We start from the raw sequence: 71,054 nt of genomic DNA on the forward strand, positions 1-71,054 counted from the left end.
CGTATCCTGGTGTAATGCTAAGCGGCAGCATCATTTTAAAAGTCAGTGCCACCGCCCACTGCATCTGTAACAATATCGAATTTCTCGGGGTTAAGACATTGAATCGAAACACCCCTGCATCAGCCCATAAAGCGTGCTCAGGTCTCCGGAAATGAAGATGCTACAAGCACTACTCTTGTCTGGCCTCGTACTCGTTCCTGTGTTGGCCGAATGGAGACACATTGGGCATTACTGTGGTATTCCTGACTCGAGCGAACAGCCACGAGGTCTGTATCAAAGACGAAGCTCACTTCCCGACGACGAGAGAGAAATCAGTCTTGGCCTAGTTATGCACCTTTGCTGTGGTCGAGGCTCTGCATGCCCCAGTGTGAGCATCTCCTATGAGCACATGAAGCGCCTTCCAAATTGTTAACCGGCTTGGACCAGGATGAGACGGCGAAAAGAGCCGCCGATCAAGTGAACATGTTTCTCCGACAAGGGAGAATTAGATTTCACCTTCACAATGTCACACGCATTGAAGATGAGCGTTGCTACGCAAATCTACAGAATACGAAAGCCATCGACGCGTTGAAGGCACAAGTACATCAAGGCAATACGAGCACTTGCAACGTTGTTTACGTGCCCACCAACCGAGGCGCTGGCGTCAAGGGGCTGTGCAACCTTCCAAAACCTGGCGTCAACATCGCCTCAGTATACGGCAAACTCGACGGTTGCGCGGTAGCTACGGATACACTAGGTAGCAGAACAGATGGTGCTTCTTCGGGTAGGGAATCGAGTATCGCAGGCTCAGGCGCGAGAATGGACAGGCAACAATCGTCAAGCAGAAGTCAGCGGCGTGATGGCGAGTCCGGAAACGCTGTCGGAGTCGAGGTAACCACGATGCATGAGCTAGGTCATTGGCTTGGGCTTGAACACTCGCCACCCAGTCCAAAAGGCAATATCATGGAGTCTGTCTCGACGTAGGCAACCCTGAGCCTAGGAACCGCTGATCGATGATAGTTGCTAATAACCAGCTACAGACCTGGCAAGCAGTATTCATTTGATGAAACTCAGTTTAGAACGATGCGCCAGGTAGCACTCAGCCGCCTTAAGAACCAAAATGTTCCTTTGAGCAGTAAAGCTACGGGAGGTGGCACAGAGACCCCGGACTTTCCTGCCTCTCCAAACGACAGCCCGACCGGTAACACAGGATTAGATAGATCCCCCGGCGGCTTTCCTGGCAGCTCTCCCAGCGGCTCTCCGGGCGGACTTCCGCCTTCAGGCAACTCCACTGACTCAGATGGCCCACCTCACAACAGTCCCGGCGGTGGATTTCCTGTCGGTGGTCCCAGTGGTGGATTTCCTGACGGCGGTCCCGGTGCTGGATTTCCCGACGTCGGCCCCGGTGCTGGATTTCCTGACGGCAACTCGGGCGGTGGATTTCCCGACGTCGGCCCCGGCGGTGGATTCCCTGACGGCAACTCGGGCGGTGGATTTCCCGACGTTGGCCCCGGTGGTGGATTTCCTGACGGCGGTCCCGGTGCTGGATTTCCCGACGTCGGCCCCGGCGGTGGATTTCCTGACGGCAACTCGGGCGGTAGATTTCCTGACGGCAACTCGGGCGGTGGATTTCCTGACGGCAACTCGGGCGGTGGATTTCCTGACGTCGGCACCGGTGGTGGATTTCCTGACGGCAACTCGGGCGGTGGATTTCCTGACGGCAACTCGGGCGGTGGATTTCCCGACGTTGGCCCCGGTGGTGGATTTCCTGACGGCGGTCCCGGTGCTGGATTTCCCGACGTCGGCCCCGGCGGTGGATTTCCTGACGGCAACTCGGGCGGTGGATTTCCTGACGTCGGCCCCGGTGGTGGATTTCCTGAGGGCGACAACGGTGGTGCCTCTCTGGGTTCTTCAGCTGCTTGGTTGACCTAACCTTTGGGATGTGGGGCTTTTGGGTGCGCTTAGATCACTTGTCTCACATCTTAGCTCCCATGAGGGCATTGATTTGTGTGTCAAGATGGATAAAAAGATCAATTAGGACTACTTCATCCATCGTGTGCTGTCAATATCAAGCCGCTCATTCACGTAGACCGTTAACAGCACTGCTGCCTACCACCGGCGGCGATAGCTTCAGGCAACCCGGCATCTGCCTGCCGTGTGTCAGATGCCTGCCTCAATGAGGACGGGTATAAATCACCTAAAGTCAATCATTACATAGAGAATCAAGAGTCTTTTGTTGCCCAAATTCACTGGGGACCTTCTGCCCGGTCGTCAGTCAGTTATGCACACGTGCAGTGCGACATGTGCCCTTAAACCCATTCAGACAATTGGCTCCACGGGGATCACAGTTGGCATCGTTGTAATTGATAAGAATTAGCCTGAAGAGCATCTGTAAGCGTACGACAGTGCGCTGCTCTTTATACGCAAAGGAAAGATTCGCGTTATGGTGCAGAGTCCCTGTAATTGAAGCTGGTGTTGCGATATATGCAGCCAGTGTTTGAGCTTTGACTTCAACGAAGTCAAAGCACAACTCATGCGGGCGCTCGACCTTCATACACGGACTATAGCATCGGCCTCCGCGGGCAAATATTCTGAGTGCAGATGTTATGCACCATAAGGCTGGCTCTCTGTGCGACAATCCACCACTCTCGTGCCGCCGCAAGCAGATATCATACCAGGCACACCGAGGTGAAATCACCTAATTTTGAAGGCGTGTGTGTGTGTGTGTGTGTGTGTGTGTTTATTTAACGTCTTGCGGGTATTCCCTATCGGGACAAAAGACGCAGCGCTGCCGTCAGATCAATCAAATCAGATTTGCGTCTAAATCTGATCTGATCTGTTAGTCCTCAGCACATATCTGATCTGATTGATTGATTGGTTGATATCTGATATCCGAGTGCGACTCAACCTAGTATAACGTTCTCCCCAGCTTTGCTGTTCCAGCAGAGGCCGCCTAACGTCACACAGCCTCCTCTAACCCAGTTCTTCAAGAGCTGCAGTTCCTCGACAGTCGACCCAAGCAAAGAATGCCTTTGTGATGTGACAGTAAGCTTCGCCAGGCTGAAAGCTCTCTCGCAGTCGGTCGCCATGGCCGGAATGGCAAGCACATCCAGTGCAAACCTGCTGAGCTGCGGGAACGCACTTCGATGATCTACCCACCACTGAATCGGATCTGTCACTTCTTCCGGTTCGAGCCGGTAATATCTCTCAAGCTCACAACCTGATGCGGAGAGCTTCGGCTGTCGGCTATGCACCCACTGCTCAAACTTGCTTGGTTCCGGTCGACGCGCTATGGGTGGCTTTCGGGAGACGGGCTCCCCGGATGCCGTCTCGTCGCTCGAGTACCAGCGCTCAAAGTATCGCTTGACCCCATCCTTGGCGTCCCGAAGCCAGCGCAGCTGCTCTGGAGAAGTCCAGTTAGCCTCCAGCCATCGAAGGCCAAGATCCGGGTTCAAGATGACGGCGGCCGCGAAGAGTGGCGATTGGCCGAGGGCCGTGTAGTACTCGTTAAGCTTCACCCAAGCATTGTTGATACTTGCCCTAATGCTCGCCCGCTCTCGCTCTTCCATGCTCGCAATACTGGTTATGGACTGAGCGTCATTCTGCACGTACTCCTTTCGAGAGTGCTCAGGCAAAGCGGCTTCACTAAATCGTGTGACAGTTGGTGAGTACGGCGAAGCGTCTAGCTGGCCATGACGACGCGAAGGCGTGAGCACCTCGCATCCTTGCAGTCTCGATGGCAATCGTGTTTGGCGTGATGGTCGCTCCCGGTTCCGACTCGGTGTTGCGGGCTGTGGATTCTGGCTGTGATTGACGGAATCGAGAAGCCTATCTTCATAGAGCGCCTTCCAGTCTTCCAGGTGGTCTAGGATGAACTCCATCCCTGCCATGACCTCCCACAGTCGGCCGTGACCACTGCCAGTACCCCATCCCTGTGTCCTCATTGTCATATGGTAGATAGGCTCCAAGATGTGGCGAACTTCTCGCAGCACTTTCCAGTCGTCAGAGGTCAGAACATCTGCTGACGGCACCCGCTTCGATGCATCTGCTTCGAGACCCAGGTCTTGAACAAAGCTATTGAGTTCAGACTGCTTCAGTAAGGCTCGTTCGATCATCATATACGTCGAATTCCACCTAGTACTGTTGTTCTGGAGGACTTCAAGCTCCGCGGTCGACTCCTCCGCAAGCTTGTATTCTTGAGACTCCTCTTGCTCCCTAGCGTGCGCTTTGAAGGCCTCGGTACGCTGTGGCGAGGCCCGTATAAATTTGACGATGTTATGCAGCTTGCCGACTGGACCCTTCGTTCGCCAGTGTTCGAGGTCTTCTTCTACCTGTTCTAGCATGCCGTAGGCTTCGGAGCGGAGTTCAAAGGAAGCAGCATCTTCGCCGTAGAGGAAGGACTGCGCCACCAAGTTCAGAATATGTCCGAAGCATCGCATTCTTCGCGCCTCAGTGTCGGCACGGGTCATCGAAGCATCGAGAGTCGCGTAGAGGCTCCGCAAACACGTGTCGTTACTGCTTGCATTGTCGCAAATCGCCACCCCAAGCCTGGACTCAATCCCCCAATCGCGGATGACACTCTTCATTGTGCATGCAATGTTCTCACCCGCGTGCGGCCCAACCTGCCGCCGGAAAGCTAGTAGCCGATTGCGATAATGGTGCTTCTCGTCAAGGAAGTGGCCGAAAATTGAAATAAAGGAGAGCCTGTTGGGAGAGGTCCATAGATCAAAACTGATATGCACTTGCGTGATGGCGTGGTCCAGCTCCTCCTTCACGGACGCTTTCTTCTGGGTGAATACGTCTCCGACATCCTTCCTTACTGTTGTCCTGCCCCACGATATTTGCCGACCAAAGTCAGGATCAAATTGTCGAAATAGCTCCTGCAGGTAGGCGCTTTCAAAAGTAGCAAAGGGCAAATTTGAATCGACGATGTAACCAACCGACAACTCTCGTATTCGCGTAATCTTCGCTCGGGGAACAATAGCACCGTTCGGACTCGGTCGTTTCAGCGAAGCCCTCTGCTGGAGATCAACCACGGAGCAGTCGTCGGACGAAGCCAGCTGGGGGTTCTCGGTGACCCTGTGAGCCCTGAAAGCGTCAGCAGAGCCCTGTAGTTATGTGATGGGATGCCAACTTGTGGAGATGCGCCTGTGCTGAGGAGGTGGATTGCGCATTGAAGAATTGCGGTGTACCCTTATCATCACAGAGCCTGCAGCACCAAATATCGCCGCCCGGTGTGCTGTCTGCATTTAACTCCGCCAGGAACCATCCGTAGTTACCAATCCAACTGCGCCTACCCCTGCTCTTTCGCCTGTCTAACAAAGTTCCAATCACAAAACGTCGCTGGCCCCAAGTGATCTTGTATAGGTCCTCGACCGACGAATCGTTTGTTGAGGCTCGTGCAGAAGCTGCTTCGTACTGTTTGGCAATGTTCTTTGATCGGGAGCCCAGCGATGAAAATGGTGAGAGCAACGGCTTCGACGGTGGGCTGCTGGCCCAGCTGGCCGCTGGAGGACTATTCGACATGACCAATTCAGGGTTGGTCGCCGAAGGGGATTCAGGAGCTGACAGTGCTGCAAGACAGTGGAGTGTTGGGTGTTCAGCCTTTGTAAACAAGTCCGCGTCGCGCTAGACGCGTACCCTGGTCGGGGCTTTGCAGACGTGTTAACTGTACTTCTAAATTTAGATCCATCGAGTGGCTTAGGGTAAGTGGCCGGCCAAAATCGTAAGGGATATCAGATATATCAGATCGTAGGCCCTCTGAATCTGATCTGATTGATCTGATAAAAATCCGTATCTGAATTGAATTGATTGATCTGACTGATATATCTGATTGTTAATCTGATCTGATGGCAGCGCTGAAAAGACGTGCTGAGCTAGGGGCAATTTACAGTACTGCATCCTCTCCTAACATAGCCACCGGCTGTAGACTTATTCGGTCCCTTGGGATTCTCCTTCAATCCGCTTTGCGACGGGCCTTGCTACCAGGACGCGGCTCCTCACACAGGCCCGAGGACCACCATATATAGCGTCCCATCCAGCGTAGCTTCGGCTCTTTGGCGCTAAAATGCGAGGCCCTTACCCGTCAGCGGGATCCAGGCGCTGCCTGCCCTCGCAGCCTCTGTGAGCGACGACCGTCTTTACATCGCTCGGGACCACGAGGGCAAGGCGAGGTCAACCCTCGGTTTTGCTAGCCAGAATTCTCTTGCGCCTCGGCCGACACCGCTGCCGCGGTCTGCACCCCAGGAACCAGGTGGCAGAAACGGCCCAGGCGTAGCGGGAGGGAAAAGCCTTTCGAAGGGAACAGAGGCCGCGAGCCGCTTGCCTTCAAGGGGAAAAACCGACCGCAGCTAGCTGCTGGGAACCGCACGCGCCTTGGTTCTGAAGGTACGTGCGTCAAGCAGGGCCACGCCTTCGTGCGATTGAAGATGAACTCTCCTAAGTTCTTCAATCGTGCCTCCCTCCAAGGAGTTAGGGTCCCGGTAGGACTCCAGAGGCGAAAGCGTGGCGTGTGGCCTGCAAAAATTACCCCGCACAATCAAGTTGCTAACAGCTCAAAAAGGCTATTTTTGCAGGGGAGAGTTGGCAAGACTCTGCTGTGACCCCTGTGCTGTGCATCGTTTCTGTTACCCTGCAATGTCCACATGGATCGGGAAATTTTCTCGATGATTTCCGTTCGCCCTGCCGCTCATCAGACGGGGTGACTTTGGACATGGACTCTTTGTCTTCTATATTTAATTATCTTAACCGCGTTCCAAACTGCCGTCCGAGCCATTACTGGCGAACTGGTTCCACCACTGTTCTAATTTAGTAGTTGGTAATGGGGACACTCAGATATGGGGACATCGTTGAGCTGCGCCTTGTAGACGCAAGACAACATTCCCACGCGGGGCCGAAGACAATCCCATACAAGGCAGGAATGCCCCGGTGACCGAACAAAGCTTCGATGGAGATCCCGACCCAGGACCCTGTGTAAGCCATGCATCCAACGACAGTGTGGCTAACAATCAATCGAGTTCAATTTCGACCATCGAACTCGATTGATTGAAGGTGTGTCCAACTCGATTGAAGCTTGACTTGACGGTCAATGAGCTTGATTGACAACTTGTCAAGTACTTCATGTACTATACCTAATCCGGCAATTTGCATAGACCTCGAGGTGTCGCAATCACATGCAAAATCTTGGAAGTAATCCAATTCTTCTATATCATCTCAGCTTCAACTGTGTCATCGCCGAGACTATTGCGCTTGTCGGTGATAAGCTCGCCGCCGTCGGAGAATACGCGCTGTCAATATCAAGCCGCTCATTCACGTAGACCGTTACCAGCACTGCTGCCTACTATCGGTGCCGATAGCTTCAGGCAACCTGGCTTCTGCCTGTCGTGTCTCAGATGCCTGCCTCAATCGGCACAGGTATAAAATACCGACTACAGTCAATCGTTAGATAGAAGAATCAAGAGTCTTTTGTTGCCCAATTCGCTGGGGACCTTCTACTCGGTCGTCAGTTAGTCATGCACACGTGCAGCGCGACAGTTATGAGCCCGGTTTGCACGACCTAATTGAGCGCCACAGAACCGTTGCACAACAGCATGCCACAGTGATCAGAAGCGCTGATCAGACGGACGTGACACCAATTAGGCAGAACCCTTCCACTACGCAATCGCCCACGAAAATGCCCGCTACTGACCTCGAAGCCTCTTCCCGGGTTGTCCTCAAAGGATCCGGTAATTGGGACGTGTGGATTAGCATAGTCCGCAAGTTCGCAAAGACCCAGGATGTCTGGGAGCATGTCGATCCTGGCCTGACCGACAAGGCGGAACTGACTCCACCAGCTGAGCCAACCGCAAGCGAAGCCAAGGCAGGCGCTGCTAGCATGAACGAGCTGATCGGAGACGATCTACGCAAGTACGAGATCCTCCAAGCCCGTTATCGCAGCCAACTTCAAGTCTACAAAGACAAAAAGAAGGCACTCGTCACGCTGCAAGAGCACATCGTCAAGACAGTTGGCAGCTACTATAACATCATCGCCAAGGAGGACGATGTCGCTAAAGAACTCATGATCCTGAAGAACCGGATCAAGCCAACCGACTGGGCTCGTGAGACCGAAGTCACGGACCGGTATTATGCCACACTAAAGGCAGCAAATCGAACCAGGATTGAGGAATGGGTGTCGAAATGGCAGGTCGTACTGAACGAGGCCAAGAACCTCGATCTGCCTGACGTCAAAGGGCTACGACCCACTCGACACTTCCTCAAAGCCGTCGGCTCAATCGACCCGACCTTTTCCAGATATTGGATCAATCGTATGGAGGGAGAAGCAATGATCAGTTCGGACGACGAATGGCAAAGGACATTCCCGGACGGCATCAAGATCAGCGAAATCTTCGAACGGTCATACCGGACCACCTCCGACATCTCAAGCCCCAAGGGTGCATTCGCCACAAGGTGGCGATCAACTCAACGTCAATCACGAGGTTGTCAACCAGATTGACGTCAATCAACTCAACCCAACTCAACGGAGCTTGTTCTTACTAATCAACCAACTCAATATCATCATGATATTGAGTTGAGTTGCGTTGATGAGTTGATTGGAATTGACTGAACCCGATTTCCCAGTGCCTGGTGCCGGGTAGCTGCGGGCCTGGATCGCGGAGTGTCGCACATAGAGCAAGCTTCATATTGCATAACATCTGCACTGAGAATATTTGCCCGCGGAAGCCGATGCTATAATCCGTGTGTTAAGGTCGAGCGCCTGCACGCGTTGTGCTTTGACTTCGGTTGAGGTCAAAGCTCAAACACTGGTTGCATATATTTGCACACCAGCTTCAATTACAGGGACTTTGCACCACAAAGCAAATATTTCCTTTGTGTATAAAGAGCAGCGCACTGTCGTGCGCTTGCAGATAGCTCTTCAAGATAATTCTCATCAATTACACGATGCCAACTGTGATCCCTGTGGAGCCAATTGTCTGACACGGAGTCGGTGCATGGTAGTGGGTAATGCGGACGACGCAAAGCACCAGAGCACCCATTCTACTGCAGGAAGGTACCGCCACGGCTCCGGATGAGGCTGTCACCCTCACCGGCCGAAGCGGTACACCACGCAGTAGGCAAGGGCTTCAAAGCCTTCGTCGAGATGACGTCGGAGAGCTCCTTCTTCCAAAGGATCTGTCCGCGACATTAGGCGACCAGCACTCTCTCTCTCTTTCCTTCCGTTTTTGTGTTTTGTGTTTTTCAAAATTTTTGGTCACGGTCGAGTGAAGGGCGTTGCACCGCCCTTCACCCGGCCGAGGCCCTCCGCTCTGGTTGCGCACGCAGCCGGTGAGGAAAAGCCTTCCCAGGCTCATCAGAAAGATGGGTGACGACAGCGACGCAACGTCGCATGCAACTCTACATCCCGCGGACGGGTGCGAGGCTCCGACGAAAGAGCGCCTTGAGCCGATGAGATGCTAGATTGTCACACACTTAGGTAGGAAAACCGTGGGCAAAGGAATGCTTAATTTCTATCTGATACTGGCATGAAGCTGCTGTTCTTATACCTGTGCCATTGAGGCCGTAGACATGACTCACTGTAGGCAACGGCGTCGTGCCTGCAGGCTGCACCTGTGCAGCCTGAAGCCATACCCGGTTGTTGGCCTTGACACCTGAGGCTCGTTCTTGCAACATACCCCCCCAGATTGAATCGTATTTGGTCTGTAGATCGGTCTCGGCACTCCAGCTCGTCAAGGCCCTTCGATGCCTCGTCTTTCTTGTTTAGCCAGTATTGTACACCTCGTCTCGCGGTGCCTCGACTAGGTGCCTGACGTCGACAAGACCTAGCTGCTTGACAAACTGGTCGAATCTCTGCCCTGGTAGTGCCTTCGTGAGGCCATCGGCAAGCATCTCGGCCGTTGGTGTGTATGTCACCTTGAAGTGGCCTTCTTGGTATGCTTGTCTTGCCCAGCAGTTGTGTACATCCACATGCTTCAGTGCGGTTTTGATGCGAGGGGCGTCGAGGTTCACAAGCCTAATGGTCTGCTTGTTGTCGCACTCAATCACAGGATCCTCATCCAGCTGAAGGTCTAGCTGTTGGAAGAGGCGCTGAGTGGCGATGGTTTCCTTTGCGGTATGGGTGAAGGCCAGCAGTTCTGCCTCGGTGGAGGACATTGTGACTGTTGACTGTTTCGTTGCCTTCCAACTGATTGGTCCGCCAAATAGACATATGATAGATCCTTGAGACGACTTTCGTGTGCTTGTGTCGTCGGCGAAGGCGGCGTCAGACGCAATCTTTAGGTCCCTTTGCTTGGCCTCGTTAGGAAGATCACTGCACTGATGTGCTTGCAGCTGCCGTTCGTGTTTGTTGGATGATCCGCCAAATTGGATTGCAAGATGTCGCGTGGCATAGAGGTAGTCGATGACCTCCTCTGCAATGCGGTGATGGTAGTTGGAAGGGTTCAAGAGGAATTCAGCCAGCTTCGATCCAGCCTTTGCAATGTCTGGACGTGTCTGAACTGCGGCGTAATTGATGTGTCCAATCTTCTGTTGATAAAATTTGACTTCTTCTGAAGATGCCTTGCCTTCGTGAGGCTGAAGGTCGTTGTGCGGAAGAGGGTTGCCCTTGTAGACCTCTTTCTTCGGGCGATGGAAGGTGGCCGCCATTTTTTCGATGAATGCGTCTTGGCAGAGCCAGAGCCTTCGAGTATCTCTGTCTCTCAAGATCCTCATTCCAAGGAACCACTGTAGGTCTCCGAGATCCTTCATCTCGTACGTCGCCTTGAGTCTTGTGATCGATTGCTCGGCGGTTTGTTTGTCTTTCTCCCGGAATAGGAAGACTATGTCATCCACGAAGAAGAAGACAGTGACCGTGCCGTTTTTGAACACACATGGATCTTCTGTGCAGGCTTGGAATCCCAATTCCTTGAAGGTAGTTGTCAGGTCTCGTTGCCACAAGAGTGGTGACCTTCGGAGACCGTATAATGCTCTGATGAGCTTGATGACCCATCCGGCTTCCTTGAACCCGTCTGGGAATTGTACGTAGATTGACTCATCGAGCGTGCTGTTCGTAAAGGCGTTGACGGCGTCGAGTTGTCGTGCCTCTAGATCGAACTTAGCTGCGATAGCCATGAGCACTCGGAATGTTCTTCCTGCGAGGGTGGCGGCGTAGGTCTCCTTGTCGTTGTACGGCTGAAGGTCGCCTCGTACACACAACCTAGCCTTGAATTTCGTGAGGAAGCCGTGCTTGTCAGTCTTGTATGTGAATACCCATGTCAGCGGGAGAGGCCTGCTTGTTGCCTCGTCCTTGGGTACCCTCTGGAATGCGCCTCGGGCCCAGTGGCTGCCTACTTCGTCGCGTGCCGCAGCCTTGAATTGTTCGCCAAATTGGTGGTGCTCAAGATCAGCCCAGCATTTAGGTAGTGGCGGTAGCTGCCGGCGGTGTAGCTTTTCAAGTCCTGTGAAGAAGCTGCTGAAGTAGGTTGCCGATGCGTTGGCGACTTTGAATCCTGCCCTCTCTAGAGTCTCGTTCTCTAGCGTTTTTGATGACTTCTTGCGGTCTCTCTTTGGCCGTGAGGGCGGCTGCGTTGCTTGAGCCGTGCCTTGCCGTGTCGGACTTGCCATTGATTCGGGCGTTGGTAATGATGATGATGGATGCTCTTCTTGAGAGCTAGAGTCTTGAGCCAATGGTGTGGCTATGTACTCTTGTTCGTTGACAACGATCGTGGATCTGACTTCATCATCGTCTTGAGCAGCCTCCACAGAGCCTGTCTGTATGTCTGCCGCTTGGGATGCTGCCTCTTCCTCTGAGTCGCTGTCAATGTGCTGAGGAAGTTCCAGTTGTTGCATTGCCTTTTCGGTAGGCTTAGTATGAGACGTGGGGTCATATGTGATACGTTCATCGAATACCACATCTCTAACCCTGCGGACTTCGTCTCTCTCTGGAATCCAGATCTTGAAGATGTTGCTGGAGGCATAGCCAACTAGATAACCTGCTTCTGCGTGAGCTGTGGTCTTCAAGTTGCGCTTGTGGGTGTTCTCTAATGCTTCCGTGGTTAGTGGATAAGCCCTGCACCCGTATGCCTTGAGGTGTGTAATGTCAGGCAGGGTCTCCTTGTATCCCGTGTGCCTGTTGTTGTCCCTGAGCCATTTGTGTAGCCGTTGGAAGGGTATGTCCCAGTTCAGGGACTGCTGTGGCGATCTGTTGTGCAGATAGGCGGCGGCTTGGACAGCTTCCGGCCACAGTTCTTGAGGAAGATTGGCTCCAATGATCATTGATCGAGCCTTGGTTGCAAGTACCCCCCCAGATCGCTCAGCAGGACCGTTTTGGGCCGACGTGTAAGGCGCCGTGGGCTCGTCTGTGATGCCTTTGCGTGTGATCCAGGTGGTGTAGTCGTTGCCGAACGCAGGATCGTTGTCGCGATGAATCCGGCAGATATAGAGGTTGAACTCATGCTTGACCTTATTCCTGAGGGACTGTAGATGCCCTAGAATCTCGTCTTGGGTCGCATTGTTGAGGACCCTAACCTCTAGCATTCTTGTGTAGTCATCTTTGATGACAAGGGCGGCTGTTTTGCCGTTGTAACTTGTAGTGAAGGGGAACACGTCAACATACACTCGCCAGTATGGTCGCTCGGCCTGTTCCTGGGGTTCTCGTCGTGACGGTATTCTCTTTGCCTTCGCCTTGATGCAGGACTCGCAGTCAATAAGGGTTGGTCCCTTGACCACGGCTCCTGCTGTGTGTTCTGACAGATGTTCCAACGCGGCTGTGCTCAAGTGCCCCATGCGACGGTGCCATGTCATTCCGTCAGTCACTTGTTCCGGGCGCGGATCTGTCGATGTGCGTGGTTTGCGTGCTGCAGTGGCGAACAAAGATGCTTCGGTTATTTGGTGACCTTGAAGTTCATTGAACTCCACAACCGGAAGACCGTGCATTCGCTGCGTGTAGAAAAGTGTGGCGTCATCCTTGATGACTGCTCCTGTCTTGGCGTGCCAGTCGAAGCCTTTGTTCACAAGCCTTTCGGAGGATACTGCGCTGACGTGGAAGCCAGGGAGATACAGCACCTCCTTGAGGATAAAGATCCCGTCTTCGATCCGTAGATGCACCTCGCCAATACCTCGAATGGTGATCTTGGTGTCGCCAGCGAAGACGCCAGTCTCCACCTCCATTGGATTGAAGGACACGAACCGATTACGATTGTTGCAGAAATGCCAATTCGCTCCCGAATCGAGAATGAAGGAGTCTCTGAGAGGATAGGGATCGTCTCCCTGTGCTGCTGTGAGGGCAGTCTTGAAGGTGAAGCCTGCAAACGCAACGCCTATGGCATTGGCTTCTTTGGTCTTTGTGGCGGGTTGCCTGCTTGAGGAATCTCGCCCTTTGGCCATCTTCCACCTGCTGATAGACCGCTCAATCTTTCCCTGGGTTGTCGGGTTTTGCCTCTTGTCTTCGACCTTCTTTTGTGTCGCCTCATCAGCCTTCCATTCCTCCTCTCTGCAAAGTGGATTCAGGTATGGGCAGTCTCCGAAGTAATGTCGTTGATTGCACAGACACTTTGGTGGTTTGTTTGTTGACTTTGACTCGCCTGATCCTGTGGCCGAGTCTGCCGTAGCATCGCCTTTTTCGTCTTTCCCTTGGAATGATGTTGCGAAAATGGACTTGCCGTGCGACGCCCTGTCGGCGTGGTGCGAGCGCAAAAAGATGTTGCTGATCTTAATGCCATTCGGAATTTTGGTCTTCCAACCTTCCTCGCTTTGGTCAGCGGCCTCTTCTATCCGCTGGTTCCAATACTTCGAGAACGCTGAGTCGATCGCGCTCACGGCTTTGAGGAAGTCATATGTTGGACGGAGTCCTTGCGTCTCCGCGAGGTCGAGCTCCTGCGCTTCTGTAAGCACAGTCTGCCAAGCTGTTACCCATGTCTCGGTCTTCGTTCGGCCAGGCCCCTTGAGCGCTCCTTTATAGCGGTCCAAGATGTCTTGCTCCTGTGCCCATCCTGAGGGCTTGACCCTATCTTTAAGCAGCATCAACTCCTTGGCCACATCGTGCTCTTTGGCGATGACACTATAGTAGTTGCCGACCGTCTTCACGATGTGTTGTTGAATCGAGAGAAGGGCTTTCTGTTGCTTTTGGTGCAGTTTAAGCTCCTCGTTGTATCTCGCATAGAGGAAGTTCAATTGCGAGATCTGGTTTTGATCCAAATCAGTGACCCTTGTCGCTCCTTGTCTAACGGAGGAAGGATCAGGCTTTGCGGGCTCGGCCAGGATTGCCTTGTTGGCTTTGTCTGGGTCGATGAAGTCCCAGACATTGACTTCCTGGGTCACGGCAAACTTCTGGATAAGGCTGATCCAGGTCTTCCAGTCGCCAGGGCCCCTGAGGCTGATTTGGGAAGCATTCGACGAGTTCTCCATGGTGGTGATTGGCAGTGGAAGCTGATGTTGAAATGACGTACAATGTGACGATGTCGACAAAGGTCCTTATTCAACTTGTGCAGCCGGGCTCATAACTGTCACACACTTAGGTAGGAAAACCGTGGGCAAAGGAATGCTTAATTTCTATCTGATACTGGCATGAAGCTGCTGTTCTTATACCTGTGCCATTGAGGCCGTAGACATGACTCACTGTAGGCAACGGCGTCGTGCCTGCAGGCTGCACCTGTGCAGCCTGAAGCCATACCCGGTTGTTGGCCTTGACACCTGAGGCTCGTTCTTGCAACATAGATGGTGTTTGTTTTGAAATGACGATGCGTCGGTGCGAACTGCGGGGCGGCCGAAATGAGAGTCATTGGTCCTGGGGCCTGAGGCAGCCACAACTCAGTGACTGCTAACCTGGACCAACGGGCAGGAACTTGGCGAAGCACAGCGGTTTGGAGCTGATGTCAATTGTAGATAGACTCTCATCAGCCTAGCACGTCCTTTGCCCCGATAGGGGCTTTAGCTTAATAGCTTCCCGGACGTTAAATAATATCACATCACATCACATCACGCCACCGCGAAAGGCGGCGCAGGCCGTGGCGCACCATCTCCGCGGGCTTGCAAACACCAAACATGGCCCACTCCCGAGCGCTATGCAAAGAGCCGTCCGAGCCTGTGTCGAGCCAGTGTTGCTCCACGGCGCTGAGGCCTGGTACCCTGGATTGCGAAGCCCTCGCTGGAGCCAGCCCACGAAAGAGGGCTCCTCTAGAATCCAGCAGCTGCTGCGGAAGATGAACAAGTCGCTTCACAACTCTATGCGTGCCGTCCTGCCAGTCTGGAGGACGACGCCTATCGCCGCGCTGCATCGTGAGAGTGGCATCCCCCCGATCGCCCAGTTGCTCGAAACTCGCCGGATACGCTTCGCAGCCCGCCTTAAGCGTGTGGATGAGGCACACCCGCTGGCAAAACGCACACTGCAGCCGAAGCCGCCGACCATCTATAGGTCAATCAAGCTGAAGTACCAGATGCCTCGCGAGGCTTTCCGGACTAGACTCAGACGCAGCGATCAGCTGTTACCTCGCAGCACACGACCACTGCTCCTCCCGCGCCGGTTCGACGAGCACGCGACGCCCCTGCAGACCGCGTCGAAAGACGAGTCTGCAGAAGATTTTCGGGAATGGCTCCGGTCTGTCCCTCGTGAGACGCTCATTGTTTACTCAGACGGATCTCTATCGACAGAGAAGGCCGCTGGGTATGGTTATGTGATTCATCGCAATGGACTCACCTTGACGAGTGGCAACGGTCGCCTTGGCCCAGCTGAGGTCTTCGACGCCGAAGCCAAGGGCGCCCTTGAAGGGTTGCGTGCCGCACTGCATCTCCCTAGCCCACGACGCATCTTCGTGTGTCTCGATAATCTCGGGGCCGCAGCCTGCCTGAGAGGCATGCCCGCGGACTCTTCTCAGGAAGCCTTCCTCGAGTTTCAGGCTCTGGCCACGACCCATGGCGCCGTTGAGGTCCGCTGGATCCCTGGCCACACCAACATTGCGGGCAACGAGCAGGCGGACGCCTTAGCGAAGGCGGCCACCTCCTTGCCCGAAGCTGCAGACGCTCTCCCGACACTCGCTCATTTGCGCAGGACTGCCCGGCAGCAGCCCAGAGACGCTTTTGAAGCCTGGTGGGACGCCTCTGCACCCGACCAGTACAAGCCACTGCATCTCAAGCCTGCCATCGGCTGCCCACCAGAGCTAAAGCTCCCACGACCACTGCTCCACCACCTGCTCGCGGCACGGTCTCGTCACGGAGACTTTGCCGACTACCACGAGAGATTCAACCACGACGACGCGCGGCTGACATGCTCATGTGGCCGACGAAAAGAACCCAGTCATCTCTTCTATTGCCGAAAGATCCTGCCGCGACATCGGATGAGGCTGACCCCCTCACCGACTGCGGCAGTCAATCGTGCAATAGGCAGAGACTTCGACAAGTTCGTCAAGCTGGCGAAGGCAAGCTCGTTCTTCGAATGGGCGTGTCCTCGCTACTAGGCAAGCCGCTCCACCCTCCCTTCTCTCTTTCCTTTGTACTTTTGCATGTTCGATACATATTCTTTGCCCGTGTAGGCGGAGGGTGTCGCACCACCCTTTGCCCGCCCGGGTCAATTGAGGCCGCTCTTGCAGCCTCCGACGATGGCTTCTTTCGAGGCCTACAGAACACGGCACTTGGATGCCGCGCTTGGACGACCCGCTGACGGGCACCGAGCACGAATCGGAGCGCCTCTGAGCCGATGAAATGCTGGATGGTGGTTTGTTTACTTTTCGCGATAGGGAAGAGGGGGGATCCGAGGAGGTAATCTCTGAGTGACCCACCAGAACCTGTATCGATAACGTAGGATAGACCCATTAGCTCAGCACGTCCTGTGCCCCATAGGGACCTGAGCGGCCTCACGGCCGCTGGACGGAAAACACACTAACTAACTAACTAACCACCGCGAAAGGCTCGACCGAGATGGGGCGCAATCGGCGCAATCTCGTGACAGACGAAGAAAATAACATAAATAAATCTTCCCCGGCAGGAAGATTCAGCCGCGGCATGAAATGAAGCTGTAATTTTAACCGAGCGCGGCGGTCAACAGTGCAAGAGGCAAACATTCGACTCACATGTCGAAAAGGCGGACGTATTTTCGTTCTTTGGAACAATCTGTCTGCCCCAATAGGTGATTGAACTTTAGGCAAAGGCTTCGACAAGTTCGTCAAGCTGGTGAAGGCAAGCTCGTTCTTCGAATGAGCGTACCCTCGCCAATAGGCGGATGGTGCTCGCTCCCTTTCTTCCATTGTGTCTTCTCAGTTTCACCACCCGTCCAGGCGGAGGGTGTTGGTGTTGCAAGAACGAGCCTCAGGTGTCAAGGCCAACAGCTGCGAATGGCTTCAGGCTGCACAAGTGCCGCCTGTAGGCACGACCTTGTTGCCTACAATGAGTCATGCCATGGCCTCAATGGCACAGGTATAAGAGCAACAGATTCGTGCCAGTATCGGATAGAAAATCAAGCATTCCTTTGCCCACGGTTTCCCTACCTAAGTGTGACAGACACGCCGAAGGGAGACGATGTCGGCAAAGCCTTGCCATGTTACACACGAGTCGCCATGGAGTCACCAAATTGGCTTTATTTTAGGGGTAAGAAAGAACCACTGGAAGGAGAAAGGGGCAATTTCCATGCCAAAGACAACAGTCAGATCTGATCCACGTTAACAGCAAACTTCGTTACACCCCCCTCTCCCGAGTCCGACGGCATGTTGGAACCGTATACGTCGTATTTCCATCTCAATTCACTTACAAGTCACTCGGAGACTAGCTGACAGCCAACTTGTCCTTAACGATTCAAAAACCAGGGGACGCCTTCATTTGAGCGACATGACTTCGTCTTCTCGAAGCTCAAGAAGCTGGAGATGATGCATTCCCGGCCACCTTGACTAATGATTCTTCCATGATCACCGATAGCGTCCAATGCAATATATGCCTATTCCAGCACTAGTCTTCACACTGATCGTAGACCTCATCGCTTTCCATGATGCACCTTTCGGCCGATTCGCCGCGGTTGATGCATTTTGTGTAGGAATTATTCACCATAACACAGCAAGGCTTAATGCCTTTCCCATCTTTATCTTAGGTTTGCTTCTGCGGCACGGTGCTTGGCGCGGGATTTCCCGCAGAATTTTCCGGGGCGTTAAGCATGCCGTCTTCTTGAGCCGCTGAGTTGTGTAGGTCTGGCGTGTTATATTGGTGTTTTTGCTTCTTCTCGCAGTCAAAAAGCTCATGGCTATTCTTGAGGCAAGCAGAGTCCTCTCCACCACCTGCCATGCACGTCTTGTAGTGGTTTATGAGTCCATCGTAGCAGGCCTCATAGGATCCCACGGTGCTTGGCGCGGGATTTCCCGCAGAATTTTCCGGGACGTTAAGCATGCCGTCTTCTTGAGCCGCTGAGTTGTGTAGGTCTGGCGTGTTATATTGGTGTTTTTGCTTCTTCTCGCAGTCAAAAAGCTCATGGCTATTCTTGAGGCAAGCAGAGTCCTCTCCACCACCTGCCATGCACGTCTTGTAGTGGTTTATGAGTCCATCGTAGCAAGCCTCATAGGATCCCTCTAAGGCTTTGGATTGCACCTCCTGCGTCCCGTTAAGTTTTGATGCTGTGGTATCCAAAACCTTGTCTGGTATCGTGAAAGACCCGGCGTTAGTCGTTTCCTGACCAATAATAGCCTTCGATCAGACGTCCGCATTACTCGGTATTGCACTCACCTGCCGCCGTGGGAGCCATGCCCGATGATCGGCTCCGATCGTGGTTCACAGGTGCAGGGCACGACGGTACAGTTGGCGATGATACTCTGTCACTCGTCGTAACGTCCCACTCGCCGCTGCCCTTGGCCCCGACTTCCCACTTAGGCAAGTCTGGGGTTGCCCTCAGCAGAGACGCAGGCGTACCGAGAGCACAGCCTGAAAAGAACGCGAAAACCAAAGTATATTTCATGTTAGACGGTGTTCTTTTTGAAGTCGATTCAGGGCTGAGTGCGGATATTTGTTTGCAAACAATCCGTTGGGGAGAAAAGACGACTTTTATATATGGGCACCGACGGCTCTGGCTCCGTAATTGTGGTGCCAAGATAGCCCAACCTCGACGAATGCATGAATTTATGCGCACACATCATTCATGAAGGGTGTGTTCGAACCTGGCACAGGACAACTTTGAGTTACTTTATCCGGTGCTGAGTACTGCACAGTCTAATTTCTCATACTGAGGCGCTGGTCTGTAACGTATCATGGTCTATGCTCGATTAGGGGCTGGCATTCATTAGTACTGTCTGTACTCAACAATGACTAGTTGATTGCGCCCGATGGCAGCTTGGCCAATGGGCTACCATCTGCTCATTCGACATTCTTGTTATGCAGAGTACTGTACGGCACTGTGTCGTACCAAAGTGGCCTGATTCTGGCGGAGCTTGGTCATGCATTAAAGCTCCACTCATGCAGCTTTAAAAATATGTGTGACTCGTTCACATATACAGTAGGGTCCGTTTTGAGTGTCCCTTTTCCTATCAATTAAATTGGAGAACAAAGTCCGTCTTGGGGCTGTTGTGGGGCTGTTTTTTTTCCTCCGCCGAAGCTGGATGTATCTTTACCCATGGACTCCCTCAACTTTTGGTCGGCAGTTCGCCGGATTTGAGTTAAGCTATCTTGCGGAGCTCTTATGCAGGCATGTAATTAATCAATTAATCTGAATCGGGCCAAGGATTCAGATTAATTACTGAATCGGGAGTAGGATTCAATGATTAATTAACGATTCAGTGATTAATTAACTTTGGCTGTCGTACGCTTCCTTAGCCGCTGACAGTGGTGCTTCAGCTTCCTGCGATGAGTCGTTGGAGGCCCTTCTACCATCTCTGTCTCCGTAAACGTCAGTTGTGACAGGGGACTTGAAGGCGCGGTCCAGCAAGCCACTCTTCATCCAGTGCTTTAAGCACTCTGTTTGCTCTATCGTTTTCACGGACAACCGACTTCTATCCCAGGTTATTGTCCGGCGCGCTCCACTAAACACTCGTTCCGCCTCGGCAGACATTGCTGGTATTGAGAAGGCAATTGCTAGGCACGCCGAACCACTTTACTACGGACGCCGCGTTACGGACGCCGTGTGGCTGACCCGCCAAATCGGGCAAGCGCACATCTCACTGTGCGCGTCTTGCTTTCCCCGCACATGGCTGCCTTCCTTCCTACCCATCTGAACAAATTGCTAAATGTCGCACAGAGAGCCAGCTCCATGCTGCATATCATCTGTGCTTATTGTTGGCCGCGGAAGCCGATGCTATATTCCGCGTATTAAGGTCGAGCGCCTGCACGCGTTGTGCTTTGACTTCGTCAAAGTCAAAGCTCAAGCGCTGGTTGCATAAACCGGACCAGCAGCCGCGATTACAAGGATTTGGCACGACAAAGCAAGACTTTCCTTTGTGTATAAAGAGCGGCGCACTGTCGTGCACCTACAACTAGCTCTTTAAGATAATTCACATCAATCAATGCGATGCCAACCGTCATCCTGTGAAGCCAATTGTCTGACACTGAAGCAGTCGACAGCTCGGCGCCCGCATGGCATCGCCGTCGGCATCTACTGCAGCATCTTTCTGTCGCCGACACCAACATATCTACCTTAGTCGGTAAAATACAGAGTCGATTTCCCGGCACGAAGTCAACTTTAGCGGTCCTTGTGGCAATGACATGACCGCTACTGCAGTTCCTCCCCCTGCTACGTTTGATCCCGAGGCTCACTACGGTGATGGAGACGACAACGCCTTGTACAACCTGTTTGCAACATGGCCAGAGAACTATTTCAGCAGCCTTCCTAAACCACATGGTAATCGCGGAATTGATGAGCCCTACTGGGAATTGCGGCAGTCACAAATCTTCCTAGATGACTGGTTTCGCGGCCGTGGCGCACGGCGGTTGTCCACATCTTTCGTTCCCGGTCCCGACAAGCTTGAGAGAGTCCGCAAACGCGAGCAGACAAATGCGAATAATACCGAGCAGCATGCGACAAGCACGATCCGATTTCGATCCGCCTTGCATTTTGACCAAGATCAAGCCAAGTTGGACAATGCACTAGCTCTAGAACTGGCTCAACACTGCCTGGCACCTACTACGCAGCGGGTTGTTCGAGGCGCCCGAGAGCCACCACCACTGTCGGTCTCAGCACCGTCACCGTCGCCGAGCCGGGAGCAAGAGGAATTCGAGGAATGGGCCGGTCTGTCCGACACAGGGTCCAGCAGTCATGGCGCTTCGATACCCATCCCCAACCCGCCAATCCCTGGCCTTGCCATGGTATCGGTCGATGCCCTTCAATCGTCCGTCAACGACTTCGCGAAAGAAAATGGATTTGGTGTTGTCAGGCACAACGGTTCCGGCAGCAGAGTGCGGAAGACAAGATATGTATTCCAGTGTGATCGATACGGCGAGCCTTGCACACCAAGAGGCGCAGGTCTCCGCCAAAGGCGCTCGCGCAATGCGGTTGTAAGTGGAAGATTATTGCGGAGGCGCTGGAACAGAACGACTACAAGTGGACGCTGCGGGCGTTTGCCGATCCTCAGCACAGCCAACACAACCATGACCGTACTATGAGTCTGTCAGCGCATCCAGTCCATCGGAGACTTAGTGACTCTGTCAAGGCAACAATTGAAGCTACAAGCCGGCGAGTTGGAATAAGGGCGCGCGATGTTCGTGGCATTGTCCAAGAGCAACATCTCAGATCGAATTTCACGAGGAGAGACATATACAACGCCAGGGCACTCTTGCGCCGCGAAAAGCTTGGTGGATTGGTTCCGACAGCCGCCTTGATCAAGCTGTTTGACGAGAGAGGCGTTCCATATATCGTCAAGTGGTCGGAGACAGAGCCTGATCGCCTCGTTGGCCTCCTATTCACCTTTCCGTATTGTCTCCGAATGTGGAAGCGCTTTCCAGAAATAATACGCACTGACTCGCCAGGAGGCCGACCAGACCGTGCGCGTCGTCTCCCAGCTCGCTTTGACGATGGCGAGGTTTACGTAGCCAGACAACGGACCCAAACGTCGCGATTCACCGAGTCGGTTTTGCCAGAGCACTCTCGGTCCGAATATCTCACAGTGGGGAAGTCTCCAGCCTCTGAGATCTCGCAGAAAAACAACCTCCCAGCAGACCATCGAGCATTTATCCGGACATCAATCAATAACGGGTGGAAGAAGCTGGACGAGTATTACAGCAAACTAGAGTTGTCCCTGGCCTTCCTTTCCGCCTTCAAACGGACTTGCTTGGCGTCTTCAACGTGAAGGCGTTCGTATAGATAGTCCAGGTCGGGAGATTCATCGGGCTTGGTCGAGCGGATCCAATCATACCTTTCTTTGAAGTCGCGAAAGTTTGATGGAAGACCATGTAGAAGAGCGGTAGCAAGCATGTCGTCGGTCATGTCGTATTTGACAGTCTTGAGATCAGCTTTGATCTGGCGAACCCTGTTGGTGTATTCAGTCATAGATGGACAGTCGTCAAGTTTTAGCCCGTTCAGTTGGTTCAGTAGGTTGTCACGAGCTCGCTCATTGGTGACCGTGTATCGCGTCTTGATGAAGTCGTAGGCTTCCTTGGCGTCTGCACAGTCTTCGACCTCGATTTTGATGCCGTCAGAGACCCAAGCTTCAAGAAGCTTGCCTGCGAGCTTCATCTTTTCCTTGGCATTCTTGTGTTCGGTGTAATCAATTTGCCAGCGAAAGGCATTGTTGGTGGACAACGGTGTTTGCACGTCTTCCGTTTCGTCGTCATCGTTCGATGAGGGAGTGAAGGCTTGCGACGCCTTCCTACCACGGGTATGACGAGGGATGTCCACTTCGATGAGTTTCACGAAGTAGTCTTCTTTTCGGGGCTTAGAAGGGACGGTTTCCTCGCCGATGAGATATTCGAAAATATCAGCCGCTCTTGCCGCGCGCTCAAACTCGCGTTTCCAACTAACGAAGTTGATCTTGCCCTTGAGCTTGCGGTCGTCCTTGACCTCGTCCATCTTGGACTTGGTCGTATCTGACATGTGAGGCCTGGGGTCTGGGTCTGGGGTCTGGGTCTGGGGTCTGTGATCACTGACCACTTGTCCCAAGTCAAAGCATAAAGAGGAGGCTCATAACCAGTTGAAGCTCTGAACTAAGAGAACAAGTGATGATGGTTCAATCTATCTACTGTAGCAGGCGCAAGCTATTTGTAGCTGCGACTGATGTCTTCCTGCTGCCTAACGCCGGAGACTGCCTGCTAGGCAGTCTTCTCAGTGGCGTTCCTGCCTACCAGGCAGTAGCAGGGCACGTGATCCTGGGATCCAACTAACGCTGGTGGAGTGGAGATTTGACACGACTGCGCCGGGCGCATACGTTCTGGCGGAATCAAGCCAGGGCGCAACGGCGGGCGAGCCTGCCGTGCTCGGATTTGGAACGACGAGCGAAGGAAGCAGCAAAGGAATATCACGACGTGTCAGACAATCGTGCCCACGTCATCCATATTTGGCATGCAGTCAATTGATGAGAATTATCTTGAAGAGCTATCTGTAAGCGCACGACAGTGCGCTGCTCTTTATACACAAAGGAAAGCTTTGCTTTTGTGGTGCAAATTCCGTGTAGCCGAGGCTGCTGATGTGCTTTGACCCCGTTGGGGTCAAAGCACCATGCAATCATGCAGGTGCTCGACCTTAATACCTGCGTTATAGGATCGCGCCTCCGCGAACAACTGTCGGACGCGGGCCGTATGTGACATAAGGCTGGCTCTCTGTGCGACACGACGCCATACGGAAACAGAGGAGGGCACACTGGGACGACTTCCTTGCCGAGGATGCCAACATCTGGAAGGCCGCTAGGTATCTGGAGCCTGGAAAGGACGCCCTGAGCGACAGGGTGCCGCCACTGAAGAAGGCGGATGGAACAAGGACCAGAAATAGGCCGGAACAAGCAGAACAGCTACTCGACACGTTCTTTCCCCCATTGCCAGCGAGAATTGAGGAGGAAAGATTGCGCCCACAACGGAGAGCAGTAGCCATGCCGGCTTTGACTCTGGAAGAGGTCGAGGTCAAAGTTATGGCAGCGAAGCCGTGGAAAGCAGCCGGAACTGATGGCCTCCCGGCGATGGTGTGGAGGCAGCTCTGGCCCGTAGTGAAGCACCGTGTTCTGGCGCTCTTCCGGGCGTCGCTCCGAGAGGGCGTGGTGCCTCATCAGTGGCGGACAGCAAAGATTATCCCGCTAAAGAAGCCGGAAAAAGGAGACTACACAGAGGCGAAGGCGTGGCGACCGATATCACTTCTGTCGACACTGGGTAAAATCCTGGAAGCGGTCATCGCAGAGCGCATATCATACATGGTGGAGGCCTACGGGCTCTTGCCTGCGAACCACTTCGGTGCGCGGAAGCGACGGTCGGCCGAGCAAGCTCTCCTCCTCTTGCAGGAACAAATCTACAAGGCATGGAGAGCCCGAAAGGTACTAAGCTTAGTCAGTTTCGATGTCAAAGGCGCGTATAACGGAGTGTGCAAGGAACGACTGCTCCAGAGGATGAGGGCTAGAGGGCTGCCAGACAAGCTGGTGAGATGGGTCGACGCATTCTGCTCCTCGCGAACGGCGTCGATCGTCGTGAATGGGTACACGTCGGCAGTGCGAGAGTTGCCCCAGGCGGGCCTGCCGCAGGGGTCGCCACTGTCGCCGGTCCTGTTTCTCTTCTTCAACGCGGACCTCGTCCAGCGAAGAGTCAAGGCGGCAGGAGGATCAATCGCATTTATTGACGACTACTCGGCCTGGGTGACCGGCCCGACCGCGGAAGCAAACGGGGTGGGCATCCAGGCAATTATTGACGAAGCCATCGACTGGGAGAAGCGCAGCGGCGCAACGTTCGAGGCAGACAAGACTACGGTGATCCACTTTACACGCGCTCCTGCGCGGAAAAGTGACATACCGTTCTGGATCAACGGCACTGAAGTCAAGCCCAAGGCCAGCGCAAAGATCTTGGGGTTGATCATGGACGACGGTCTGCGGTACCAACAGCACATGGCCAGAGCTGCCGAGAAGGGGCTCACCGCCGCCATGAGCCTGAAGAGGCTAAAGATGCTCTCACCAAAGGTAGCAAGGCAGCTGTTCATGGCGACGGTCGCTCCGGCTATGGACTATGCTTCTAATGTCTGGATGCACGCTCGTAGGGCGAAGGAAACGGGCTGGCTGAACAAAGCGCAGCGGATCGGTGCGCAGGCGGTCATCGGAGCGTTCCGAACCGTGGCCACCGCTGTGGCCGAGGCGGAGGCCAGCATTCCGACTATAGAGGAACGACACAGGCAGGCCGCGACGAGGCTCTGCGTGGACCTGCGGACCCTTCCGCAGACGCATCCGCTGGCAGCGCTGAGGAACAAGGCGAGCAGGCGATACCTCTCGCCAATGCAAGGCATCGCCTCAGTGGTGGCCAAGGCTTCCACGGAGCGAATGGAAGTCATTGGCGCGTTCGCTTTGCGACCATGGGCCAAACGTATCCCTGTATCGGCGGAGATGGACCTCGCAGGAACGGTCCAACCACCAAATCCACAAGGAATCATCATAACAACAGCAAGCTCCCAGAAGGACGGCAGAGTGGGGATGGGAGGCGTGGTCTGCGATACAACGCATGGTGACACGGGCCGCATCCTCGCCACCTACTCTGTCGCTCTCGGACCTGACAGTGAGCAAAACCCATACACGGCGGAACTCGCAGCGATAGACGCAGCACTGAGAAACGTACCGCCTGGCCTTGTCTCTCGAGACGTGACGGTCGTCACGAGCAATCGCTCAGCGGCGATTGCGATCAGGCGGCCACGGCAACAATCCGGACAATGCACTATTCGTCAGATATACGATCGTGCAAAACGCCTTCAGAAGAATGGCTGTTGTGTCAGGCTTATGTGGCTGCCGGCAAAGGACGAACGATGTACGTTCAGACCACTGGCCAAAGCGGCAGCGCAGCGAGCGCTTGAGCAGGATTGTGTCGTGGAAACGCCACCGTACCAAGCGAGCTCCACAACGCTCCGGCTTGCACTTGCCCGGGAACGACCGCGCGAACAGCTGCCAGATAGCGTTGGAAAGTATTCGAAGCGCATCGACAAGGCGCTACCGGGCAGACATACCCGTGCGTTATACGAGGCGCTGAAAAGGAGAGAATCAGACGTCCTCGCTCAGCTTCGGACGGGGATGATGCGGCTGAACAGTTATCTTCGCAAGATAGGTGCAGCGGAATCGGACATGTGCGACTGTGGACAAGCACCAGAGACGACAGAGCATTTTCTGTTCCGGTGCAAGAAGTGGTCAGGACAACGGGAAATTCTCTTTACATGCTCACGAACAAAGATTGGCAACCTTTCTTTCTTTCTGGGAGGCAAAGCTACGTCGGATGACGACAAGTGGGAACCGGACATGCGGGCTGTGCGTGCGACGATCAGATTCGCGATTGCGACGAAAAGGCTGGCAACAAGTCGTGCCACTCAGGACGTTCATCTTTAACATGCGACTATACTAACAAAACAGCCTCGACATTGGCAGACCACGCTTCAGTTGCTGAGAGTAGGATGCTGAACACTTGAAGAACTTGGCCTTCAAGCAGGCCTGTTGTCAATATCAAGCCGCTCATTCACGTAGACCGTTACCAGCACTGCTGCCTACTATCGGTGCCGATAGCTTCAGGCAACCTGGCTTCTGCCTGTCGTGTCTCAGATGCCTGCCTCAATCGGCACAGGTATAAAATACCGACTACAGTCAATCGTTAGATAGAAGAATCAAGAGTCTTTTGTTGCCCAATTCGCTGGGGACCTTCTACTCGGTCGTCAGTTAGTCATGCACACGTGCAGTGCGACAGTTATGAGCCCGGTTTGCACGACCTAATTGAGCACCACACAACCGTTGCACAACAGCATGCCACAGTGATCAGAAGCGCTGATCAGACGGACGTGACACCAATTAGGCACAACCTTCCACTACGCAATCGCCCACGAAAATGCCCGCTACTGACCTCGAAGTCTCTTCCCGGGTTGTCCTCAAAGGACCCGGTAATTGGGACGTGTGGATTAGCATAGTCCGCAAGTTCGCAAAGACCCAGGATGTCTGGGAGCATGTCGATCCTGGCCTGGCCGACAAGGCGGAACTGACTCCACCAGCTGAGCCAGCCGCAAGCGAAGCCAAGGCAGGCGCTGCTAGCATGAACGAGCTGATCGGAGACGATCTACGCAAGTACGAGATCCTCCAAGCCCGTTATCGCAGCCAACTTCAAGTCTACAAAGACAAAAAGAAGGCACTCGTCACGCTGCAAGAGCACATCGTCAAGACAGTTGGCAGCTACTATAACATCATCGCCAAGGAGGATGATGTCGCCAAAGAACTCATGATCCTGAAGAACCGGATCAAACCAACCGACTGGGCTCGTGAGACCGAAGTCACGGACCGGTATTATGCCACACTAAAGGCAGCAAATCGAACCAAGATTGAGGAATGGGTGTCTAAATGGCAGGTCGTACTGAACGAGGCCAAGAACCTCGATCTGCCTGACGTGAAAGGGCTACGACCCACACGACACTTCCTCAAAGCCGTCGGCTCAATCGACCCGACCTTTTCCAGATATTGGATCAATCGTATGGAGGGAGAAGCAATGATCAGTTCGGACGACGAATGGCAAAGGACATTCCCGGACGGCATCAAGATCAGCGAAATCTTCGAACGGTCATACCGGACCACCTCCGACATCTCAGGCCCCAAGAGTGCATTCGCCACCTTCCAAGACGAGGGCGAGGGGAAGACACCAAAGCCAAATAGCGGAAGCCCAGGCAGAAAACCACCATGCCTCTGTGGCCGCAGGCACCTGTACTCAGAATGCTACTACCTCTCTGACTCGATACGACCGGCAGGATGGTCTCCGGACGGCAAAGTCCAGGAAGAAATCGATCAGAAACTCAAGGACCCTATCATCAAGGGCAAAGTCGAACGATCCATCAGCAATCGAAGGGCGGCGGATCAGCAGTCTCAACAAGAAAACAAGCAAGAGAACAAGACAGATTGCAAAGGCACTGCCTTTGCCGGAGCAATGACCAGCACGCCAGCGGTCGGCCCGCGGATCCAATCGAGCTTCTCGACAGCAGCTGTTTATCCACTGCGCGACTCCTTTATTCTGGACTCTGGATCCGACTTTCACATCTGCAACAACTCCGAACGCTTCGTCGAGGGAACATACAAGCCTTGCGACGAGCTCGAAGGAGCGTTCGCCGGAGACACGCACCTCGAGATCCTCGGACACGGTGACGTTCTCATCCGAATCGGAACAAAGGATACGTTCAAGCTTCAGAACGTAGCATACATCCCAACATTCCACACAAACGTTGCGTCCCTGGACCGCTTCGTCCAACGAGGATACAACTGGAACCCAGCAACGGGCGTCGTCTCGAAAGACGGAAAGACGATATTTCGCACAGAAAGGCGATATCGCCAGCCTGTCATCGAATTCAATCAAGTCGATTACGAATCGCAGACACCGCAGGCAACTGCCTTCACGTCATCTGCGCAGCCGAGACCCAAGTCCGCCGCAGAAGCCATGCTATGGCACAAACGCCTAGGTCATCTCGGAGCTGAAGCGCTTGAGCACCTAGTACAGCAGACAACCGGAGCGAAGATCAAAGGTCCGCTCAAAATCGAGTGCAAAGACTGCGCCGTCTCAAAGGCAAAACGTATTGTCTCAAGACGAAGCCCGCAAACGAAAGCACCCCGCCCATTCTGGCGCATTTACATTGACATCTTTGCCATGAGCAATGGATACAACGGAATGAGAAACGCCATGCTCATCAGAGATGAATACACATCTATGATCTACATCTACTTCTTGAAGGATGCAACCACGGAGAGCGTCCTTGGAATCTGCAAGGCTTTTGAAGCCTACGTCCAACGGCAATTCAGCACATCCATATGCATTATCCATCGAGATAACGATCGAGCACTTCAGGCGGAATACTTGGCCTGGATCAAGGTAAAGGGTATCGACGACGAGCCCACCGCACCAGACACACCGGCACAAAATGGCCCTGCCGAGCGATCTGGGGGGGTAGTAGGCAGCCAATCTCGCACCATGCAGGTTGGTGCCAACCTTCCAGACGAACTATGGCCCGAGACCTGGAAGACTGGGGTATACTTGCATAACAGATCGCCGCAGCAGGCCCATAACTGGAAGACGCCGTTCGAGCGGCTGCACCAGTGGTTACGCGAGAACAACCGCGACACGGGGTACCTTCAGACGCAGCCGGATATCACCCACCTGAAGGCGTACGGATGCCGCGCCTATCCGCTGACGAGAGAAGCCCTGAAGGAAAAGCAGAAGAAACAATTGAAGACCCACCCCCATGCTGAGGTCGGGTATCTGGTCGGATACGATTCCACCAACATCTTCAGAATCTGGATTCCAGAAAGACAGGAAGTGCGACGAGTTCGTGATGTAACTTTCGACGAAACCTGTTGCTATGATCCAAAGGATCATCAGCCCCAATCTCCACCTGCTGTTGAGCCGCTTCAGGTTCAGCTTCCCGCGCACATCGAAAGCGACTCGGAGCTCGACGAAAACGAAGTTCTCGGGTTACAGGCACATGGCGAGTCCGGCGCGGAAGACGACGACTGGTCGACACGATCAGCTTCAGTTGAGTCGACAGTATGGGTTGGAGGCAGGCCCATTAACGAAGAGGACACAGCCGCAGAGCTTCGCGAATGCGAAGAGCAAGTCGCAAGCCAGACGGGGTATCCCACACCGGACGAGAGTCAGAGAGGCTCTCAGCACCTGCATGATAACCACGATCGATCCGAAACATGTGAGAACGACCAGCCCAGACGCAAGTCAGCGCGTCAAAGAAAGCAAACCGAGCGAGCTCGCGAAGCCGCCGCTGGTTCATTCACAGTATACAGAAGCAGCTTCTTCACAGGCCGTGAGCAGAAACTGCACCGCAAAAGCCTTCCTCCAGAACCAAGAAACTACCAGGAGCTTACCAACCACCGGTTCGAGCAAGACTTCAGGGAAGCCATGGAGATTGAGTGGACAAGCGTCAACAAGCGTGGAACGGTTCAACCGATCCCAAGGGACCAGGCAACTGGCCAAGTCCTGCCACTCACTTGGGTGTTCAAATACAAGTTTGACAAACACGGATACCTCCAGAAGTTCAAAGCACGGATCTGCGTTCGAGGCGATCTGCAGCAGCCAGGATCCAAGGATACCTACGCAGCCACCCTCGCAGGACGTTCATTCCGAATCCTAATGGCAATCACTGCCAAATTTGACCTAGAAACGAGACAGCTCGATGCGATCAACGCATTCACCAACAGTGTACTTGACGAAGACGTCTACGTACAATTTCCGGACGGCTACCGTCGCCGTGGATGGGTTCTCAAATTGCTACGAGCATTGTACGGACTCAGACGCTCACCTCTGCTATGGCAGAAAGATTTAACCGCAGCCTTGGAGAAGCTGGGTCTCAGACAAAGCCAGGAAGAACCATGTCTCTTCACCAACAATTGGCTCACCGCCTTTTTCTTTGTTGACGACATCGTTCTCCTGCATCGCGCGAAGCATCAACGTGCCGCCGATGAATTCATCATCAAGCTCAAAGCCCAATACGAAATGAAGGACCTTGGAGAACTCAAGTGGTTCCTGGGCATCCGCGTCCTGAGAAACAGAGCAGCTCGCAAGCTGTGGCTCTGCCAGGACTCGTACATCGAGAAAATTGTTAACCAATACGGTATCGCTAAGCGCGATCACCTCAAGGGTAATTTGTTCCCCTCAAATGAACTCCAGCCTCGGGAGGACCAGGCAACGCCAAATCAGGTCCACCGCTATCAGCAGAAGGTCGGCTCCGTCAATTATGTCGCGGTCATCACAAGGCCAGACATCGCCAAGCCGGTCTCCAAATTGGCAGAACATCTGCTTAACCCATCCGAAAAGCACGATCACCTAGCAGATCGACTGATGGAGTACCTTTGGTCGACTCGTTACCTCGCTATTCAATTCAGCGGGAACGGATCCACGGATCTGATCAAGGTCAACCACAGTAGCGTTCCACGAGAACTTCGCATCGCGTCAGATGCAGCATTCGCAGACGATCCCGAGACTCGAAAGTCATCACAGGGACATGTCATCACATTGTTCGGCGGACCAGTCAGCTGGAAGGCCAGCAAACAAAACACGGTCACAACCTCGTCCACCGAAGCAGAGCTCCTGGCCTTCACAAGCACGGCTAAGGAAGCCATAGCCATGCAACATCTGTTCCAACAGATCAACCTCACGTTGGATCATCCACTCCAAATTGAATGCGACAACCAGCAAACGATCAGACTAGTCACAGCCGATCTCCCACGGCTGAAAACACAGCTCAAACATGTTGATGTCCACAATTGCTGGGCAAGACAGGCATATCAGCAGAACCAATTTCACGTCTCCTATACACCGTCCACGGAGATGGTTGCGGACGGACTCACGAAGGTCTTGCCAGATCAAAAGTTCAAACGATTCGTTGAACAACTCGCACTCGTTGACATTCAGAGTGTCCTCGAAACACAGACCGAATCAGACAGCGACTAAGGTCGCAGAACACACTCTCTCGCGCCTTGATTCTCTCTTAGATTTACAGTTTGAACAAGTTCAACCTGGGGGGGTATGTCAATATCAAGCCGCTCATTCACGTAGACCGTTACCAGCACTGCTGCCTACTATCGGTGCCGATAGCTTCAGGCAACCCGGCTTCTGCCTGCCGTGTCTCAGATGCCTGCCTCAATCGGCACAGGTATAAAATACCGACTACAGTCAATCGTTAGATAGAAGAATCAAGAGTCTTTTGTTGCCCAATTCGCTGGGGACCTTCTGCCCGGTCGTCAGTTAGTCATGCACACGTGCAGTGCGACAAGGTACATGGAACATGACGTCGCGTTATTATATGGTACCAGCTCGCTCAGCTGCGACAGCCGTACGTTCCACAGGCCCACTGGCACAGACTGCTGCCCCGCAACGCTAGCATGATTCAAGTCCTGAAAATTTTGAACCAGTGACGACACGTACGTATGAGACACCCAGCAATTATGAATCATACACCTTATTGAGATGCGGAGGACTGTCCAATAACTTCCTCCACCGCGCCGGTCCAGCGATGTAACGGCGTCATATGCGTGATCTCCAATACAGCGAAGGCTTCCGCAAGCTTATTCTCCACGTGTCGGATCGCCCGCTACGACTTCGGGCCAGGTATTATTTGGAACTGGGTGTGTGTATCCTTCGCGATCTTTGGTCAGGAATTTTGTACGCTCGAGTGCGTATTGTACCGGATTTCTGGTGGGTGTGAAGCTACAACTGATTTCCGAAGACCATACTTTGGTTCGTGTGCCAGCCGTACGGCGTTGATATGGACCCCCAGTGCCTTGTTAGCAGTACGAGGTGTGTGAACAGTTGTTCAAGTATGCTGTACTGGTCGTGCCTTTCTCTCTTCCCTTTGGCCATCTATCGTCCACATTTTCCCCTTGTGGAGACGTGAGGGACCGGGGTCGCTTCCACATGAACGCAATCCCCATGGTATATACTGTAAATCATCTCTTTGCCCTTTCCTCCGCCGGTATTGTACGTACAGTACTGTATACTTCATGCACTGTCCAGACAATAAATTTCTTCTGCCATGCTTCTACCCACGTAATGTCTCTGGCTGTTGCCAGCGTCGGTCGTGCAGAGTAAGAGGACAGTGACATCATAGCTCGTTACACACACACACACACACACACACACACACACACACACAAGTTGATTAAGCACGGTGGCCAGCTGGCCAATAGAGCACAAGCCTTTCCCTTTATTTGTTCCCTTCTTTTGCGTCGGGCATTCACCTACCTTTCTTGTACCTAGGTGTCGTTGACAGAAAAATGAGAGACTACGACCTAAGAGCGATGCTGTGCATGGCGTAGTCCGATATTGGGATCCAGCATGAGGGCACCGTAACTGCAGTAGTCAAGACGGTGAAGGCTGCTACCATAGCAGGGTTTGGGCACCTGAGCACCTATGTATGCGTCGCCTTGCATGTCTCACTTGGGATGGGCGTGCGGCGTCGCAAAGCTATGCCGGCCGAGGTCGCCCCAAAAGCACCTGTGCAATACAATAAGTGTCGTACTATGTCGGCGGAAATCGAAGTCGGCCGACTCATGCGAGACTCATCTTGTCGACCAAACGCGAGTGGCACTTCAGCCGCGACGCATGAATCGCTTTCATGCAACAGGGTGCGCTGACGTCCTGCTCTGGCGTGGACGCAGGCATGGCCCATTAACGACTAGTATGTGGACATGCATCAAAGCACTGTGCAGTATTGTCTGATCGCGCCTTCAAGCAGTATCGTCTTCCAGCCACGTACTGTACTAGGTTTTTATGAGTTTCGCACCTATAAATTAGTCTCTCTCGTCGTCTTTTAGGGATGCATTTTCCGTTGGACTACTCCAGTTTCCTTTGGATACGACCTGTTTCACATTATTCACAACAAACATAACAAGATGAACCTGAAAAGCTTCCTTACACTCGTGGCCTTAGCGGCCGCTGGCTCTCGCGCAGTCGAGGATAGCTGCAACAAAGGCCCTTCCTGTCTGCAAGAGCAGGAGATTGCAGCGAGGTGCATGTCTGAGTACATCAGCACCAAGAAAGGCGCTCCTGACCGTGTGCGATATGCCAGTTGCCTTTGGAAAGAGGCAGCCTTTCGCGAGGCGCAAAATAAATGCATAGAGTGTAAAAAGGAAATAACGGTCTTCAACGCCGGGGAGGCGCTCTTCCATCAAACTTCACAGAAGAAGGTTCGCGACGATTTTCTCGACAAATTTGAAAGCACTGCCGACAAAACAGATATCTGGACTCGTTATCTTGCTCTGGAAAGCACCAAAGAATGGCAAGGCCACTGGCAGAACTGGACGTCCAAGTACGACACGGATGCAAAGATCAAGGCCAGATTGGAGGAGTTGCAAAAGACATATCCTTCCACCGATGGGGAGCCTGCCGCCACTCCGAAAACGGCTATCGAAATCTTACATCCCGGAAGCACTGTTAAGCAGAGTATGGAAGCCAACGGCACAGTATTCGTGGTCCAGTGCCTTGAGTTCAAGCACATCATTATCTCTGAGACCATCATCGTTAAGACGAGCGTCGTCAAGATTGACAATGGGCTCCGCAAAGCAACCGACGAAGAGAGGGTAAAGATGCCCGAAATCCCGCAGGACACCCCTACCATGGCCTCTCTCGAGCTTAGTAAGGCACTCAGACAGGCCGAATCCTTGACCAAGGTCGCTGTTGCCAACGATTCTGGCGAGAAGTTGCTGCAGGAGGTTCGTGACGGCGAAATTTCCAAAACAGACGCCAACCAGAAGATCGAGTCGACGGACGCATTGAAACTCGAAGTTAGCCAGGTAGTGAAGATTTCGACCGTTGCTGGCTCCAAGTCGCAGCTACAGGGTGGATCTAGGGCCTGCCACGCTCATCGCAGTTCTTCGAAACGCCACGTGGTCCGTCGCCGCTAGGGCGGTCTTAGGACTTGCAAAGCCGGTTCGGCGGCCAATCTTTACTGGGACTCGCATTGATATTTTTAAAGCCCTGCCCAATTCGCCCATGGCCAGGGTCCTTCTCTTTGCTTCTTTTCCCGACCTCTTTGAATCACTCAGGTAGCCCTGTGGTTGCCTAGCTAGCTTAATGGATACCGCTACAAACAATACTGTGTCAGACAATTGGCTCCACAGGGATCACAGTCGGCATCGTGTTAATTGATGAGAATTATCTTGAAGAGCTATCTGCAAGCGCACGACAGTGCGCTGCTCTTTATACATAAAAAAAAATATTTGCTTTGTGTTGCAAAGTCCCTGTAATTGAAGCCGGTGTGCAAATATATGTAACCAGTGTTTGAGCTTTGACCTCAACCGAAGTCAAAGCACAACGCGTGCAGGCGCTCGACCTTAACACACGGATTATAGCATCGGCTTCCGCGGGCAAATATTCTCAGTGCAGATGTTATGCAATATGAAGTTTGCTCTATGTGCGACACGTTGCCGTACCGTACTGCACATAACTTATGGCCCCGGATTTGATTTCTTTGATGAGGGCAGCGCTGGTCTCATGGTGGCCTTTGGGTATCCGGACACATTCACCGCGTACTTGCTAAGAAATAAGGTGTGCATTAGGCCACTTTCTTAACAGTTGCCACCAAGAAAGAATGCAGGGAAGGATGATCATTGCCTTTGCGATTCTAGGCCGGATCTTCCGAGTAGCTCGGCCAAAACCAACCTCTGATTCAAACCGCCCGCCCACAAAAACTACTCGCATCATTTCTCCATCACCGCTTACCATGGCAGCTCGAAAAGGCATCCTGCCCTTCGCTGACACATCTCTCAAACTCATAAGGATTCGCGTCGCGACACGTGTTGAATTCGGCAGACCGTAGCCGGTCACAGAGCTTGCAGCTAAAAGGGCCCTGCCAGACAAGAGGTTAAATCAGGAGTCACTGGACTAGCCTTGGTTGTCACTCACTGCGCCGGCAAACTTCTGCTGCAGGTCGCCAGAACCTCTTGGGCTTGAGCCATGCTGACACATGCCGCACTATATTCGTTTTGGTAAGTAGCCTTCGCTTGCTTCTGCGGTGGATTTACGTACGCCACCCAGTCTGTCGCACAATTCGGGAAGCTCCCTCGTGAACCGGCAGTCTTCACCAGTGCATTGCCGCTGGACCTCGCGCCGGTTGATAAAAACACAATCAAGGTCGGTACTGTTTCGCGCCGGATCGTCACAAACAAGACGCTGGTCGTCGTCAAAAGCGGCTATAAAATTGCGCGGCGTCTGTTGTGTTTTTCTGTGAGACGCTATTCACCATTGGCACGACGCGAGGGACGAAGAGGACAAACGACTTACATCTCCCTCGGGTTCCACATTTTGATTGTATGTGCAGGAACGTATGTGCTTCCATAGCACCAGGTCACCTCGACCAATCTCAGCTGATACCTTCCTTTCAAAGGCGCTTCTCACGCATTCTGCAGCGTCATTTTTGCATTTTTGCATGTCAATGTTTTCAAATCTTCCGCAAATTTCATCTGCTTTGATCTCGACGTCGTTCTTACTGGGCGGGTCTCGCGCAAGCGCGAGGCTCACGCACGCGGCGAAGGCAAACCCAGTGGATTTCATTTTGAATTCAGTGAAAATTGAGTACCCGGGAGACGTGTTATGGGGGCTGCAATGACGGACTCAAATGGCCTGGAGTGATGCCTGCGCAAGGTAGGTTGAATCTTGTTGTTAAAAAACAAGGTGAGGCGTGAGACTTCTTGACCCTTGTTTCTGTTTCTTATACTGAAAGTCGACCGGCGAGAAAGGTACAGTAGTTGGCCACTGAGGCATAAAAAGCAAACACCTTAATCCAGCTAAAAAAAAAAAAAGCTCGACGTAATGTCTCCTCATTTGTCGTACGATACTCCACATGGTTTCAACAGAATGCTGAAGCAATGCTTGGATCTTGAGGCTACAGTACGACACAGTATGTAGTACTGTGTAAGTACTATGCACTATAGCACAGACGGTGAGCTTAAAGACAGTGGGATCCAAGCTCAATAAGACACAGAAATTACGGTTTGCATGATGCAACATGAAACAATGCAAGGACGCTCAGAGGATCTTAACAGCGTTCCACGCGGCGCGACTGGGACTTAAGTCTGCATATACTATTGGATGAGTGGGATGTTGGTTGCACTGCACTGTACGATACTGTGCAGTACTGTAGACCGGAATAGAATTCTTCGGTTCTGTCAGAGGTACGGTGTGGATACCAGCACTGTTGGATCCGCGACGGGATGTCAGACAATTGGCTCCACAGGGATCACAGTTGGCATCGTGTTAATTGATGAGAATTATCTTGAGAGCCCGAGCTCCCATACTTGCAAGCCATCGTGCATCTCTTATACACAAATGAAAGGTTTTGCTTGTTTAGGCAGTGGTCGCTGCCTGGACAGGCAGCTGCCACCACTGAAGGCAGATGAGACATGCGACACGGGAGTTATGAAGGCCCATACAAAAGTTATGAGTGCATTCAGATCATCTTCGTCATCAAGACTGTCAATGTCAAGCCGTTCATTCACGTAGAACATTAGCAGTACTTGCTGCCTGCCATTGGTGGCGATAGCTTCAGTTGTCGGAATTGGTCTCGGGGGATTGTGTAAATTCGGGTGTGTTCGTATTGTGTGTCGGTGTAAGCCACACTGCCTGTCCATCTACTTTCAACTCATGCAATCGCTTGCATCCATATCCTCGCACGGGGTTCACCACCTTTGTGCAACCTCACTCCCCGACAAATCAGCAGTTCTGGCCTCATCCCTGACTACGGGAACCCCATCGTGATTCGAGTGCTGAATTTACTCATCAGCTCAACCTCTGCAACTCAGTGCGATCAACTCAATTCGAGGCGGGGGGTTGAGGAGGTGGTTCAACTCCACGGGCAAAATGCTGAGTAAGCCGTCAACGCAACTCAATGTCGATGCCAAATTGATAGGATTGAATTGATGACCACCCTGGCTACGGCCTGCTCAATAACGAGCAAGCTGCTAGCTATGAGTGGTTTCTCAAGCAGATGTCCAGATTCCAGCGAGCAGGTTTCATCAGTCCTTCAGAGGTAGTGATCACAGACATGGAAGACCAATTGCGTAGTGCAATCCGGCAAACTTTTCCCGATGCGCAACTTCAGCTATGTGTCTTCCATATCAACAGCAACGTGGTTGCATATATCAAGAAGTGGTGGAAGAAAGCCGACGATTCACTGGACTCTGACCTGGACGACATTCAATACAATGCGGACGCTGTTGACATCCAAGAGCTGGACCGTGGGAATACCAAAGTCAGAGACATGAAGAATGCAAAGCTTGGTCCTCTTCCCAAACGGGTGTTAGATACTCGTGCTGGCCTGTATCTCCTCTGGAGACACATGGTATTTAGCAAATCGGAAGAGGATTTCAATGAAGCTTGGTGGCAAATTCAGCAGACCTTTGCACACCAGAAGCGAATCCTGAGATATCTCACGGATAAACTCCTACCCCTGAAGAAGGCATGGGCCTGCTGTTATACTCGCTACTATCGAAACTTCGGGTTGATTACCACAGCACCTACCGAGTCAAACCATCATTCTTTGAAGACCTACCACCTATCTCTTCGCTCTGACCTACCTGACGTCGAAGCAGCAACCGCAAGTCAGACAGACGATAAGCGTCAGCTGTATAAAGACAAAATACAGCGGGCAAATACCACCATCCGGAACAAGTTCTCCGGGAGAGAATGGCTTGGGAATCTGCCTTTGAACGTCACTCGTTGGACATTGGACCTGCTGGACGAGGTGCACAGGCTTGTGGAATCGAGCCAAGCTTCCAAGAAGTTGCCACCGTGTACCGGGTCTACGAAAGCCCAATACGGCTTGCCTTGTGCTCACAGGCTCTTGGAGTTGGCTACTCACTCTAAGCCACTCACGACGGAAGGCTTGGATCCATTCTGGTATATCAAGCAATCACGAGCTATTCGAGATCCTCTTCTGCAAATACGACGCCCTCCAATGGGGGTATCTAAGGGCCGGCCACGAAATGGTGAACCATTCAGCAGTGAACCATCAGTCCCAGAAGAGCAGCTTGCCCCTCGCAGGTCAACACGAAGCGGTGTGCAGAGATCAGCGCGCCGCCGTTATTCTGAATTCGAGCTGGGACCCAGCCTTGACGAAGAAGATGAAGAAGATGCGGCCGACGTACGAGCGTCTCAACGACGCAAACGGAGTAAAGGTGCTGTTTCGGCAGCGGCCCGAGCTCCTCGCCAGCATTCAAAGAGACGTAAAGAAAATGGCGTGCGCCTTGCGCAGTGTCCTTCTCTAGAAGCCGGGAGAGACCCGAAAATGACCGAGCTGTTAGTGGCACAGGATTCGAGGGGAGAAAAGGTGGGCGATAGCATAACAGTTGCAGCAGACTAGGAGAGGTACGGCGCAGGGGTTTGACAAGGTCGTTCAACACTGCCTTGGCACAAAAAGTACAGTAGTTGCGATTACGATAGAAATAATTCTCCTGCACGTTCTCATGTTGACAGCACTTGCAGTGCATTGCGCAGGCGGGCGATGTCGGAGGTACTGTGGCTGAATGTGGGGGGGGGTTGCGTACGGATTGAGAGTCGGGTGCGTATTAATAGAGTCTGTCTAAATATTAACTTTTTGGTGCGACACATGCCGTAGTGAAGTAGATATGAAACAGCCTCCATTACCATCATACTCAATTGGGCGCGCGTGCGGAAACAAAGTTTTCAAATGGTTTAGAAATTTAAAACCCACTCCAATTCGGCCCAGAGTCACCGGCATTACTCTTGTGTATGTTCGCGCGTCAGGAGCTTTGTGACTTAAATCTGTCGACGCCATACAGCCATACCGTTAAGAACTCACTACCTTTCGAAAAGGCCTTTGCCGCTGTCCGATAACAGAACTTGCCTCAGCGAGGATTGAGCAATCTCCGGCAACATGACTACATTCCACGCCCACGACAAGACTGATAAAGGGCGCAAGCATCGTCGGGCAGGTTCTAAAGGCACCAGAAGATGTGTTCCATGGACACTAGAAGAGGATCGCACCCTACTTAGGCTTCGAACCCGTGGCCTGACGTGGAAAGAAGTCGCCAGTCATCTTGTTGGTCGCACTTCCCTTGGATGCCGACTTCACTATTGGCATTATTTAAAGCATAGCTCCACCGAGGAGCAATGCACATTGTTTCACGATAGGTACAGTCGTCAGCCCTAAGCAGAAGGCACGTAAGGGTCGTCGCAGCTTCCTTCAGCTGACCATCGACATCTTCTACAGGCCACTTGCATACATGCCGTGTGAAACAGCAAAGGACCTGGGGCTTGGGGAATCTTTCGGAAGCACTTACTCCAACTTGGCGATAGATCCTACTCACCAAACGCGAGACATCTTACCATCATTACGACCCGAGATCCGAAAGAGTGAGACGCAGCCGCAACATCATGGTTGTAGGGCGTCCGGCGGTCCAAAAAAGCTGGTATGGATGGCATCGGAGGTTGAATGATACGATGTCGAGAGTTGTATGGTTCTTGTTGTAATATCTTTAGCGCGAAAATTGCTCGAAATCCGAAGACTGCCAAGAAGGAGGCAGAAAGTTGTGGCAAGAAGAAAACGAGTCGTTTATCAATATATCAAGCGAATCATCGTCATTTTTCATGACCTTGTTATTATTCTTGTCCTGCACCGGGGCTCTTGGTGTCGAGCTCGGGATGCTCATAAGCCTCTACGAGGGCTATTATTGACACATGAAAGCTCCTACTTGCCCACACCCGGCCATACATATCCGAGTCCTATAGACTCAGAGTGAAGACGCTTGCTCCCGTGCCTATCCTGCTTGATGCAGGAAGATTCACTTCTCGGTTCATCCAGAATTCCCGGATGGCCAGTCCCCCTTTCAGAAGGGTTGTATCAAAGCTGCTTTGGACGTCCCAGAGCTTGATCAAAAATAATATTTACAACCGACCGCACGCGACAGCCCCACGAAGAACTAGGTCTGCCTTGGTCGGCCAGATGGTCGTCCGTTGGTCAGTCTCATAAGTAGCCACAGGAACTCCGTCTACTCTAATGCCGCTTGAGTACTGCATTGCGTGTCTGACACCAACTGCATAGGTCTGCACGGTGATTGACCAACGCTTCCAGCATAAGGTACATTTTTCCCACAATGCTGGTGTGCAGAGTATTCCTGCAAGTTCTCTGCTGGACCAACCGTTAGTGTATGGACTCGTAAGCCCAGGTATAGAAAAGATGGGAATGTAATGTAATGTACTTTATTTACGCCCGGAGGGGTTATCCCTAAAGGGCCAGAACGGTGCGCTATCTGCTCATTCTAACGTGAAGGCCGTACACCTAAAGCCCAACGATGGTTTCCTTCCTTGGCCCCTGCAGCCTCATTCCGCGATCTGACAGTCCTGCCCTGAGGTCATTCCCCCCGAGTGCCCAGCGTCCCATCGTCGGCAGCTGGAGCTTGGTCGGTCGGTGCGAGGCTGCGCGACTAGAATGTTACGCGCTTGGTTCCTGTCCATTGTCCAATTCATCGCAGACCCGCCTGTTCACATGTCTGCATCCAGCCTTCCTGTTGCCATTGCAAACTTGATCGTCGTTCGGACAGCCGCCATGTCAGGCTGCCATCGCTCGCCATCCGATCCAGACTTGCCTCCCAGGAAGAAAGACAAGTTCCCCATCTTAGTCCGATCGTACCGTATCATGCCTTCTCTTTCCGAGTTCCAGCGCCTGCAGCGAAATAGGAAATGCTCGACTGTCTCCGGTGCTTGGCCGCAGCTGCATTGGTCCGTCCCTGTAGCCCTGATGCTGTGCAGGTACCTGTTGAGCCTGCACTTTCCTGTTCGTAGCTGTATCAGTATCCTGGACTCCTTGGCGTTGAGAGTGTCGTAGATGGCCCGCGTGTGCTGGCCCGGAAGCGCTGTGTCAATACGTTGCGAATACCGTCCTACCCCGATGGGTATTCTTGGCCGCTGCTGTTGCTGTTGGCCGAGCAGCAGCCTCGTTCTCGTGGCTCGTGCTTGATAGCTTGCTCTTTCCCGAACGCACCCTTCCTCCGTAGCCTCGCGGGCCGCCTCCTTGGCCACCGCACCCGGGCGGAAGCCTTCATGGCCTGCCGGCACCCAGAGCACGGACACAGGCACATCCTGCAGACGTGGCAGCCTCGCCAGTCTGTACACCTCTTGGATTGCGCGCTGCCCGGATTGCTGTCGAGGTTGTCCCACCACTTGAACGGCTGCCCTGTTGCTGCTGACGATGACCACGTTTCTGTGCGGTAGCTTCACCGGCACGTGTCGAAATGCCCACGCCATTGCCTCCAGCTCGGCCGTATACGGGTTCAGATCCCCACGTGGGCCTAGCGTGACCGAGAACCGGGCCAACATATCTCTCTTGTCCTTTGCCGTCACATACTCCACGTAGCCCCCCTGTCAGACAATTGGCTCCACAGGGATCACAGTTGGCATCGTGTAATTGATGAGAATTATCTTGAAGAGCTATCTGCAAGCGCACGACAGTGCGCTGCTCTTTATACACAAAGGAAATATTTGCTTTGTGGTGCAAAGTCCCTGTAATTGAAGCTGGTGTGCAAATATATGCAACCAGTGTTTGAGCTTTGACCTCAACCGAAGTCAAAGCACAACGCGTGCAGGCGCTCGACCTTAACACACGGATTATAGCATCGGCTTCCGCGGGCAAATATTCTCAGTGCAGATGTTATGCAATATGAAGCTTGCTCTATGTGCGACACCCCCATGCCAACCATTCCTCCCCTCTCCGAAGAGCTGGTCGAGATCACCAAGCCTCGGGCCGCGCTTGCAGCCTCCGCTGCTTCCTCTCGGTCCACATCGCACGCGACGCGGATCCGGCTCTCCCACGGTGCCATGGCGTACTCTCGTATTCTTTCCAGCCGTTCCCCTGTTTTGTCCCTATACCGCATGGCCATCTTCTGCATCGGCGACGTGAACCGTTGGCATATCCTCATGCTCAGCCTCGCCAGCGGGTGTTCCCTCGGAAGGGTGCGTATGCTAATCCACGTCTTGGCGGCAGCCCTGGTATGTCGCTGCAGCACTGGCTCAATGTTCGCCTCTGCCTCAGCCACGGCCGTGGCGACGCTTCCAAACGCTCCAGTCACGGCCTGCGCTCCGACTGCTTGTGCTTGGCTCAACCAGGCCGTCTCCCTCTCTCCGCAAGCGTGTGTCCACACGTTGGAGGCGTAGTCCATGGCCGGCGCCACGGCAGCTGTGAACAGCTGTCTGGCCACCCGCGGCGACAAGCCTCGCAGTCTCTTCAACTGCATGGCGACAGATAGGCCCTTGGCAGCTGCCTCGGCGATGTGCTGTTTGTACCTGAGCTCCGCGTCCAGCACCACTCCCAGCACCTTGGCGGTGTCCTTCGGTTGCACAGTCTGTCCATCAACCACAAAGCTGCCCTGGCTGCCCCGTCCAGCCGTTCTCGTGAAGTGGATAATGGCTGTCTTGTTGCTCTCGAAAGTCGCACCGCTCCGCCTGGCCCAGGCCAGGGCAGACATCCCAGTAATCAATACATATTTATTGATATGGGCATATTTATTGTTAAGCTTATCGATATCGATAACAATATGGACGCTGCCTATAAATATATATTGTTAATAATTATTAATATAATTAAGCCCCACTTGTTTTCCAGCGCAATTAGACACCTTGTGTCAGGCTAATTATAGTTGTGCGTGCGTACTGCTGCCTCCTGCAGATAATAAGGAGGATGCGAAGATCCCGAATGACTGCATCTCTTGGAGTGGGAACTGCCTCGCCATGACCGTGTGCGATTAGACATCGATCATGAACAACTGTCCAAGGGCACGACCATGGATGCCAGCAGGTCCTCGCCGTCCCAATCGAGCGCCACATCGAGCTCGTCCTCCGTCCTACCGTCCGACAGTATCTCACAAGTTGCGAGTACGCCGTCAGAACCAGAGGCCTCTTCCGCCCAGCGTACGGTAAAGAGAAGGAAATTGAGAGCCACATCAACATGGGATCACTTTCGAGAAGCACAGGGCGACGAGCCACGCGCAATGAGCGGCAATTTGCTCCACTACTGCAAGCGCTGTCGCAACCCATCTTGGTCAACCCACATTTCTGGCAACGCCCGCTATCATCTTGAGAAATCCCACCACATTCTTGTTAGAGAGAGTTCGAACTCCCAAGATAAGCGCCAACTTGCCATCGAAAATGCTTTCGCAAGAACGAGCGGCAAACGACTGCAGGAGGTCAGAGAGAACGAACTGAACACACTACGGAGCGTCATCAACGTCGATGCCTTTCGGGAGGCACAGATGCTTCTCTCCGCGCGCAGACATCTACCTCTGAGCTTTGCAACTTGGCCAGAATATCAGGCACTTCTAGCATCTGTGAACCCCGCGGTTCAAGAGCTCCTGACTGAGTCTGGTAGCACCGTTGCGGCAGACTTAGATAGGTCTTACGAAGCGCATCAAGAATCCGTGAAGGCACAGCTAGGACGTGCTCGGAGCCTTGTGCATATCGCCATGGATGTGTGGTCCTCCCCTCAGCGCAAGGCATATGTCGCCGTTCATGCACAATGGGTTGACGAGGGCTACAACCCTCGCAAAGCATTGCTAGGGCTCCCAAACCTCCGCCGCTCGCACGCCGGCGCAGCAATGGCGCCGCATTTGATGATGATTATCCGAAGATATAGCCTAGCACACCGAATCGGCTACTTCACCGGGGATAATGACACAAAGAACGATACTTGCCTCCGCCAACTTGCTCTTGACCTGTCACAGGAATACGGTATTTCCTTCGATCCGGTATCGTCTCGAACGCGATGTGCCGGCCACATCATCAACTTGTCACTGCAAGCTTTTCTCTTTGCAACCAGCGAGGACGCCTTACAGGCCGCAATGGAACAGGCCCAAGACGAGGCGAGCGATGTAACAGTGGTAGACGCGTTGCACGACCAGATGCACTCGAGTACTCGGCAAACCTCCCACGGCAAACGAAAGAAGCGCAATGACACTGCCGGATGGCGGAGCATCGGTCCACTAGGTAAACTCCACAACATCGCAGTGTTCATCCGAAACTCCACGGTGCGCAACGACGCATGGGACGACATTGCAGGAAAGGCACTTGGTATTGACAATATCACTCGCTGGAACTCATGGTTCAAACTACTTGATGCGGCGATGAGGCAGGAAGGTCCATTGTCAATATTCCTCAACCAGTACCATAATGAGCTGGAGGGTGACATACTTACACACGATGACTGGCAAGTGCTCAAAATGACTCATGAATTCTTGCAGCCATTTCACCAAGCGACATTGGAGCAGCAAATGGAGTGGGCATCGATAGACCAGGTTCTGGAGAATATGGATATTCTCTTCATGCAGTTTGAAAATGCAAAGGCAAGTCATGGCAGTGCAATCACTTTCCTAGATTCTGTGGATTCTGTGCTGATGTGAAGCAGGTCAAATACGTGGACAACGCGCACATGGTTAATTCGATTCACATGGGCTGGTGGGTTCTCTCGAAATATTACGCAGAGAGTGACAAAAACCCCGTATACGCCACCGCATTGCTGCTCCATCCAGAAAAGCGCCGGAGATACCTCGACCGCCACTGGCCAGAGGAATGGCGACATACCGCCATGGATGGTGCCCGACGGTATTGGGCGAAATACAAGGACCGGCCGCTGCCGTCGGAGTCGGCCGCTCAGCTGAGGAACGAACGACGGGAGGCAACGCCGTACGAACGCATCAAGCAGTCGATGAGTGTCTTGGAGAAAACTGACGATGAGGATGAATTCGAAAAATTCGTCAATTCGCCGCCACGGCATACGACGACAAAGACCCCCCTTGAATGGTGGTGTCGAGAAGAGCAGAGGATGGAGTATCCGCGCTTACACCAGATGGCGCTTGACATTTTCAGTGTACCGGCGATGTCGGACGACCCAGAGCGAGTGTTCTCTTGCGCAAGGCGAACAATTTCATGGGACAGGGCACGACTCTCAGCCGATACTATAGAGGAGCTGCAATGTCTGGGCAATTGGGTGAAGAACGATTTAATTCGCAAACTCTATGTTGCAGTAGACGAGGAGATTATTCACGTCGCAGGCGGCGACGACGAAGTAGTAGACCCTCTGGTACTATATTAATAATAATTGATATGCTTAACAATACATATCAATATGGGGACTTATCAATAAATACATAACAATATGCCAAGATTATTTATTTATTTATTATTGGGATGTCTGGGCCAGGGCTCGTTCGATGATGGCCCCGATCCCGGCCCGGTTCGCCGCCGCTGACTTCCCTGTCACCCAGGCCGAGTAGTCGTCCACGAAGGCGATCGCGCCCTCCGTCGTGCTGATGCTCGTCTGCACAAGATCCGCGTTGAAGAAGAGAAAGAGAATTGGCGACAGTGGAGACCCCTGCGGCAGGCCCGCCTGTGGAAGTGGTTTCTGGGGGGAGCGGTACCCGTTGACCTCAATGCTGGCCGTCCGCTCGGAGCAGAATGCATCCACCCACCGAACCAGCTCCCCAGGCAGACCTCTCGCCGCTAGCCTCCGCAGCAGCCTCTCCTTGAACACGCCGTTGTATGCTCCCTTGACATCAAAGCTCACCAGGCTGAGCACCTTGCCCATCCTCCACGCTCTGTAAATGTTCTCTTGCAAGAGCATGAGCGCTTGTTCCGCCGACCGCCTCTTTCTCGCGCCGAAGTGGTTGGCCGGTAGCAAGCCATGCGTCTCGACCGCATATGATACTCGCTCCGCCACCACCGCCTCTAGCACCTTGCCCAGCGTTGAGAGCAAGGAGATTGGTCGCCAGGCTCTTGCCACGGTGTAGTCATCCTTGTCGGGTTTCCTTAGCGGGATGATCCTCGCGCTCCTCCACTGCTCAGGCAGCTCGCCGCTTCCGAGCGATAGTCGGAACAGGTGCAGCACGCGTTCCTTGACCACCGGCCACAGCTCTTTCCACACCATCGCCGGCAGGCCATCGTCCCCGGGCGCCTTCCACGGCTTGGCGGCCATCACCTTCCTCTCCACCTCTTCCATGGTCAGTTCCGGCCACGCCACCGGTGGTCGTTGCGACCCCTCGGGCTCGGCCTCGATTTGCGTCGGCAGCGGCGGGAAGAAGGTGCGGAGAAGCTCCTCTGCCTGATCCTGCCGGCCTATCGTTGTCGTTCCGTCCTCCTTCTTGAGAGGCGGTACCTTTTCTTCCACGCTCGCGGATCCCCTCATCCCCAGGTATTTGGACGCTTTCCAGATGTTGCCGTCCTCGGCCAGGAACTCTTCCCAATGCTGCGATTTCTGCTTCCGCACAGCGTCATGGTATTGCTTGGCCGCCTCCTTGGCTTGCTTCTCCAGCTCCGGCGCTGGCGAGCCCGCCCTCCTTCGGGATCTGGCCTGGTTCCTCCAGAACGTGTAGATCTGCCGGAGCCGGGTCAAGTCCACTGTCCACCACCGCTTGGCGTATGGACTTGGCCGCGCCCTTGGTGTCAGGTCTTGTATTGCCTCGCTGACAATGCGCATGAACCGGTCAGTCTGTCCTTGCAGACCCCAGGCCGGCCAGCACACCAGCTTCAGCTCCCTCGAGATCCTGTCGCGGATCGCCTTCCAGGGGGCGTTCTTGAACAGGAACCGCGGCTCGACATCCCGGCAGGGCACGTCAATGCCAAATACCGTCTGGATGGGCCGGTGGTCTGATCCATATTCGGTCGGGTGTATCGCGCATTTGACCCTTTCCTCTGCCAGCTCTTCCGTAACCAGCACCAGGTCAATTGTGCTTTCCAGGCCAGGCTTCGGTCCCTGCCACGTCTTGGTACCGCGCGGCAGGAGGCTCTGGAGGCCATGATCGTTCATAAGGTCGATGATCGGCTGGCCTTCTCCTTGTCGTCTCGTTATCGTGCCTTCACCTCCCCATAGCACATCATGACGGTTGAAATCCCCCGCCACCACCACATCCGTTCGCTCGCCTGTGCCACTGCGAAAGCGTGAGATCAGGTTACTGACCTCTCGCACCGCAGCCAGCAAGGCCGACGCGCCGTTGCATTGCACGTAGACCGAGACCACCAGGACTTGCCTGCCCTGGAGACGGAGGACGGCTGCAGTCAGATCGGGAGACGACACGGCCACTTGCTCTGACTCCAAGTCTCGTCGCACCCAGAGCATGCTCCGGATCGGCCATCCCGCCGGATTGGCGACGCTCGGCACCATCTTCGTCCAGTTGCTGTGGCTCATTGGGGCCGTCACCACCGCGCCGTCAATCAGCCGCGCGTACGGCTCTGTCAGCGAGAGGACTGCATAGTCGCTCAAGTCCGCATCGTTCATCACCCCTAGCTGCACCGTGTCCCGCTTGCGCACGTTCAATTGGAAGATGCGCAGGTCCCTATGCATTCTTCGGCGGGTTGCGTACTCGGCAGCTTGGACTGGACGACTCGTGGGGTCCGTTGCACAGGACGCACTTGGATTCTACGGCCCGGCACTGCCCGTGACCATGCCCCGGCTGCGCACACCTTCCGCAAGCCCTTGGCTTCTTGCACGAGAAGGCCTTGTGCCCCAGCTCCTGGCAGTTGTAGCACTGCACCGGTCCGACTCGCGGCTCAAACACGTTAGTGTAGGCAGACTCGCCGGCCAGGTCGAAATACGTGCCGTCGAGCAGTCGTTTCGCATCGCTTCCCTTGGTCACGTAAATCACCATGGATCCGTAGGCCTTGCCGCAGTCTTTCTTGCTGAGCCATGAAATCTTGGCAATCGTGACGTCGTTCTCCTTGCCGAGAGCTTCGGCAGCTCCCGTCTGGACATTTCCGTCGCTGTCCAGCACCGCCGATCGATTGACGCTGTCGACTTTGACCGGGTAGAGTTGATCCCTCAGGACACGCGCCCCCGGCACCACGACCTTTTCCGCCGCCTCCTTCACCCGCCGCAATTCCGCTTCATCGCGACACACTATCTGCACCCGGTGTGCGTTCCTGGGATCCTTGATCACTGCTGCGCACCTCCACGCCTCGTGACCTTCCCTCACCTTGACTTCTATACGGGCGTGACGTTTTGGCTACACGGGCGTCGCCCTTACACGGGTGTGACTTTTGCGAGTTCTTATTGGTCATGGCCCGCTTTTGTTAGTACAGCTGGATTCCAGCAATGGGGTTCATTTGTACTCGCGTCTACGAGTATCCCTTGGGAAACGATGCGACCGACGCGATCTCATGGTTAGCTTTCATCCGATGACTACGTATAACCGACCTCCCCAAGGCTGAGAAGGCTCCGAAGCTCGGCGGCGCACCGTTCAATATGCCCCAATCCGATCTTCGGACTATTTCAGGGCGCAATTTAGGAAAACGAGCTCGAACACCCAGTCCAAGGGAGGGACCGCGTCCACTGAAACGACGGCGACACTCCCGACAGAGCAGCCGCAGCCCGTCAACGACTGTGGATAGCCCACAGTCGGCTGCTAGTGCCCCAAGCATTGGCCAGTACTATGGATTAGGCGACGAGGATGCGCTCGGAAATCTTTTCGCATCTTACCCGCGATCGTTCACAACCGCGCCGCACCCTCGCGGATCGCAGGGACTCCATGAGTCGTGGTGGGAGCTCCGTTTCGATCATGAGATATATCTTTCGAACGATTTCCTGTCCGCACTACCGCGATCACAGCGAGTTACAGCCCCTATACCTGGACCTGAAACCGACCCGTTTGCGTCTGACTCTCCGCCGCACTCTGCTTCAAGGACCCCGCCCGCGACGGGGCCTGGGTTCAAGTCAGCCTTGCGGCTGGCGCGCGAGGTTATCGGCGAAGGCAAAACACTGACCACAGAACTGGCTCGGTCATATGAACGGGTACGCCAATGGCGAGAAAGGTGGGGCTGGTCACCACTTACATCCGATGCATACGAATCGCCGCCGCCATATTCGCCGCCTCGAGTCCCTCGTCTAAGGCCATCTACTCAGTCTCCCGAGGCCCCGGACCGACATTCCCAATCCCGACAATCCTCGTCGCCAACCCCCGACCCCATCCCAAATCCCTCAATCCCAGGCGATCCAGCGCCATCAGCCGAGGTATTCTTCGACACGGTGAATGCCTTCGCAAAGGCTCATGGATTTGGCATCGTTCGACGGAACGGCCACTCTCATAAAGGCCGGAAAATCAGATACTCATTTCAATGCGACCGATTCGGGGATCCTCGAGCTACTGAAGGCGCAGGGATCCGGCAACGCAGATCCCGTAAGTGTGGCTGTCGGTGGATGGTGATTGCTGAGGCAAAAGAAGAGGGCAAGTGGCTTTTGCGAGAGCACGCAAAACCTGAACACAGCCAGCACAACCACGGCCGCAGCATCGGGCCATCCGCGCATCCTTCCCATAGGAGGCTCACTGCAGCCATTAGGGCTACCGTTGAATCAACAAGCCGCAGAGTTGGGATCCGGGCCCGAGATGTACGTGCCGTCGCCCAGGAGCAACATCCTGAGACTGTTTTTACACGGAAAGATATCTACAACGCCAGAGCCCTCATGAACTGCGACAAACTCAATGGGTATACGCCTACCGCGGCTCTCATTAAGCTCTTTGACGAGAAGAAAATTCCCTACCTTGTAAAGTGGGCTGACAATAACTCGAACCGCCTTCTCGGTATTGTGTGGACGTTCCCCTACTGCCTCAAAATGTGGCAACGATTCCCCGAGGTTATGAGCTTTGATAACACGTACAACACGAACCGCTTCAAGCTTCCGCTGTTCCAAGCGACCGGGCAAACTTGCCTGGGAACGGTTTACAACGCTGCATTCGGCTTGATCGACGACGAGAGACGGGAGGGATTCCAGTTCCTGTCCGAAAGCATTCGGCAATTGACAGAGCGGCACCTGATCCGAACCCCGGACGTTATTATCACCGACTTCGACGACGCAATGAAAGCCGCCCTAAATGACCAGTTCCCAGAGGCACAACAGCAGCTGTGTATACATCACATCATTTCTAACGTCCTGCTTAAGGCGAAGCAGAAGTGGGTCACGGACGCCGAGCCTGACAGCAGTACTAGCAGTGATGATGCCCGCGATGAGAACACAGCCTACACACAAGCGCGCGCAAAGCTCAGCCCCAAAGACCGACGTTTCATCCACGAGCCAGTAGCGGAGGATATTCCTCATAGCTACCGTGGCGCGCTCATGATGTGAAAGCATGTCATGTTCGCTGAGACCCAAGAAGCTCATGAGAAGGCGCGGTCTGACCTATGCCGGGAGTTCGATGATCAGCGGGCTATCCTACGGTATCTTCATGGGACATACATGCCCGTTAGGGCTCAGTGGGCGCGTTGCTTTATCAGCAAATATCGCAATTTTGGCATTCGGGTCACGTCTGGCACAGAAGCGAGCAATAACAACGTCAAGAGCTACCTTCTGAATGGCATGAGCAATCTCTATCGGCTAGTTGAGGCGATCCAGGACATGCTGAGCGACCAGGAGCGGGATTTCGCTCACGCTAGCGCAGAGGACGAGGTTTTGACTGACCGCAGGTATCTCGGCTCAAGCTCAGAGTACCTGGGAGATCTGCGAACCACGATCTCGTCCAAGGCAATTGGGCTGATCGCAAGGCAACATCGGACAGCAGAGAAGGCAATGTCGACAAGAAATGATCCGCTCCCCGTCCATTTGGGAAAGTGTGATGAGGGCTGCTCAGTCTCGGTAGAACTTGGCATCCCTTGCTGTCATAAAATCTATGCCAAGATGGACGAGGGAACGCATTTTACTAAGTGGGACGTTCATCCACGGTGGCACTTACGAGAGTCAGCCTCTCGAGATCGATATCGGCGAATCCTCGACCCCAAGATTACCACTGCTCTTCGCGGAAGGCCCAAGAACACTTCGTAGACTGTTCCGGCGCGGCTAGATATCGGGTCAGGCAGCCAGACGGGCACAGCTCCTAAGCAACCCAGACACCAGACACGGCCAAAGCAAAGTGCACGGAGTCAGCACGGCACGACACGGGCCAGACATGCTGTGACCCAGCAAGCCAGCGGCCAGGCCACTCAACAAGCGACACACCCATCCCAGCGCCAGACGCGCAGCCAATCGGCTGTGCTGGGAGCGGGAAAAACAACAGGAATACGTGCGAGCGGACGCAGGACACAGCCAAGCATACGGAGGCGAAAGAGTCAATGGGAGGTCTTGGACAACGACTGCGATGACGAGGTTCTTCCTTCCATAGTGGTCAGACAATAGAAATACAGAGACTTGCCTGGTTGAATTATGAAGTCAATCTTACATGACCTTCTTGAAGCGCTGCGCGGCCGAAATTTGGACGGCCGGCCTGTCCAAAACCGCCAAAAAGTCGTTTGCTAAGGTTTCAGGTACTAATTTCTTGTCCAGAATGTACCTGACGGCTGTCCAATCAAATGTCGCCAAAGTCACGCCCGTGTAGCCAAAACGTCACGCCCGTATAGCCATCCCCCGCTCGAATTGCAACGCATGCTTCTTAGCCTGCCCAGCGCCCCGACTTGATGTATTTAAATTTCACATTAGTCATTGTGGGCTCCGTGGTCCATGATGCTGAATCGTCGCTGCACATTCGACGCCAGCGGTAGTGCCACAGAAGTTCTTCGTGTAGGATGGATTGGTGAGGTTACATGAGCCGCGCTGTGGTGCTTGTTATCCTCCATTGCGTAGGCGGCTGCGATAATTTCGTCTACAATGCTGTTATCTGTCCTCCGTTTGCCAAGCTCCGAAAGGGTTGGAAATGTAGCTGGGCCGTCATCGGCGACGGTCGGGGTCAAAGCCCTGCGACGGCACAGGAATAATGTTAAACATATTGCCAAAGATAACAGGGCTGAATAAGTCAGTGTCAATTCAGCCATCAGCCATGCTTCAAGCCTAGAATCTTGCTGACTTACCCCCAATGCCGAAGGCAATACCGAGATCCACCATGCGAAAGAATTGAGGACATTCGTGACGGTGGCAGGGGCCGTTTAGGAAACCTTCTTCGACGGATGAGCCTGGACTTCGGATCGCTGACCAAGCTGGAACAGCGACCCAAAGCACAACAGTGGTGAAGTGGAATCGCATGGCTGAGAACAACGCAACGGATGCAGGTGTACGCGTTTGGTGAAGAGAGAAGCTTGTCGAAACAGAGGTAGGGCTGCTAAATGTTGGACCTTATCAATGGCGGGCGACGCGAGCCCCCTCTTACCAATGCACCACCCGCAGTGCGCCGCGGACAGACAGCCCCTCGGATTGAGGGCCAGGGTGTTGGCGAAGAATATTTAGTGTGCCTGCAAACAATAACAGCTCCGCTCTGCGAATGGCGGGTTATAACGAGTGATAGTTCTCCGCGATTCAGCCTTTCTAGAAAGGGGTACTTGCTGCACTGGTCCATCAGTCCAGGCACGCCAGAGGTATTCGCATTGCGCTGGCATGATTTTAGGTTTGGCGGTGGGGTATGGCGTGTCGGCCTGTTCGCCCGGCGGCACGCTCGGGGTGCTGTCGATCATCGGGCGGTTTGGGCGCATCGCCCTAATATTAGTCAATGCCTCCAAAGCGGCATTGAGCCAGTATACCCTCCTGTTTCCCCTCTTCATCACGTTGAACCGCTGCATTTACCGCCTAACACGTAAGAACGTTTCCCCCTGATTGACACCGGGCAGGAGGTCCGTCAATTTGCCATTGAGGTGGTAGAAATTGCCACTGGTTATGTCCGCATCAATATCCTGCACGACGGCCTCTACTCACCTGCCGGCTTGCCATACCTCGCCATTCAGCCGATCATCGAGAAGATCAAGTATGGGGGGACCGGAACGGAATGCAAGCCGAGGCGTATGCTGCGTCGGTCGCGGACAAGAACTTGCGCAGGGAAACCCCGGTTGAGCTCTGGGAGGGCAAGCTGGCATGGACCCTGCGGCTTATTATGCAGTACCTCCGGCTCTGGCTGGCGGGGAGTGGCTTTATGTCGTGTTTCCGTCGACAATCGATACTGACGGCCCCAGAACTACTTCTTTTACAAGTTCCAGCTCGACAAGGTCTGTGGAGCCCTGATGCAACATGTTTTAAAGAGGCCGAAATGGTAGATTAATTCATCGTTTCCCCGCGAAGAACATAGCCTCGAACGGCTTGGGCATTCTGCCAGGCACACATCACCCATGCATTTCGATCTGCTTCAAAAACATAGCAATACCTCGCTCTCAGACATTTCGCATCTTCCTCGCCCAGTACTTGGACTCGGCGCCGGCCTCCACGAATCGGATCTTGGTCGCGATGCAGCCCAGCGAGGGCGCGGGCTCGGTCTCAAACATGATCTGCTTCTGCAACAGCAGTCTTTCCGGCAGGTCTGGGTATTGACAGCGAGCCTGCCGAAGCCGTCGGCAGTCCATGCATCTGCGTCGAGCGCCGTATGCACCGCGGTCTTGTTGCGGAATCCACCGGTGAGGATAAGCCTGAGATCGGGCAATGCGGAGCGCACCTTGCCGCTGCACTCCAGGAAGAGGGCGTCCCGGGTGGCGCCTCCGGTGGGCGAATAGAGCTGGATGGGAAGGGTTAGCTCCCGCGCAGGCGGAAGAGCACGTTTCCGAGGGAGAGATGAAACTTGGGGTCTTCGGAATTTCCGCCGCTCAGGTGCAGATAGTCTAGTTGAAGCAGGTCACGCGTGGCTGGGGGGTCCAAAACGTCGGCCGTGATGATCTTGATGCCAATGCAGAAGGAGCGGACGTCGCGCCTGTCATTCTATGAGGAGGGGAACTGCGAGAGGAAGACATCCCGACTTGGAGAAGTTAGTGTTGTCGGCGCGGGGGGAAGACTCCAGAGGCCTCACGGGCCGCGTGTACTTTCAAGCCCTTAAAGCCCGTCTCGGAGGCCATCCTTGCGCCCAAGGTAAAGCGGGCGATGAATTCGTCAATTTCATCGCCGGTCATGGCGTGAGGAGTGCCGAAGAGGAGGATACGGACGACCCAGTTGGTCCCCGATACTGAGCGGCACTGCCCTTTGGTGGGGGGGGGGGGGGGGGGGGGGGGGGGGCGATCGTTTTAGTGAGGCAATTGCTAGACGGGCCGAACCACTTTGCTACCTGGGCCGCGTTACGGGGGCCGTGTGGCTGAACTTCCAAATCAGGCAGTCGTGCATTCCATGCCACGCGGGCCACGCGGGCTAATACCCCTTCCACCAGATGGCTGGCGTCCGTTCCGGTGCTTCCTCCCAACCACCCGTATCAGTCGCTCAAGCAAACATGGAGTCGTCGACTGCGATCTATCGGCATCGCTTTCAAACACAATGCAGTCAACACAAACGCCTACCTTACGAGCCTTTTTCCCCGGGCGAAAATTATTTCAGCTATAAGCAGTCCTAGTGGCAGCGACATGACCTTCACCGCTCTCTCACCCAAGGCTGTGTTTGACCCCGAGCTTCACTACGGCGACGGCGACGACAACGCCTTGTACAACCTATTTGCGACATGGCCGGAGAACTATTTCAGCAGCCTTCCTAAGCCACACGGTAATCGCGGAGTCGATGAGCCTTATTGGGAATTGCAGCAGTCACGGATCTTCCTGGACGACTACTTCCGGGGTCGCGGGACGCGGCGACTGTTCACCCCTATAGTTCCAGGCCTAGACAAACTTAAGAGAGAGCGCTTGCGCGAGCAGGCACATTCAGACGATGTCGAGCCACGCACGAGAATCACGGTGTGTTTTCGGTCCGCTCTGGATTTCGCCCAAGAGCAAGCCAAGGTCGACGATTTACTGGCTCTGGCAGCTCTCCTTGGGCCGGGCAAACAGGCAGGTGTGCGACAGGCTGGCTGCAGAAGGCAACCCAGCATACGGAGGCGGCGGTTAGAATGGGAGACCATCTCAGATGAAGAGAAGCAGGACGCTCTGCCGAAGCGCAGACGGCAAAGCGCCCGAAAGCGACCTGCAGCATCAGCACCGTCAGCCTTGTCAAGTTCTGGTGGCGAGGAAAACGGCCAGGAGTGCATTATTATGCGAGTGTAACTTGGGCCAGTTCCGGAGAGAGTGGCATGTCCGCTGAGGGCGATTCTCGAGTGCTAGCAAAATATGAATCTACTGCTGTTTCGCCGGGACACGATATTGTAGGGCCAAGTTGGCCGGGTGCGTCATGATCAGTTCCTGCCTCGCCAACAGAAAGCCCTGGAAGGAGGAACTTCTTCCCTGCCTCGTGGCTGAAGGCCAGCTGGGAACGCACGACTGCCCGATTTGGAAGTTCAGCCACACGGCCCCCGTAACGCGGCCTGGGTGGCAAAGTGGTTCGGCCCGTCTAGCAATTGCCTTTGGAGGACGACGCCTATTGCCGCGCTGCATCGTTAGAGTGGCATCCCGCCGATCGCCCAGTTGCTTGAAACTCGCCGGATACGCTTCGCAGCCCGACTTAAGCGTCTGGATGAGGCACACCCGCTGGCCAAACGCACACTACAGCCGAAGCCGCCGACCATCCATAGGTCAATCAAGCTGAAGTACCAGATGCCTCGCGAGGCTTTCCGGACCAGACTCAGACACAGCGATCAGCTACTACCCCGCATCACACGACCACTGCTCGTTTCGACGAGCACGCGCCGCCCCTACAGACCGCGTCGAAAGACGAGTCTGCAGAAGACTTTCGGGTATGACTCCGGTCTATCCCACGTGAGACGCTCATTGTCTACTCAGACGGATCCCTCTTGACAGACAAAGGCTGCTGGGTATGGCTATGTGATTCACCGCAATGGACTTACCTTGACGAGTTGCAACGGACGCCTTGGCCCGTCTGAGGTCTTCGACGCCGAAGCCAAGGGCGCCCTTGAATGGCTGTGTCGCACGGCACGTGTGCATAACTGAGTCACAACCGACGCAGAAGGTCCTCATTGGATTTGGGTGACGAAAGAATCTTGATTCTTCTATCTAATGAGCGACTACGGTTGGTAGTTTATACCTCTACCGGTAGGTGCTGAAGCCTTGGATCGGCCGTAGGCACCTGAGATATGGCAGGCAGACGCCCAGCTGCGTAGAGTTATTCCCACCCTTGTTAGGCGGCGGTGCTGTTAGCGGTTTGCGTGAATGAGCGGCTTGATGTTGACAGAATGTGCATCGTGACGTCCACGGGTATTCACGGGTCGGGAATATAGTCGGCGGCCGTCCTCCGCTCAAAGGGGGCCTGTCGCAGAACTTCGGCCTTGCCCGTCTGAGTCTCGACGATCGGTTCGCCTACTTGTAGTGGTTGGGGCCGGAAGATACCGAGGCTTTTTAGCCAGCTGGTGGTCTTGAAAAACTCTTTGTCCTCTTAGACACCGTGGATGAGGTTGCGCCAGTATGTGCTTTTGGCCAGACGGACAACACGCCTCAGTTCACGCCGGACAAGTTGTACCTCGCGGTTGAAGCCAAGTGGGGAAGCGCGCCCCACAAGACCGAGCTCGCCAACGGGGGCTATGTACTCGTTCCACCAAGAGGCTCGCGTCGGCTGCCGCTGGGTTTGTGTGCGTGCGGCTCGGGCGGCTGTTTGCATCAGGCCAATGATCGCAAAGCCTAAGGGAAAGGCGCGTCTGATACAATGCAACTTATCAGTATGGGCCAGTCAGTGACCCGCACACTCTAGAGTGCGTTAGATAACCCATACGGCGGCTCCGTCGAATGCGCTTGTCCTTCGTAAAGACAATGCGTACACATCGCACCAGCCGTCCTTTGCTGCCCTAACATGAAACAGCGTACCCAAGGAACACTCTAATACCTTTTTCTTCACTCATAAGCTAGTTACGCAGTCCTGTAGAAGGACCGCATTGTTGGCGAATACGAGAAGTAAGCATGGATTTCCAAGCCCGAGTCAGGCAGCCTGAGTTTCTACTATTCCACGTCGCAACTCGGGAAAGATGAAAAGGTGGAAAGTGGGTTAAAGAGGACCAGGACTAAATTAATTTTATGCGCATACAATGGAAAATTCAAGTCATGCGCAAACAATGAAGAAATCAAAGTCATGCGCACACAATGAAGAAATTAAATTCATGCGTATCCTTGAGCGGGTATCAGTGATAGACCAACGCTAACCTGGGTGATCAGCTGACTTGGGGTCGTTTTATGCTATAAGAAGACAATCCTGATAGTGTTGTATTTTCTGTTCTTGCAATTAATCGAACGTGCAGATAAAGACTCAGTGTTACACAAGCTATGAAATTCTCCGGACTCTTACTTTCGCTGAAGGCCGTGATGGCTGTGCAAAACATCCATCTTGGCTGGGAGGCCACCAGCGTCCCGGCCAAGGGGCTCGACGATATCACATTTCCTATGGCAATGCCGAATGCACCGCACGAAGAAGGTTATTACTTCGAGCAAGCTGTTGCATTTAGTCGAACTCCAAAGGGAATGGAAGGTCTGGTGATCTATACCGGTCTTCAACCTAGACCTGATAAGGATGGGAAAAGCATTGTCCATGCTGCCTTCTCCAGCTTCTTTCCCGGCACCACTACAAATGACAGCAACTGCTACGACACTGCAGACGGCGGACCGGGCGTTTCTTGCGCGATCGATGTTGAATCGGGCTACGATGACACCTATCATTTACATATCAAAGTTGCCAATGCAACGTCTTACATTGGTACACTAATCAACCACAGTTCTGGCCAACAGTGGCATATGGGCTCATTCCAGCTACCAGCTGGTGTAAGCGGCATGAGGGGAGGGAATTGGGTAGGGTTCATGGAGTATTACCTCACGTCTTTAGAAGACTGTTCGAGATATCCGGATACGGCAGCGATTTTTGGCACTCCATTTACTTCAACAATGGGAGTAAGTATGAGCCTAACATCTCCGTACAAAGACGAAAATTGTGATCAAATGCCTTGGCATACAACCGAACTCGCCCGAGGAACATGGGAAATCACAATCGGCAAGAATGTCGCCAACAACAAGCCTGCATCTAGCACGACTATTAGCCCTCAATCTTCGAAAACTGCATCAGCACTGACTTCGATCTGGGATGGGCCGACACTGAAGCCGGCCTGGAATGGGCCGACACCGAATCCGGCCTGGGATGGACCGACACCGAATCCGGCCTGGGATGGACCCGCACCGAACACAGGCTGGGATGGGCCCGCACCGAATCCGGGTTGGGATCAGTGACCTTCTTGGGCCGCGGTAATTGGCTTTCGAAGGCAAATCCAGTCTAGTCCAGTGCACAGCACTGGATGCTTTGGGGACGTCGAAGCAAAATTGGGTCTTCGAATGGATCAGGTCAATATAGTCAAGACGCAGTGTATCGAAATTGATCATTCAACCCTGTGCGATACGCGTTGAGGGCACTCGGATCCGGGCTCGATTCCACACTCTTTGTGTCCTTTATTAGACGGGCTCCGACTGCATTTCCAATGCTTGAATCTACGTTGAAGTCATTGAAAGTGAGCTTTACTTCAAATAATGCCCCATGATAACGTTCCTGCATAGTAGTCGTTGCGTGCGCATATCGTCGGCCAGCTGGTTTATGCCGAAGCACCAGGGGCCCCAAGATCTCGAGGCTACCGTCAAGTCAGTCATGCAATCTGAGAAGCATTTGATTGTCATTACCAGCACTGCTGCCTACTATGGGTGGCGATAGCTTCAGGCAACCTGGCTTCTGCCTGTCGTGTCTCAGATGCCTGCCTCAATCGGCACAGGTATAAAATACCGACTACAGTCAATCGTTAGGTAGAAGAATCAAGAGTCTTTTGTTGCCCAAATTCACTGGGGACCTTCTGCCCGGTCGTCAGTCAGTCATGCACACGTGCAGTGCGACAGCCGGTGAGGATGCTAGCCTCATCCGGAGTCGTGGCGGTACCTTCCTGCAGTAGAACGGGTGCTCTGGTGCTTTGCGTCGTCCGCATGAGCAGTCAAGACGTGCGTCGTCATGATTGAATCACTCGTGGTAATCGGCGAAGTCTCCGTGGCCAGATCTCGCCGCAAGGAGGCTGTTGAGCGTTGCCCTTCGGAGCGCTAGCTCTGAAGGGCAGCTTGTAGTCGCCTCGAGGTTCAGAGTCTTGTATGACTCTGGCGCTTCAGTCGACCACCAAGCTTTGAAGGCGTCTCTCGATTGCTGCCTCGCAAGTCGGCGCAGGTGGGCCAGCGACGGCATGGCTTCTGGTGGTTCAGGCTGCAAACAACCCGCTTTGGCGAGGCCGTCAGCCTCCTCATTGCCCGGTATGTTGGTGTGTCCTGGTATCCAGTGGACCTGCACATTTCCGTGCGAGGCCCCCAGTTCTTGGAACTTTGTGAACTTGTCCTGCGACGAGTCGGCGGGTTGCCTCGCAGACAGCTGGCTACAGCAAGATTGTCGGAACAGACCACGACTGCGCTTCTTGTGTCACCCAGGCGGAGAGCGGCTCGAAGGCCCTCTAGGGCGCCGGTTCCCTCCGCGTCGAAGACTTCGGATGGACCCATACGGCCCGATCCTTGGACTAGCGTTTGCTTGTCCCGGTGTACTGCGAAGCCGAATCCCATGGCGCCATTTGGAACTTGCGACCCCCGTCGGAGTAGACGGTGAGCGTGCCTGCGGCGGCGGTTCCAAGCCATTCGAGGAAGTCGCCGGCGGTTTCGGCTTTGCTCGCGGTCTGAAGAGGTCTGGCTTCTGTGTCGGAGTAGCAGCGCGGCAGGAGCGCCGGGCGATGGCACTTCGGGAGGAGTTGGTCGGTGCGTTGTAGCCTCGACTGAAACGTTGGCTTGACACGTCGGGCCGAGCTGGGCTTCCGAGTGTGTCGCGCTCGAGGCGGTTTCCGCGAGGCTCTTCTAACAAGGGGATGACGCCCGTCGAGAGACTTCAGGAGTGCTGAGAAACGGATCTGCTGAGCGGCTAGCGCGATAGACGCGGGCGGCGTGACAGCTTCGTGGTGCATGGCTGGGATCGGGGTCGTCTTGGCAAATTCGTTGGCGTTTGATCGAAAAGCATCGAGCGATACGGCGACAGAGCCAAAAATTGGCTGGTTGTGAATCGCGATTGACGCATCTTCAGCAGTAAATCCGGCGTCGGACAATTCCGACAAGACCGATGGTGATAATGTGTCTCGAAATTTGAGACAATTTGCTGCGCAGCTGGTGCATTGCAATGGTCAGCCATTCTGCGTGCCAGTAATCCCGCGGTGCCATGCGGGTTAGGAAGCCTGCCGAAACACTTCTCCAGCCACGTCGCCTATATACTGTACAGGGGAAGGCAACCCGGTCGCGGGTTGCGCAGATAGGCCTTGAGGAACGAAGACAGGCGGTTTTGCAAGTTCGAAACAAGGATTTTGAAGATCTGCGTATGAACATATGAATATAGCTGGGGATGCAGGAGAAGTCGGGTGGTGCGGAGCAGGACGACCTGCAGCTGTGGTGAGACCTTCTGTACCGATGCCTTGAGGAACGAAGTGCCTTGAGGACTATCTATGTTAGGTAGACGCCAGGGTGAAACGTAATTGGCGCTAAAAACGACGTGAGGCTGGGTGGCTTCGAGTGTGGCGGTGCATCCAGGGCGTAGGGTTGTTGACTGACGCCCCCGTCCGAAAGGATCCCACAGAACACACACATCTCAAGCAATGAAATCACCAGTCCTTGCCAATCATTGACTACAGTGACCCCCTCGGGTAATCGGTGAAGCCAGTGCGTATGCCTTGAGGAACGTAGTTCCGAGAGGACTATCTACGTGCCGCCGGTCCTCTGGCCGCCCTCCCCCCTCGCCCCTTCTCCTGTTGCTCCTCATTGGCCTGCTCGGCCCCTGTTCCCTGTCGGTCGGGGGCCTCCCGTTGGCTGGCCCGCCTCTGCGGTCCCCCGTTTTTCCCACCTCCGCAGCTCTGCTGGGCTGCTGCGAGTCGCCGGTAATGTCTGCCCCGTGATTGGCCGTTTTCGCGTGTCGCAGCCGGGCCCTTCCCTTTTTCTCCCCCCCTCCTGCGCTCCCGCCGCAAGTCACAAGTCACCACTCGTCGCCGAGCCACTCGAGCGCCTCTCCCAGCGTCTTGTCGCTGAGCTCCTGCAGTCTTGCCTGCGCGGCTCGCATCTCGTCCGGCACTCGGTTGCCGACGAGATCCCTCTCCCTCACCCTCGACACGAGCATGATGCCGTCCAGCGTCCGGCAACGCGACAGCTGCACGTATAGGCTGTAGGGGTCGCATTGCGCCGGCACCGCTCGGCCGCCCACGTTGGTCGTGCGTGTCCCTCGCAGCTCCAGCGCCACGCGGTCGAGCGACCTCCCCTGCACCTTGTAGTCGGTGCAGGCGAACGCGGCCGTGCACGGCAGTCCTTTCCGGCTGACGTCGTTCTGCTGCCACGGCCGCTTTCGCTGGCGTTGGATCCTGACGCTCATCGGAGCCAGCAGCACCGTCCCTGGCGGCATCCCGACGAAGTGGAGGTCCCTCGTCGTCTCGGACGCCAAGACCAATCCCGCCGGCGGCCCGAAGTGGATCGCCATGTCGGCCGAGACCCGGTATCCCGGGAATGCCTTGTCGACGATGACCTCCGCCGCCGTGTAGCCGCCACCGTTGGTAACCTTGAGTCCCTGATACGTGTTCTGGTTCACGACCACCGGCATCCCCGGTACGAACATGAAGACGGCCGGCACCGGTATCGCACTGTCGTCTCCCTGATTCATCATCATGATGGCCTCCTCCTCCGTCGGCATCCCGCTCTTCCACTTGTGCTCCGATATGAAGACGCGCATCTTCGACCGCTGCTGCGCCTGGAACGCCAAGGTCGCCTCCATATTGAGGTTCCAGCGGTTCCTGTTGAGAGGCGTCACCACGGTGATGCCCATCTCCCACGGTACCCGACGCCCCTCCCGGTAGCATCGTGAGTTGAGCAGCTCCAAATCGGAGTGGTCCTGTTCACCGCGTCGGATCCGCGTGAGAAGCTGCTGCAGCTCTGGGTCTCCCGCGGCGCGCATCTGCTCGTCCAGCATGACGACCGTCGTGAATCGCCTCCAGAGTGCGTGCGCCCGGTCGTGCTGGTGTCGTTGCTCGGCCTTGAACGAGTTGTCCACGTCCCACGAGATGGCGGCGCTCGGCAGCAGGATGGATCGCTCCTGCACCGGCCGGAACTGGTGGAAGTCGCCGCAGAAGACGACAATCGGTACGCCGCCGAAGTCTCGCTGCGAGCCACGCAGCCGGCACAGCTGCTCGTTGACCGCGTACAGCGTCCGGGCGCCGAGCATGCTCACCTCGTCGATGACGAGCACGTCCTTTTCTTGCCAGTCCATTCGCGACCGGCCGTGGACGAATCTCTCCGCTTGTTTCGGCAGCCGCACGCCGTCCAAGTCCATGCCGGCGTTGCCGCCCCCTGTTGTGTCCTTGGAGAAGCCGCATGCGGAGTGTATCGTGATGCCGCTGATCCTCGCCGCGGCGGTCCCGGACGTTGCCGTAATGAGAATTCGATTCGACGCTCCCCTCGCGGCAAACAGGCCTACCAGCGCTTCGATGACGCGCGACTTGCCCGTTCCGCCTTCGCCGCCGATGAACTGGCACAGCTGCTCGGCGCCGGTCGTCTCGCCCGTTCGCACGCGATCGAGATGCCGGCAGATGATCAGGAGCGCTATCGACTGCCGCTTGTTCAACGTCGATTGCCGCGCCCACTCTTTGCCCGCGGTAAGGAACGAAGTCGACGGGCCGACGAGCACCTCCATGCCCGCCTCTCGGGCGTCACGCGGCTCCTCGGCGTCGGTCTCCGCCACCTCGACGCTGTCCTCCCCGAAGCCGCTCATCACCGCCCGCACAGCAGCGCTGTGCTCCGTGCCGGCAATGGCGGGACCGCTCTGTATGCCTTGAATCATTCTCTCCCTCTCCTTCGAAGCGCTCATCTGCTGCGCCTTGATTCCCCTGACTTGATCCTGCGTCGGCAAAGCGGCCCCCGTGAACGGCTCTCCCTGCAGATTTATTGTTCGAACCCCCGGTTCCCGCATCGCAGCGACCTCCAGCTCGGCCGGAGAACCGAGAGAGGAATGCTGAAATCGGCCGAGTCGCCATAGCATTGTCGTCAGCTCCGCCGAGCCAGCGGTCACCTGTCTCGGGCCCAGGGCGGTCCGCACCACGTCCATGAGTCGCGTCGCGTCTCCGGCTTTGCCAGTCTCGTACAGTCCGCCATCCGCCTCGTCTCGGTCGCCTTCATCGTCAAAGTGCGTGGCCGTTGCATCATCGTCTGCGCACGATGCTGCCCACTGCCGGGCGTCGCGTTTAGCGTCCTCGGCAGATCGTCGAAGCAGCTGTACGTTCCCAACGAGCCGTGATATCCGCGGGCAAAGGGCGCCGTGCGCCTTTGTCCAGATGTCGTTGATGTCGCCCTCCTCTTCGCTGAGGAAGGCCTCCCACGGCACAAAGAGTGCAAGATGCTGCACGGCTGCCCTTCACATGACCAACATTGGGTATCAGCCTGGTATCCGCCACCGCCCGCTGACAATGATGGGGGCTCCCCGTGCTACGTACCTTCGGTGGCATGCCTCCTCCTCCTCCTCAGATGTGGTGAATTCCTTGCTCAGGTAACCGTCAAGACAGACTGTTGCCTGCTTGCCGGGGCGCCTGAGCACCTGGATCCACTGCCTGCTCGCTGGCCATGACTCCTCGAAGCGCACCTCCCCCGAGGCTGCCGTACTCCCCTCCCTCTCGGCATCACACCGTTTCAGCCGCACGGTCGAGACGTAATCGTACAGGCAGAGGTGAGACAAGAGCGCACCACGATGGTGGTAGGCCTCCACGTGGCCCAGTCTATGGCCGGCCTCCTCGACGACGATGGACTCGTCCACTGCTGCATCCCCGCTGGCCGTGGCGCCGCTTGCCCGTCGCAGGTGCCGCCATCGTCGGAATATGTGCCAATAGAGCACTGACGTGTTCAAGTATGCCCAGGCGCTACTGCTTGAAAACTCCGACGGATATCCCAGGAGATGAGCAACGACTTCCACCTGCGACAGGGACCGCTCGGTGAAGACCCGGTTCGCAACCTTCATGAGGAACTGCCGTGTTCTGTTTTCGTTGGCGCGCTCGAGCGTCCCGGCTCCTCGACCAGCTCCTTCCTTTTCATTGGTCGCGTCGTCGCGGCTCATCGTTGGCAAGAGCTCGGCCGCCGTCACCGCTCTCTTCCATATCGGGTCCTCGACCTTCGTGGCGTAATTCGTCACGTAGTAGATGAGGGCCATGGTCTTCTGCTGCGTCGCTATGAATGAGATGTCGTGGTTGTGCCGCAGGCCCACGGCCATGGCCTTGTTCCACCGGTTCACCATAGGGTGGCTTCGCCGAATCCTGAGGATACCGTCGTCTGTAAGACACGTCTTCTCCACCAGTTTCCACGGTGCCTTGAAGCGGCACAGGCCGCCCTTTTGCTTCGTTTTGCCGAGCGAGTACTTGACGCACGTCGCGCTGTGGGTGTGGATTTGCGTTGCGCCGGCACAGAAGTTTGCTTCCTCCTCGAAAGCCGATGAGAACTGTTCCCTGTTGGCCAATTTGTCCGAGATATCCGCCACCACTGACCTCTCTGCCTGAACAGCGTAAAAGGCCTCCGCGTCAAGGTCCTGCGCGGTCTGTCAGCCAAACCCTAGGCGCACCGTCGCGCACCACCACCCCGGCCGATCCGGCCGATCCGCTATTGCGTAACCTTACCTCGGAGAAGACACTATCGACATAGCGAACGATGCGATCCCTATACCCGTCATTGTCCTCCCTATCGGCACCGCCGAAGGGCGATGCCAGCTGGGCGTTGCCTTGGAGCCAGAGCAAGCCATGGACGTGGAGCGCTCCTCGCTCGTTTGTCTCGATGGCACCGAAGTAGTGGCTGATCCGTCCGAACACGGACTCGCCTCCAACGTTGACGTACTTCTCAAAGAACAGCGCCATTTCGCGGTGGAAGAAAATGGCTGAGCTTGTCGGATCCGATATGGCCAGCCGCGTCCGCCTGAACGAATTCTCCAGGCTTTTCAATAGCTCCTCGGCCGCTCGCGGGTCGTGTGTGCGGTACGCCGCCAGCCGCAGCTTGACCGGGTTGGTGATGTCGTTCGGACTCACCGTGAACCAGATCGCCGGTACGCCTCCCACGACGATAGTGGACTGAATCTTCCGACGAGTTGTCAGGCGCCCTTCTCTGGACATGGGCTGCCGGTGCCCATAGAGCGATATACTTCTCAGCAGCTCCTTGACATCGGCATCGTTCGTTTTACCCGTCTTCTCCAGCTCCGCGCTTGCCGCGGCTAATCTCTCGGGCGTCATTGACTGAACTATACGCTCGACATTGCGGAAATTCTTCCTCCCCACGCTCAGCATGCTCGCCCGACGATTTCTCGATCTCACACCCATGTTGAACACGAGGAACGCAAAGACATGGTGCGTTGCGAATCGGCCGCCATGCCTCCGGAGCACGATGTCGGCCCATGCCCGCAGATAGAGGTTCCTGGACGCAACAAGAGTCCCGGCCGCGGCCTCGCCCTCCGGCGCCTCGCGATGCGATACAGTCGCGGCGCTCACGGGCCCTCGACCGCTGAGCAGGCCCTCTTCCGCCAGCTTCGGGCCCCCAACCCCAAAGGGGAGCAGCGTCGGAAACGTCTTGGCGAAGAATGCCGCTTCCGACGAGTCAGCGAAGTCGTCTCCACGCGAGATGCGAATAAATGCCTCGCCGCCATCCCTCGTTGCGGAAGATTCTTCGGCCGATGTCTGGATAGTCGCTGACGAACCGCCCCGGGCGGCTCCTGCGGCGCTACCGACCGCGTGACATGCGAACCGCAACTTCTCTGCATCCGCTACATCTGGCACGCCATCCAGAGGAAACATGCCGGACGACGTCACCTCGTCGACCACCACCTCCCCGGCATTGTCGGCACGCGCATCACCTGCGGCATTGGTATTGTGACCTGGAGCAGCGCCGTCGGCGTCCCCTTCTCCCGGGTCTAGCCCGTTGGTGAGGGACGCCAAAATCTCCTCGATTGCCACCGGTCCTTCGCCGTCTAGGCCCCGCTCTGCAGAGGGCACAACATGTGCCGTTCGCGTCTTTTCCCACGGCGACGGTTCGTGCCGCTCCAAGCGCCCATATACGGCTTCCGGGACGCCGTCCACCGGCTGTCCCCAAGTGTCCATTTCCGCCGTATCAATTCTGATGTTGGCGTAGTGAGGGTTGTGGCCCTTCAGCCAGACAAGTGCCCTCTCGACGACGCGTCGTCGGACCGACAACAGTGCCGACAGATCCTTGGGTGTCGGCTTTTCCGGCCCTTGCCAGGAGACACAGATCTCTTCCATGACTTTCAGAAGCGGATGTGGCAACACATCCGTCACCAGCTCCTGTACGTTGTTCGGGAAAACTGTCATATGGCCCTTGATGTGCCTCGGATACCGTAGAGCCTGCCTCTGCCCGGTCGAGACGGTGTGGCGCGTAAAAAGCCCGTAACAGGAATTTGGCGCAATCAGCTTCTCCTCGATGGGCGACAACCCTTTTAGCTCGTCCGGGAACATGTGCTCGCAGCCGAGTCGACCGTGAAGGCGGCCCGCCGGAGACAGGCTATCGCGACGCAATGCCGTTCACACTCCCCACATACAGCCACGGCGGAGCCTTCATCAAAGCACGACGGGCACGTGAAGGGAGAATGACCTTGCGCTGATGGCCTTAACAATTGCCACTCCTCCCACGCCACGCGCCTGAGCTCCCGCTCCGCTCGTTTGCGATAACACACAAGGCATGTGTGAATCGGCAACGTTGTTCTATCGTGGAACGCTTGGTAGAAGTCTCGCGCCGTTGAAACCTGCCTTTCGTGTGGGATTGGCGCACACCATGTCTGTTCCCTGGAAAGCCGCTCCGACAAGCTGTGTTGCTCCTCAAGATGGCGCATTACGCTGGCCACGGCATCGGCCTGTTCGATGACCGTCCATGGCCTTCTCACATTTGTCCGAGGACGTTTTCCGGAAGGGCCTTCGTCATCGACATGGTGTCTTCGCTTTTCCCCCTCCGATTTCCTCATCGCTTTGCCAGACTCCGCTTGGGCCGTGGGCCTGCTCGTCTTCGCTGCCTCGACCGTCTCCTCGCTCTACCGGCCTTTGCAGCGTGGGCCCGTACACTGCTCCCGACAATTGAGCCTTCCACATCGATCAAAGGCTCCGTTTGTGCTGGGTCCCGGCCCGCTGCCTCCGGCTCGGGAGGTCGCAAGAGGTTCACTCCCATGTCCAAATTCGAGGGCTGTCCCATCCGTTCTCCCGGCCCTTCAGAATCGTTCCTTAAATCCATTAGTGTCTTTCCCCTTGCCAAGGGGCGCCGCGATACCTCCGTCCTCCCAGCTGTGGTGTTGGCCTGCTTCGACACCTTGAATGGGAGGGTCGTCTGCACCACCCTCCCTATTGGTCCGACGCCAATGGGCACATCTCCTGATACTCCAGAGTGAGGTATCAGAACGCGCGATGGGTCTCGCGGTTCGATTCGTCGAAAAATCCTCGCGGCACTGCTCGACCAATACTCGTCTGGTATCGCACTCGGTAGCGAAGAGCTGCCTATGGGCCGAAACTGGGCTATCGGAGGCTTATTGGTCCACCTGGACTGATCTGGAACCCGCTGCGTCCTGGCAGAGGCACCGAGGGCACCTTCCACGGCATTTGTTTGGTCGCGTAATAGCGTTGTCTCCGTTTGCAGGCTCCTTGGCAATGGCCCGTTTGGCCTAGGCAATGACTATGGGCGCCGAACCACTTTGCTACGGACGCCGCGTTATTGGCGCCGTGTCGCTGAGTCGGCTCCTCAGCCACACTCCTCCCACGATGAACGTATCGTACCGTCCGCAAGTTGCATGCTGAGAGTAGTAGAATTGCCCCTTACACAAGCGAGAGTACTTGTTCCTTTGCGGTACAGGCTCTCGTCGGTAAATAGATTGACGGCCGAGGAATATATCGATCTCCAACCAATTATACAGTCCTGGCCGTGTCTACTGCTATGCTATTCTTGGCTTCGCGACTCCAATCATAGTTGCACATTGATACAGTCTTGACATTTATCCTTCCTGGATGTTGACGCAGATGACTCTTTCGGGGTGGCGGGCCGCTTGGAAGCGCTACGACGTTGGCGCTTCCGTGGAGGCTCGGGCAACTCATCATCCGAGACGGTCTCCCATTCAGACCGCCGCCTCCGCAGGCTCGGCTGTCTCCTGCGTCCGGCTTGCCTCATCTCGGTCTGTTCCCCCGGCCCAAGTGCCTTGCACCTGGACTGTGTGTCGGTGCCGGCGCTGGCAGCCCGCGCCTTTCGATTGATAGCCATGTGCTCAGGCACCGGCTGTGTTGCATTCTTCGGACGCCCACGGAGACTCGTTGCAATTTTGGGGTCAAGTATGCGGCGATAAGGGTTGGGCGAACTTGGTTGCCTTAGGTGCCACCTTGGATGGATGTCCCATTTCGTCAATGTCGCTCCTGTCTCCAGCTTCTTGAAGATTGTGTGGCGGCAAGGAATTCCCAGCTGCCAAGAGACAGTGCAGCTCTCTTGACAGTCTCCAATAGGCTCTGGCCAAGGACATGACTTGCTTGGTACCGACGTCAGTGCCCGGCGGTGTTCCTTTGCGATCAGGTCGAGCCCTGGCTGCGACACCACCATGCGGAGTTCTCCCAGATACTCCGAACCGGGCCCAGAATAGGTTCGTGCCGTCAGGACTTCAACTTGAGAGCAGTTATCGGCGAAATCCCGCTCCTGATCTCTCAGCATGTCCTCAATTGCTTCAACAAGCCCGTACAAATGGCTCGTCCCGTTCAACAAGTAATTTTGACGTTGTTGTTGCTGGCCTCGGTGCCAGAGGTCACGCGAACGCCGAAGTTGCGGTACTTTTTGATGTAGCAGTAAGCCCACTGGGCACTTATAGGCAAGTAGGTTTTGTAGAGATAGATAAGAATTTCCTGCTGGTCGTTGAATTCTTGGCATAGGCGAGACCAGGCCTTCTCGTATTCCGCTGTGTTCTCCGCAAAGACTATAAGCTTCCATAGTTCAAGGACGCCTCGGTAGCTGTGTGACACGGCCACAGAGCCGCAGCCCTGGAAGGGCGGGTCATGGACGGCTTCCACGTGCCTCGAACTCAGCGCTGTCCGTGACCGTCGATCACTGTCCCTGGCGCTGTCACTGGAACCCTCTTCGTTTGCGTCTTTCCACTTTCGCTTGGCGTTGAGAAGTATGTTTGCATTGATGTGGTGGATGCAGAGTTGCTGCTGGCTGTCGGGAAATTGATGGCCCAATGCTGCCTTCATTTGCTCGTCGTAGTCGGTGATCGCGACGTCAGGTAGCTGGATCGATTGCCTCTCAGTTAAGAGTCGGATTCCCTCAGCGAGAAACTGAAAGCCTTCACGCCTCTCGTTATCGATCAAACCGAATGCGGCGTTGTAGACTGACCTCAGACGAGTCTGCCCTGTAACTTGAAAGAGCGGTAGCTTGAAACGATTTGTATTGTATGTGTTGTCGAAGCTCATTATTTCGGGAAAGCGTTTCCGCATCTGAATGAAATATGGGAAGGTCCATATTAATCCAACGAGGCGATCCGGCTCTGTCGTGGACCACTTTACCACATACGGGATGCTTCGCTCGTCCGAAGAGCTTGATCAATGCGGCTGTGGGGCTCAATCCGCCTAACTTCTTTCGACGCAGGCGTGCTCTCGCATTGTATATGTCGTTCCTCGTGCAGAGCATGTCGGGGTGCTTTTCTTTTACGATGCCACGTACATCGCGGGCCCTAATGCCGACGCGCCGGCTTGTCGCCTCAATTGTTGTCATGACGGCCTCATCTAGCCTCCGATGTATGGGGTGGGCCGCGAGACTTATGCTGCGGTTGTGGTTGTGTTGGCTGTGCTGCGGATTGGCGAAACTTCGCAGCGTCCACATGTACTCGTTCTGTTCCAGTGCTTCTGCGATACCCTTCCATTTGCAGCCACACTTCCGCGACCGTTTTTGACGGAGTCCTGTGCCCTTAGACGGGCGGGGCATGCCGTATCGATCACACTGAAACACGTATCGTGTCTTCCGCTTGCGACTGCTTGATCCATTGTGCCTGACGACGCCGAATCCGTGTTCCTTTGCGAACTTATTAACGTGGGACTGTAGGTCGTCGATCGAAAAGGCCGCGTGACCCGGGATCGAAGGGTTCGGTATGGGTGTTGATGCGTCGTGGCTGCTGGACTCGGTGTCGGAGAAGCCATTCCACTCGTCGTCCTCCTGGTGTTGGCAATCAGACGAAGAAGATAGGGGTACCGTTGGCGCGCCTAGTATTTCTGTAACGACTTGCGGAGATTCTAGCCTTGAACAATGCTTAGCCAACTCGAGAGCCAGCATGGAGTCAACCTTAGCTTGGTCAAGGGCGAATTCCAAGGCAGACTGAAAGCACGCCTGTCTTCCAGTGCCATCTTCGGAATCGCGATGTTCGGCTTTTTCGCGCATTCGCTGTCTCTCAAGTTTGTCGGGACCTGGAATTACAGATTTGAACAACCGCTGGACACCACGGCCGCGGAAATTGTCGTCCAAAAAGATTTGCGATTGCCGCGGCTCCCAGTATGGTTCATCGATTCCCCGATTGACTTGCGGTTTCGGAAGACTCGTGAAGTAGGCCTCTGGCCAGGTTGCAAATAGGTTGTACAAGGCGTTGTCATCGCCATCGCCGTAGTGAGGCTCTGGATCGAAGGCGGCATGATATCCTCCAGCACGTTGTTCGCCGCCATGGCGCA

The 71,054-nt window shown here is 54.8% G+C and overlaps 5 protein-coding genes across 5 annotated transcripts; 2 read left to right on the plus strand and 3 right to left on the minus strand.

Annotated features, from left to right (window-relative positions):
* Positions 1-942: 942 nt before the first annotated feature.
* Positions 943-1,911, plus strand: PLICBS_000076 (uncharacterized protein; the record flags this gene model as incomplete). The annotated part of the gene is made up of 2 exons (XM_065599510.1): positions 943-959; positions 1,020-1,911. The coding sequence occupies 2 exons, from the start codon at positions 943-945 to the stop codon at positions 1,909-1,911; spliced, it is 909 nt and encodes a 302-aa protein (XP_065455582.1).
* Positions 1,912-12,757: 10,846 nt separating this feature from the next.
* On the minus strand, positions 12,758-14,355 carry PLICBS_000077 (uncharacterized protein; the record flags this gene model as incomplete). Its single annotated transcript, XM_065599511.1, has 2 exons — positions 12,758-12,764; positions 12,821-14,355. 2 exons carry the CDS (start codon positions 14,353-14,355, stop codon positions 12,758-12,760), a joined length of 1,542 nt encoding a protein of 513 aa, XP_065455583.1.
* A 7,762-nt stretch (positions 14,356-22,117) lies between these two features.
* On the minus strand, positions 22,118-22,933 carry PLICBS_000078 (uncharacterized protein; the record flags this gene model as incomplete). The annotated part of the gene is made up of 1 exon (XM_065599512.1): positions 22,118-22,933. The coding sequence occupies one exon, from the start codon at positions 22,931-22,933 to the stop codon at positions 22,118-22,120; it is 816 nt and encodes a 271-aa protein (XP_065455584.1).
* Positions 22,934-33,422: 10,489 nt separating this feature from the next.
* PLICBS_000079 (uncharacterized protein) lies at positions 33,423-34,433 on the plus strand (the record flags this gene model as incomplete). The annotated part of the gene is made up of 1 exon (XM_065599513.1): positions 33,423-34,433. The coding sequence occupies one exon, from the start codon at positions 33,423-33,425 to the stop codon at positions 34,431-34,433; it is 1,011 nt and encodes a 336-aa protein (XP_065455585.1).
* A 19,204-nt stretch (positions 34,434-53,637) lies between these two features.
* On the minus strand, positions 53,638-54,363 carry PLICBS_000080 (uncharacterized protein; the record flags this gene model as incomplete). The annotated part of the gene is made up of 3 exons (XM_065599514.1): positions 53,638-53,802; positions 53,853-53,975; positions 54,277-54,363. The coding sequence occupies 3 exons, from the start codon at positions 54,361-54,363 to the stop codon at positions 53,638-53,640; spliced, it is 375 nt and encodes a 124-aa protein (XP_065455586.1).
* Positions 54,364-71,054: the final 16,691 nt, after the last annotated feature.

This window comes from Purpureocillium lilacinum, assembly GCF_023168085.1.
Source record: "Purpureocillium lilacinum CBS 284.36 DNA, scaffold_1, whole genome shotgun sequence".
In the NCBI taxonomy this organism is placed as follows: domain Eukaryota; kingdom Fungi; phylum Ascomycota; class Sordariomycetes; order Hypocreales; family Ophiocordycipitaceae; genus Purpureocillium; species Purpureocillium lilacinum.